This window comes from Cnephaeus nilssonii (assembly GCF_951640355.1).
Source record: "Cnephaeus nilssonii genome assembly, chromosome: 13".
Classification (NCBI taxonomy): Eukaryota; Metazoa; Chordata; class Mammalia; order Chiroptera; family Vespertilionidae; genus Cnephaeus; species Cnephaeus nilssonii.
Window position 1 is genome coordinate 41,388,000 of NC_137084.1, and position 72,089 is coordinate 41,460,088.

At 41.4% G+C, this 72,089-nt stretch overlaps 3 protein-coding genes and 2 pseudogenes across 5 annotated transcripts; 3 read left to right on the forward strand and 2 right to left on the reverse strand.

The window, feature by feature from the left end:
• The first annotated feature begins 4,537 nt into the window (after window positions 1-4,537).
• On the forward strand, window positions 4,538-5,478 carry LOC307109603 (olfactory receptor 52B4-like; annotated as a pseudogene). Its single transcript has one exon. The product of its transcript is annotated as an olfactory receptor 52B4-like (transcript).
• Window positions 5,479-19,004: 13,526 nt separating this feature from the next.
• Window positions 19,005-26,327, forward strand: LOC307109529 (uncharacterized protein). Its single transcript, XM_079788334.1, has 2 exons — window positions 19,005-19,232; window positions 23,562-26,327. Exon 2 carries the CDS (start codon window positions 23,594-23,596, stop codon window positions 25,697-25,699), a length of 2,106 nt encoding a protein of 701 aa, XP_079644460.1. The 5' UTR covers window positions 19,005-19,232; window positions 23,562-23,593; the 3' UTR covers window positions 25,700-26,327.
• A 14,988-nt stretch (window positions 26,328-41,315) lies between these two features.
• Window positions 41,316-42,260, reverse strand: LOC307109583 (olfactory receptor 52B4-like; the record flags this gene model as incomplete). Its single annotated transcript, XM_079788396.1, has 1 exon — window positions 41,316-42,260. One exon carries the CDS (start codon window positions 42,258-42,260, stop codon window positions 41,316-41,318), a length of 945 nt encoding a protein of 314 aa, XP_079644522.1.
• Window positions 42,261-53,068: 10,808 nt separating this feature from the next.
• Window positions 53,069-54,014, forward strand: LOC307109587 (olfactory receptor 52B4-like; annotated as a pseudogene). Its single transcript has one exon. The product of its transcript is annotated as an olfactory receptor 52B4-like (transcript).
• A 14,674-nt stretch (window positions 54,015-68,688) lies between these two features.
• LOC307110132 (olfactory receptor 52B4-like) lies at window positions 68,689-69,657 on the reverse strand (the record flags this gene model as incomplete). Its single annotated transcript, XM_079789172.1, has 1 exon — window positions 68,689-69,657. One exon carries the CDS (start codon window positions 69,655-69,657, stop codon window positions 68,689-68,691), a length of 969 nt encoding a protein of 322 aa, XP_079645298.1.
• Window positions 69,658-72,089: the final 2,432 nt, after the last annotated feature.

The window sequence follows — 72,089 nt, forward strand, 5'->3', positions numbered from 1 at the left end:
AAATAGACAGAATTGAAGAGACAAAATCAGTTGTGTGCTAGAGCCACTTGTACTGACTCATTTGTGCCCATTGCTTGCAGACTCCACATTCACTGACATCATGTGGGCAGCTGGAACAAGACCATGGTAGGAGAATATACACTGCAGAAATTGGAAAATACTACTGATCAGGGTTTTGTATTTGCCTATGTATTTAAAGTATGGAGATGTAAAATAAACTACAATGATGTATCTTTAACAGCCTATTAGAATGCTTAAATTTTTAAAAAGATAGTGCCAGGCCCTAGCCGGTTTGGTTCAGTGGACAGAACTTCAGCCCCCAGACTGAAGGTCCCAAGTTCAATTCCAGTCAGAGGCACATGCCCGGGATGCAGGCTCGATCCCCAGGGGGGGACATGCAAGAGGCAGCATATCAGTGATTCTTTCTCTTCACTGATGTTTCCATATCTCTCTCCTTCTCCCTTCCTCTCTGAAATCAATAAAATAAGATATATGTGTGTCTTTTTTTAAAAAAAGAGTACCTGTTCCTGATGAGGATGTGAAGCAATGGCAGCTCATACATTGCTGTTGGAAATTCACAAAATTGGCACTTTGGAAAAATTGGGCAATTTTTAAATAAAGTTAGACATATGCTTATCCTATGACCTGGCAATCTTAGACTGAGATTTGTTTTAAATACTCACCCGAGGATATTTTTTCCATTGATTTTAGAGAAAGTGGAAGGAAGGAAGAAGGAGAGAAAGAGAGATAAGCATTGATGTGAGAGAGACATACATTGATTGCTTACCTCCCACACATGCCCAGACCAAGATAGGGATTGAACCTGCAACCCCAGGTACCTGCCCTTGGTTGGGAATCGAACTCGAGACCCTTCCATCGGTGTGCCTACAATCTACTAATGAGAAACACAGGCCAGGGCTAGACTTAGGTTTTTAGCCAAATGAAGTGTAATTTAGTTTTTACTTCATATCAAATATATGAAATTTTAACATCGTTATTTGTAATCATCAGAACCTGAAAGCAATCCAAATGTACTCTAACTGGAAAATGAATGACTTAATCTGGTACATCCATATAATGGAATACTGTCAGCAATGAAGGAATGAACTATTAATACAAGTACAACATAGAAAAATTCAAATGCATTAGGTGAAGTGAAGCAACCCAGACTGCAAAAGGTACACGGAGCATGCCTCCATTTGTAAGACATTTTGGAAAAGACAGAATTGTAAGCCCAGAAAACAGATAAAAGGCTACAAGGGCTGGTGGGAGTTGACTAAAAGGGTGCCCATGGGTGTTTTTTGGGAGGGTGATGGAACAATTCTGTATTTTATTGTGGTAGTTGCATGTTCATTGAAACTCAGAAATGTAAACTAAAAAGAGTGAATTTCACTTTATTAATTTGTATGATTAAACATGAAAAAATAGAATGATGAAAAATGGTACCTTAAATTCTCATTTTGCTATTGGATTCCATTCAAATTTTGGAAAACATGAATTTTCTAGAATTTCTAAAAAGTGCATTTAAAAACTTTTTGCACATAAAAAGCACATATTCAGCAGGACACAGTCACTCTCTTCTAGTTTGCAGTAAAAATTTTCAGAATCTTTCCTAGTTTACTAAAATAGAGTATACCACATAATAGTATGTTATACATTTATTCATCTTAATATGTATGTAATGTTCTTGATGCCAAAGAAAAATACTTGTTATACAACATTACATAAAAAAGTAAGGCATAAAATATATGAAAATCTGCATAAAGAACAAAACATTTTGTAATTATGAACTATTTAGCTTAATGGGTATGATTAGTGATAATTAAAATGCCTCTGTTATTTTATATTTTTATATCAACAGACATTTTTAAATTATTCAAATGCTAAGTTAAATAGAAACAATATTTTAAAATTCAAATGCTAAGTTAAATAGAAACAATATTTTAAAACATGTAATTCATGTTTGATTTTGAAGAACACAAAGGAAACAAAAAAAGTCATAATTTGACTATATAATATTTAAGGACTCATGTATAACTAAGATTAACAAGCAAGCAAATGTTTATTAATAAAGCATGAAATGTTTTAATAAACATTATGTTCTTGAACAACTGAAAATTTTAAAAGACTGCATCTTAATAATAATGAAATGGCTAAGTAAATTATGGTTGTTGCATAAACTTGTATATTTTACAGCCAGTTCAGTTATGTTAAAATATTTATAAGTCTACTAGAGACCAGGCATGGGGGGTGATCCTCAGCCCAGCCTGCACCCTCTACAATCCAGGACCCCTGGGGGGTTGTCCAACTGCAGTTTTAGGCCCAATCCCTGCAGTCAGACATCCCTCTTGCAATCCAGGACCACTGGCTCTTAACCACTCACCTGCCTGCTTGCCTCATGCCCCCAACTGCCCTCCCCTGCCAACCTGGTTATCCCCAACTGCCCTCCCCTGCTGGCCTTGTCATCCCCAACTGCCCTCCCCTATCAGCCTGGTTGCCCCCAAATGCCCTCCCCTGCCAGCCAGTTCACCCCCAATTGCCCTCCCCTGCTGGCCAGTTCACCCCCAACTGTCCTCCCCTGCCAGCCTAGTTGCCCCTAACTGCTCTCCCCTGCCGGCCTGATCAGCCCTAACTGCCTCTGTCTCAACCCCCACCACCATGGCTTTGTCCCGAAGGAAGTTGGATGTCTGGAATATGGCAGGTCAACCCAGTCTAATTAGCATATTACCCTTTTATTAGTATAGATGTTAAAATGTGGTTTCATATCTATAAAATATAAATAGGTTTCACATAGAGTATGTATGTAATCTATGTGAAAAATAGTGTCAGTATGTAAAAATTTAATTTAAAAAAAACACAAAGAATAAAGGTACATCATCCAAAGAGAAGTAATACATGTAACTTTTCCATGCATTTTATTATCTTCAATTTATTTAAAGTGATAATTTCATAGTTTTACAGTTTATAAGGAAATGTATTTTAAACATCTTAATTTAGTATCTACCCTTTCAGGTGACATAATGGACACTAGGGAAGTAATGTATATAGAATGCTGAGCCTACTCTCAATTGGGAAATGAACAGTAAATAAGTAATTACAATGATATAGGAGAAATGCTTTTTAAAAGACGATGCTTGTCTAAATTAGTGGTGTTAAGCATACATTATTTTGAAACCCATGTTATATTACTGCTGCTCTTCATTCTGTAGTAAAAAGGATAGGACATCACTACCTACTCAGGAAATGCCTTTGTTCTTCTCCTCCCAGGAGCCCGTCCCAGTAGTCTCAAGATCTTCTCAATTTCATTCAGTTCAGCAGGCCATTTGCCCCTTAATCCATTCACAGAAGATGACAGCGTATGTAGTAACTTTTTAAAATCTTCAAATCTTATAGTCTTAGAGCTGTGATAAGACTCATAAGCCTCAAAGTCCTATTTGGGGAAATTGGTGATGAAAACACCTACTTCCCTGTGCTGTTAGAAGCCATCAATGGGGTACCATAGGTAGCATTTTTATATTCGTCCCTAACATTGAGATAAAAAATAATTTGTCCTATTTCACTGTGATAGCAGTCCATCAGTATAAATATATCCAATTTATAATACTATGACAAGTGTTACAATGTCCTGACATTTCAGTCTTTGTTTGCTTTCTCCCTTCCAATCTGTCATCCGCTAGCTGCCAGGTTAACATATCCAAAACGTTCTTCAGTTTATTAACTCATTATGGCTGACCATTTAACTCACAGATTAATCTCTATTCTGAGCAAATCAGTTTTGACTGGCATCTTTTCTCCAATTACCCAAATGTATACTATCGCAACCACACAGAGCTGAAAGCAGTTTTAAATACATTTGGCATTTGCATGGCAAATATTTCTCCTTCAATTCCCAAATTACCTAGTTCCATTCTCTATTTGGTACTCCCATCAAATATTAGCCTCCTAAACTATCTCCAAAGAACTTATCAAAAATAAGTTCTTAAAATCAACATGCATATAGACAGAAATAACCTTTCCATTGTGTTCCCATATTAATTTAATTTTTACCACAAAGATGTTAATCATTAATTTAACTAGAGGCCTGGTACAGGAAATTCGTGCATGCATAGGGTCCCTAGGCCTGGCCGGCAATCAGGGTCGATCGGGGCCTTCCTTCATTCCACGCCACCCGCTGTGATCAGCACATGTCATAGCGAGCGATCGAACTCTTGGTCTACCTGGTCAAACTCCCAAGGGGACAATTTGCTATTAGGATTTTATAGAGAGAGAGAGATTATTTAATTTTCTGTACTTGTATAAGGGTTTATTTTATTTATGAGATTAAGACTTCAGCTTTTAAATTTATCTTTATTGTTGAAAGTATTATCATACCTTGTTTATCTTATTTACATATATGCATTGAAATCCTAACATCCTCAAGAACAGGACCATGTAGGTACTAAAAACACCTGGAAATATCAAATATATATATACAGATAATCAAATTTTCCTCTGTCTCTGTAAATAGGTGATGAAGTCTTAAAAGATTTCCATGAGCATGACTGCATTAAATCACACTGGTGTTAGCCACACAGTCTTCCACTTGCTGGGCATCCCTGGCCTTGAGGACCAGCACATGTGGATTTCCATCCCCTTCTTCATTTCCTACATCATCGCCCTGCTGGGGAACAGCTTGCTCATCTTCATTATCCTCACAAAACGCAGTCTCCATGAACCCATGTACCTCTTCCTCAGCATGCTGGCCGGAACAGATATTGTTCTCTCCATGTGCACAGTACCTCAAGCTTTGGCCATCTATTGGTTCCATGCTGGAAAGATCTCCCTGAATTGTTGCATCACTCAGATATTCTTCCTCACTTCCACTTTCATGTCTGAGTCAGGGATCCTGCTGGTGATGGCATTTGACCGCTACATTGCCATATGCTACCCGCTGAGATACACAGCTATTCTTACACATGCACTGATTGGGAAAATCGGTGCGACAATCTTTCTGAGAAGTTATGGGACAGTTTTCCCTGTTATATTTCTTCTAAAAAGACTGACTTTCTGCAAAAGCAACATCATCCCAAACACCACTTGTAAGCACATTGTCTTGGCCAAAATTTCCTGTAATGACATACGAGTAAACATCTGGTATGGTTTTTTTGTCCTAATGTCCACCTTGGTCTTAGATGTTGTGCTAATTTTTGTTTCATATATGCTTATTCTCCGTGCTGTCTTCCACATCCCATCCCGAGATGCTCGCCACAAAGCTCTCAACACTTGTGGCTCCCACGTCTGTGTCATCATCCTCTTTTATGGGCCTGGGATCTTCTCAGTCCTTACTCAGCGCTTTGGACGCCACATCGCACTCCACGTTCACGTTCTGCTGGCCAATGTCTATACTCTCATTCCACCTATGTTAAATCCCATCATTTATGGCATTAAGACCAAGCAGATTCGGGACCTGGTGGTTTGTTGTTTCCAAAACAGAAATGACTTTAATAATAGAAACTAACCTTGTACTTTTCTCAGTAATTCTCACCAGGCTTGAGGTGACATTATTTATCAGGATGTGGAGAGGTCCAGTAGGGATACTAGTCAAATGTCTCTTTGTCGAGTTGTCTTAGAGCAATTGTATGAGTAATATGTTGGTGAATGTTTCTTGCAAAGCCTTGAATAGGCCATTAGATATCAGTTTCTTTGGGGTCTTAGTTAGCGTTCTCATAGAATTCAGATCAGTTCACCTCTCTACTCCTAGATGAGAGGTTAGAATGCAATGAAACTGGCCTTCCATGGAAAATTGTTGAACCATATTGAGGTATTCTATGCTTTGAATGTCAGCACTTGTCTTATTCCTCTCATTAGGACATTTTTCCGGCCATTCACCCCTATATCATATCCTTATATTTTTTCTTTTAGACAGATTATGACGAAATGTATATATTACATATGTCACATATATTCAATTTACTATTAGTATACTTTTCGCATAAATGAATGCTCATGTAAATAAATTTTTCTTCTCACTTTTAAAATACAAAACAGTTCATTAATGCTTATGTTTGTAAAATTTTTATTTATGTTGTTAATCATTTAGAAGAAAATATTCAACATGAGACCAAAAAAAGTACACACAAAAAAAAGTATATTAAACAAGTATTTAACAGAAAATACACTACTATGTAACAAATGTTATCTAGGTTAACAAAAGTGCATAATAGGTTAAATCAACCATGCCACATCTACTAGTATAATTTACAATATAAAAGAGTAGTGATACGTAATAATATGGGTTTATCTGTTTGCTGATGGAAATATATTTACATTATATTTGTGAGACAAGTATGTCCCAGATCAGTCAGTTAAATATGATGGGATTTTTAAATAATATTTTTAACTAACCATCACACATCAATCTATGCTAAAATTGTATGAATGGGTGACTATACTTGGGTTATAAGGAATAGGTGATTTTATAATAATTTTAGTCTGAATTTCCTAATACTTATACAGTGAGCATAAAGAAGAATAAGTTAAAGGTTTTTTATTTTTTAAAAAAAGTATGTTCAAACTTTGATCAATATTTCCTTTAGTATAGGAAAGCAAGAGATTAATTATCTCAGGTTTTGATTGTGTGGAAATATTTTTATTTTATTAGTCTTAATTTTGAAAGGGATAATTCCATGGGTATAGAATTTTAATTTGGAAGGGGTTTTAAGAACTTCAAAATTTTCATTAAGTATTTTTTAATTCTATCTTTTGTATTAAGAACTGACCTGAAAGTTTTACTCTTGCTCCTATTAATGTAGTGTACCTTTTATAGCTGGCTTTTTTTGTCTTTTGTTTTTTTTTTAAAGAACATTTATAATATATCCATCTGTGGACAGTTTGCATATGTCTTCTTGGACTTTTTCTGACCTTCTTGAATTTGTGAATTTATAGCTTTTCATTAATCTTGGAATGGTTTCTGTTATTATTTTCTTGAATATTCTTTTTCTCTAGTTTCTCTCTTCTCTCTGGTTGGAACTATAATTATTCTTTTATATACTTTGAATGTGTCTATCATTTGTCTTATGCTCATTTTTTGTGATTCTCTTTTTCTTCCTTTCACTTCAGTTTCTGTCATTTATATTAATCTATCTCCCAGTTCCTAATCCTGTCTTTTTTTTTTTTAATCCATTGTTCAAACCCATCCATTAAGTGCATCCATCCCCTGTAGGCCTGGTCACCCCTAACTACCCTCCCCTGCAGGCCTGGTCACCCCTAACTGCCCTCCCCTTCAGGCCTGGTCCCCCCCAACTGCTCTCCCCTGCAGGCCTGGTCGCCCCCAACTTCTCTCCTCTGCTGGCCTGGTCACCTCTAACTGCCCTCCCCTGTTGGCCATCTTGTGTCCACATGGGGGCAGGATCTTTGACCACCTGGGGGCAGCCATCTTATGTGTTGGAGTGATGGTCAAACTGCATATTACTCTTTTATTAGGTAGGATAGAGGCCTGGTGCATGGGTGGGGGCCAGTTGGTTTGCCCTGAAGGATGTCCTGGATCAAGGTGGGGGTTCCCTTTGGGCATGGGGAATCCTAGGCAAGGGGCCTGTGGTGGTTTCCAGGCTTGTCACAGCCCCTGGCAACCCAAGCGGAGGACCTGGTATCTGGGATTTATTTATCTTTTACAATTGAAACTTTGTAGCCTGGAGTGGAGCCAAGCCTTCTGCTCGCTCAGTTGCTGCAGCCATTTCTGTTGGGGTTTATTTATCTTCTATAATTGAAACTTTGTAGCCTGGAGTGAAGGTCTAGGCCAGCCAGGGCTGCAGAAGGTTGGCTTCCTCCATCGCAGGGGGCAACCCTAGCCTCCTGCTCTCTCCAGCTCTGTGGCTGCCACCATTTCGTTAGGATTTATCTTCTATCAGTGAAACTTTGTAGCATTGAGTGGAGGCCTAGGCCAGCAAGGGCAGGTGGAAAGCTTGGCTTCCTCCATTGCCAGGGAAACCCAAGCCTCCCTCCTGCTCTCTGTAGTTGCAGCCATCTTGGTTGGGTTTATTTGCATATTTGCTCCTGATTGGCTTTGTGGGCGTGGCTTGTGGGCATGGCTTGTGGGTGTAGGGGAGGTACAGTCGATTTGCATATTACTCTTTTATTAGATAGGATATCATTACATTATGAAGTTAAGCTTAATATATGTGAAATATTTTTATTGAATTTTTTGGGGTGCAATTGGTTCAGAAAAATACTGGTTTCAAGTGTACAACTCAACAAAACAACCTCTACACCAGCTATTCTCAACCTGTGAGTCACAACCCCTTTGGGGGTCGAACAACCCTTTCACAGGGGTCACCTAAGAACATCGGAAAACACATATTTCCGATGGTCTTAGGAACCAAGACACCGCTCCTCTATTCATCTCCAGGCGGGTGCACCCACATGCAGATATGCCCACATACCTGTACCCGGCATGATGACATCATTGCGCCAACCCCATCACTTACACCCTGTACAAATACAGGTGTATGTGACAGGGTTGGTGCCATAATGTACTTATGTGGACCAGTCACACATGTGTAGAGAGCAGCTACTATGTAGAAAGCATCTGCTGTGTTGAAAGCAGCTACTCTGTTAAAAGCAGCTACTGTGTTGAAAGTAGCAGTATTGGAGGTAAAATGACACTTCATGAATTATAATTACTCGGTAAATGTAAAATCATCAACTACTGCAAAAAAAATTATCTGTACCATGGGAACTTAATCTGGATGCTGATTGGTCTTTTTATATTCAGCTGTGGTTGATGTGAATACTGCCCCCTTGTGATAGTAACAAGTATGTAAAAAAAAAACCACAGAGAATGGTAAATCATAGGAAGCTTTAATGAACTGTATTGACTGAACTATGCCATGTATCATCTTTTATATTATTAAAGCTATTGTTATATATTATTTTCATTAGCAAACCATCCCATGATAATGGATCATGTAGAGAAGAGCGTTAAGAAAAGAAAATACAGTGAGAATTTTTTACAGTATGGTTTTACCTCAATAATTACAGCAGGAATCGAGAAACCGCAATGTGTTATTTGTTGTGAAGTTCTATCAGCCAAATCTATGAAGCTGAACAAATTAAAACGCCATTTTGATAGCAAGCATCCGAGCTTTGCCGGCAAGGATGCCAACTATTTTAGAAGCAAAGCTGATGGACCCAAGAAAGCCAGACTTGACACTGGTGGCAAGTACCACAAACAAAATGTAGCAGCCATGGAGCGTTTCAGATTTGGTGGCACTCAGAATCGCCAGAGCTATGAAACCTCACACCATAGCTGAGGATTTACTGTTGCCAGCGGCCAAAGACATTGTTCGAGTTATGATCGGAGACGAATTTGTTACGAAATTGAGTGCAATTTCCTTATCTAACGACACTCTCTGCAGAAGAATAGATGACATTCCTGATATTCTTGATCAGGTAATCCAGGAAATTAAATCTGCTCCACTTTCAATATTTAGTATCCAGCTTGATGAACCTACAGACGTTGCAAACTGTTCACAGTTACTGATTTACGTGAGGTATATTAATGATGGTGACTTTAAAGATGAGTTTATTTTTTGCAAGCCTCTTGAAACGACAGCTATTGCACGTGATGTATTTGACACAGTTGGTTCACTTCTGAAAGAGCATAAGATCTCTTGGGAAAAGGTTTGTGGTGTTTGCACAGATGGTGCTCCAGCTATGCTAGGATGTCCATCTGGATTTCAATGTTTGGTACTGAATGAGTTACCAAAAGATATCGGAACTCACTGTATGATTCATCGGCAAATATTAGAAACTAAGATGCTGCCACAAGAGTTACAAGAAGTAATGAAAAGCGTCATAAGTTCTATCAATTTTTTTTTTTTTTGCTGCTAGAAACACTATTTTTTTTTAACTCTGCTACAAATTTTTTTTGTGTGTAAAGGCGAGCACTTTAAAAAGTAGATTCTTTTTGCAACTGTGCAACGAGTTGGATGCGCCGAACAATGCTCTGCTATTTCACACAGAAGTAAGATGGTTGTCGAGAGGAGTTTTAAAACGTGTTTTTGAGCTTTGTGATGAACTCAAAGCGTTTTTTAATCAGAAAGCAAGACCGTAGTTCAAAGCACTTTTCAGTGATAAAAGTTAACTGCAGAAAATAGCTTACTTGGTTGACATCTTTGCCATCTTGAATGAGTTAAATTTATCACTGCAAGGACCAAATGCAACATGCTTCAATTTGTCTGAAAAGATCCGATCATTGCAAATGAAACTTCAACTTTGGCAAAAAAAATTTGGATGAAAATAAAATTTACATGCTGCCTACCTTATCTGCTTTCTTTGAGGAACATGACATTGAACCAGAGAAAAGGATTACGATGATAATTTCTGTGAAAGAACACTTGCACATGCTTGCAGATGAAATTTCATCGTACTTTCCAAATCTACCTGACACCCCATTTGCACTTGCCAGAAGCCCATTCACAGTCAAAGTTGAAGATGTTCCTGAGACAGCATAAGAGGAGTTCATTGAACTTATTAACAGTGATGCAGCAAAAACTGATTTCTCTACAATGCCAGTTACAAAATTCTGGATCGAGTGTTTGCAGTGATATCCTGTTCTGTCTGAAACTATGTTGTGCCTTCTTCTTCCATTTCCAGCAACATATCTTTGTGAGACAGGGTTTTCCAGCTTGTTGGTTATCAAGTCTAAATACAGAAGTAGACTTGTTGTGAAAGATGATCTTCATTGTGCTCTTGCAAAGAATGCCCTGAGAATTTCTGATCTGGTGAGAAAGAAGCAATCTCAACCTTCGCACTGACGTTGGCTTTTTATGCATACTGTCGCAAAATGTAGTTTACTGTTGTTATATTAAGACTGTTACCCATGCTATACCATGCTTCAAGACAAAATTTCATTTATTTGTAATTAGAAATAAATATTCCACAATATATAATTACGTATTGTTTTTCTGATTAATCACTATGCTTTAATTACGTTCAATTTGTAACAATGAAAATACATCCTGCATATCAGATATTTACATTATGATTCATAACAGTAGCAAAATTACAGTTATGAAGTAGCAACAAAAATAATTTTATGGTTGAGGGTCACCACAACATGAGAAATTGTATTAAAGGGTTGCGGCATTAGGAAGGTTGAGAACCACTGCTATAAGCGATGACAGAAATTGTTCTGCCATTAGAGTTACTGGTCAAGACAGCCCAGTCATGGCCTGGAGAAGGGAACTATCTCTATAGAGCATATGGCTGTTCTGTGAGAGGAAGAGGCCAGGGAACACACAATTCAACAAAGAGCAGAGCTTCAGATGAGGAAAGATTATAGACGCTGATGGTGCCAAGTTATTGAAGAAAGGTTGTAACACAGAATTTTTATTAATTTCAGCCCATGAACAAAGCCAGAGAACTAAGAGGTTGCCTGTTTGGTCTCCTGTTGGAAGTATTTTGCTCTAACCCATGTTTATCCTAGAAATCCCTTCTCCAATGACTCCTCCTCCATAGGTTCTTCTCACACCTGCCCGAGATGGTCTGGCTGCCTCCTCAAAGCCCTTCCCACACCCTGCTTTGGGAAGCCTGGCACAGATCTCTGTCATCATCAAGGCTCTTCTCATATTTTCCATATATGTCTTCAGACTTCTGTGGGGTTTTTTCAGACCCAGTCAAATTATTTGGGGACCTGTTATTTTTTGGATGGTATTGCTTTACTTACATACTTTCAATAACATCAGGAAACTCCTACCCCACACCTCCACCTTCACTTCTCCTGTAACTAACCAGATTTGTGTGTCTGGTCTTTTCTGATCAGCACACACATATATCAATATCTTTCAGAGTCCTGTATCTCTGGCCTGTCTGGGACATAATATCAGCCCAGCACTTACCTTGATCATAGAAGCATACCAATCACAGATGCCTACTTCACTCACCAGCCTTAGATTAAGGTTCAGAAACAGACATTAAATTGGAGATGAATTCAGCTTGTTGCATTCTAGGAGTTGGTTTATTTATCCTCTGTTATAAAAGCCCTTGAGGGAAGCACTTACACCAGAGCTCCAGAGACAGAGCTTTCTCCACCAGCCTCATCATTGTCCCTAATGGACATGTTTGCTAATACCATTTCCCAATGCCTTTACTTCTTCCAGTCCATTTCTCTCTTGCTTCTCTCCAGAGGATCCTATAAAAAAAAATCATCTACCACCTAAGCTAGCCTTGCTACAGGCCTATTTTATTACAATCCTATATAATACAGAGGTAATATGCAAATTGACCATCACACCAACACACAAGATGGCCATCCCAATGTGGTCAAAGATGGCCACCCCCATGTGGACACAAGATGGCCACCACAAGATGGCTGGCAGGGGAGGGCAGTTGTGGGCGATCAGGCATGCAGGGGAGGGAAGTTAAGGGTGATCAGGCCGGCAGAGGAGGACAGTTGGGGGTGACCAGGGCCTGCAGGGGAGGACAGTTTGGGGGGATCCAGGCCTGCAGGGGAGGGCAGTTTGAGGGTACCAGGTCTGCAGGGGAGGACAGTTAAGGGTGACCAGGCTGGCAGAGGAGGGCAGTTGGGGGTGAACAGGCTGGCAGGGGATGACAGTTGTGGGGGACCCAGGTCTGCAGGGGAAGACAGTTAAGGGCAACCAGACTGGCAGGGGAGGGAATTTAGGGGTGACCAGGCCTAAAGGGGAGGGCAGTTGGGGGCAACGAAGCCTGAAGGGGAGGACAGTTGGGGGCAAACAGGCCTGCAGGGGAGGGCAGTTGGGGGCAAACAGGCCTGCAGGGGAGGGTAGTTGGGGGCCACCAGGCCAGCAGGGGAGGGCAGTTATGGATGACCAGGCTGGCAATGGAGGGAAGTTAGGGGAGACCGGGCTAGCAGGAGAGGGCAGTTGGGGGTGACCAGGCCTGCAGGGGTGGACAGATAGGGGCAACCAGGTTGGCAGGTGAGGGCAGTTAGCGTGGACGAGGCTTGCTGGGGAGGGCAGTTAGAGGCAATTGAGCAGACAGGGGAGCAGTTAATTGTTGATCAGGCTGGCAAGGGAGTGATTAGAGGGTGATCAGGCTGGCAGGCAGAAGGGGTTAGGGGCAATCAGGTGGGCAGGCAGGCAGGCAAGCGGTTGGGAGCCAGCAGTCCTGGATTGTGAGAGGGATGTCAAACTGTCCGTTTAGGCCCAATCCCTCAAGGGGTCCCAGATTGGAAAGGGTGCAGGCAGGGCTGAGGGACACACACACACACACACACACATACCCCAAATTTCATGCACTGGGCCTCTAGTGTGAATATAAGTGCTTACAATTAATATGGACTCATGGTTTTTTAAGGTTTATTCTTCATGAAAAGAATTACATAAAAACTCACATAGTTTCAAATTCCAGAATCATTAATAATGTTCAACTCTGAATTCTAAGAGTATAGAATTGTACAAACTTAATAATTAGTAGGAGATATGTGAGTCTTGATTACCTCAGCCACATTTCTGTTTCATTTGCCTGGTCCCACCTTTTTCCATTACACTTTGTAATAAATTATCTAAATACTAGAGGCCCAGTGCACGGATTTGTGCTCATTGAAAGGAAATTAATTAGATGGAATATTTTAATATCGCTATTTGCCCTTTCTCTATAATACAAGTGTCAACCAAATTTACAATCGACAATGACAAATCGAAACACACACATGCAATTGGCACCAGTGAGAGCTTTATATATATATATATATATATATATATATATAGAAAAACTTGCTTAATTAGACCTGCTTTCTGATTTAGCTAAATTTTTTCCAGCCCAGTGAAGCACCCAAACTTCTCTTTCAGGTAACTGTCAGCAACACAGCAGTAAATATCAACACAAAGCAGATTATTATTGTTATTCACACAGGGAGAACAAAGGGTGAAATATTTAACCGTAGCAGTGTTTGACTATATTCTACGCAGTGAGAAAACCTGAAGTCATTTTCAAGTTCCACCATTTCTTATTTCTTTTCAGTTGGATCAAGTTTCTAAACTTTCTAAATCTCCGTTTCCCGGCTAATGAAAAGAAAATAGGATTCTACCAAGTCTCCTATCTACCTACTCCAGGACTTCTGTGAGGATCAAATGAGATGAGGCACATGGAAACGCGTCACAGACATTTGGTTAAACTGTAAAATGTCTGCACCTGGCTATAAAGCAAGTCATGTTCCTGGGCTGAAAAAGCTCCAAGGAGGCTAGTCACTAGGGAAACGAAGCTGGGCATTACTACGTGTCATCATTACCCGTCACCCACAGCAACCATTTCCAGACTGGGTTGGGCTGTGGTCTGTATTTTGCTCCATGGGTCTCGGCAGCGTCGGTTCCAATTTGGTCAGGTGTTGATCCGGGGTGGTGGTAGCACCTGTGTCCCACTTTGGGGAAGCCAACTTTTGGTTTGTGGGCACCAGATCCATGGTGCCAACCAGTGCGCATCATGGCAGCTTCTGCATTGAGCGTCTGCCCCCTGGTGGTCAGTGTGCATCATAGCTACCAGTCAGACAGTTGGAGGGACACTTAGCCTTTATATATATATAGATTTAGTCCAAGCCACAGTATTTTCTTTCTTTACATTCCCCCAAAATTTTTGTTCTGGTTCACATAGAAATAATCTTTAAAGTCTTCTCTCAAGTATTTTTCTCAGTGCGGAACTCTCCCAATTGCTGTTTACCTTTCACCCTGACAGTTGAGCCACATCTTGGCTAAGTATGGGCTAGGTGTAGTCCTTTATTGCCATTCCAGTCTCAGTTCCAACATTAGTAATTTAAAAAAAAAAAATCGAACTCCAGCATGATTCCTCTTTTGTACAGAACATGTTCTTTTTAGCTGAATGTGGTAAGGTTTTCCTTTTTCTCCTCAGAGCTCAAAAATTTTACCAGCATATACCTTGGTATTTCTTTTTTCTCATCAGTGTTTCTCAATCTTTTATTCATTATCACCCACTTATGGAAACTTGAAGACATTTTTCTTTAATTGCCCACTATGACATTTTAATAGCACAGATAACCTGCATTTCTGTTTATATATTGTGCCTGTGCTTTATACATAAAAAGAGTTAACATTTTTGGCTACCCCCCCCCCCTCTGGAACCATTTTTCCCTTCTTGCAGATATTATCACCCCTCTTGAGGAAGACTGTTCCAGCCTGAAACACAGTGAGCCTTTTATTACATCTCAAGAAATAGTCTATTTGTTTAATTATTGTCGCTCATCCATTAATGTCTTTTATTCCTTTTAGAATTCTAGTAATTTACACTTTGTTATTCTTTTTTTTTTTTTTTTTTTGGTTGTTGTTGTTAATTCTCACCCAAGGATATTTTTCTATTTATTTTTAGAGAGAGTGGAAGGGAGGGGGAGAGACAGAGAGAGAAACGTCAATGTGAAAGAGACACATCAGTTAGTTACATCCAGTGCTCACCCTGACCAGGGCCGGGGATCAAACCTGCAAACCAAGGTACATGCCCTTGACTGGAATTGAACCCAGGAACTTTCAGTATCTGGAGCAATGCTCTATCCACTGAGTCAACCTGGCTAGGGCTCTGTAATTCTTGATTTATCTTTATAGTTTTTCTGCTTTTTGGAGATATTTCTCAAATCTATTTTGGCACTCAAAAAAAAAAACATCTCTTTCTTCAATTCATCCACTAAACTCTTTTTTAAGAGAAATCATGTTATGGCCTCAGAAAGTGTGTTTTTTTGTTTTGTTTTGTTTTGTTTTTCCCTTCTCCCTCCATGAATTTCTTTAATGGAGTTATCTATTATCTTAGTTGTCTTTTTTCACTGCTAGTACCTTATGTCACTAAGTGAATGTCCAGATTGTTCAAACTGATCATCTATGGCAGCTGGGACCCACCCATGAGTTTTGTCTATCAAGATCAGGTCTGGTGGTTTCTGGACCCCAAATGGGAGCAGTCCCAGAGATAGTGAAAGGCAAAGTGGTCTCTATTCCCCAAAGAGTGGTGGTAAAGAACAAACAGGAAGCAGCAGCTCTCTCCTGATGCACCTTAAGAACGCCTTCCCATCCCCAGGTCTCCTATATTCCACTTTAAGATTTCACATTGGGCACTAGCTTGTCTTGCTCAGTGGAAAGAGCATCGGCCTGAAGACTGGAGGGTCCCACGTTCAATTCCAGTCAAAGGCACATGCCTGGGTTGTGGACTCGATCCCCAGTATGGGGCGTGCAGGTGGCAGCTGATCAATGATTCTCTCTCATCATTGATGTTTCTATCTCTCTCTCCCTCTCCCTCCCTCCCTGAAATCAATAAAAAATTTTAAAAGTAATTTTACCTTGGTTTTCTTAGGTCCATGGAGACTGGAAGCTACCAACATCAACTTTTCCCACCTTCCTTCCTCAGATCTTAAGTCCAGGCACTAATAGGAATCAAAAAGCATGTGCACCCACGCACACACACATATACACACCAGTTCTGCCATAAGGTCTTCAAGCAACCCAGATCTCCATTCTGACACCATTTACTGAAGAAAATGCCTTTGTGTATGTTCTAGCCTCCTTTGTCAAATATTAAATAACCATAAAGGTATGGATTTATTTCTAGGTTCTCTGTTTTGTTCCATTGATCTATGTGCGTGTTGTTATGCCAGTACCAGGCTGTTTTAGTTACAATGGCCTTGTAGTATAGTTTGATATCTGTATTGCGATACCTCCAACTTTGTTCTTCTTTCTCAAAATTGCTGAAGATATTTGGGGTCTTTTTGGGGTTCCATATACATTTTTGGAATATTTGTTCTAAATCTGTGAAACATGCTATTGGTATTTTAATAGGAGTTGCACTTAATCTATAAATTGTTTTGGGTAGAATGGACATTTTAATAATATTAATTCTTCCAACCCATGAACACAGTATATGCTTCCATTCATTGGTATCTTGCTCAATTTCTGTCTTCAATGTCCTACAATTTTCAGAGTACAGGTCTGCCTAGGTGCCTTATATTTTTTGTTGCAATAGTAAATGGGATTTTTTTTTCTTAATTTCTTTCTTATAGTTCATTATCTATATATAAAAGCATAAGCAAATGTCCGACCATTCAAGCAGTAGCTTTGATGGACACTGACCACCAGGGGGAAGATGCTCAATGCATAGGCATGGAAATATAGAACAGATTGCTGAATCTAAGAGGGAAGGGGATGAGGGGGGAGGGCAGGAAGAGATTAGCCAAAGATCTTATATGCATACTAGAGGCCTGATGCATGAATTCATTCACTGGTGAGGTCCTTTGGCCTGGCCTGTGGGGAATGGGCCAAAACCGGCCCGGTCCATGGATTCGAGCACCAGTGGGGTTCCTCATCTAGGCCTACAGGGATCAGGCCTAAACCAGCAGTCTGACATCCCCCAAGGGGTCCTGGATTGCGAGAGGGCACAGGCCAGGCCAAAGGACACCATCAGTGCATGGATTTGTGCACTCGGCCTCTAGTTGGTATATAAGAATGCCACTGGTTTCTGAATATTAATTTTATATCCTGCTCCTTTCTTGAATTTATTTATTAAATCATTGGGGTTTTGGTGGTCTTTAGAGTTTTCTATGTACAAATCATGCCATTAGCAAATAACGATATTTTTATTTCTTCCACCCAATTTGAATGCATTTAATTTCTTCTTCTTGTCTGAATACTGTGGCTAGAAATTCCAGTACTGTGTTGAATAAGAGTGGTGAAAGCAGACATCCCTCTCTTGTTCCTGATCTTAAATGAAATGCTTTTAGCTTTTGCCCACTGAGTATAATGTTGGCTGTACATTTGTCATATATGGCCTTTATTATTTTGAGGTATGTGTCTATCTTACTTTTTATCCAATCCCAGAGGTTTCCACTTCCCACTTTGCTTTCTCCTGCCTCCCTAATCCATCACCAATGGTTTTCAGCTAACCCACTTGTGCCTCTAGCCATTCCCTGGGGCATTATCCCATTAAGTAGAGATTCTGCTCCCCAGGAATTGTGGACAGTTTGGCTCAAATAAGCTCACAAAAATTCTTTACAGGTATGAATGTTTTTTATGCTAACAAGATGATGCTTTATTGAGTTGTACACTTGAAACCTGTATGGTTTTGTGAATCATTGTCACTCTAATAAATTCAATTTTAAAAAATTTTAATGAGAAAACATCTCCCTCCTGCACTCTCATTTTACAATTCCCTTGAAGTGCATGAAACAGATGTACCTATTTCTGTACCTAACCCCTAACCAAGCTAGTCCCCCTCAAAGATACACACACTGTCTGTTTCATTGAAGGGTGGCCAGGGAAGGGTTCCTTTCCTTGTTCCTGGGACGCCATGAGTGGGACCCACACTGAGGACCCGCAGGGGTAGGAGGAGTTGAGCCACCAGATGCAGTGACAGTGTACGAATCAAAGGGTCTTTTCTCTCAAAATAATAATAGTTTAGATACTAACTTTATTTCCTTCTTATTTAGCCTTGGATCAACTTTGTTGTTGCGGTTTGCCTTCCTTGTACTTAGCTAAGCCCCAGTTCCCGGTTTTCAGTGGGACCTGAAGTACCAGCCCCACCCCTCGGGCGCCGCTGGAATTACCATTCGCGCCAGATGGTGAAACCACGCCCTAAACCAATCGGAGCAGAGTGTAGCCACGGGTCAGAGCTACAGAGACCGGCCTTCCCCTTCGCTGTGCTTTGCCCGCTCCCTTTCCTGTCGGCCTTGCACGCTTTTGGAGAAGTAACTTTGCCTTGCCGAGCGGTTTCCAGTTCCCGTGGCCCCTTTTAAGAGCATTTCTAACAACAGCACCCAGACCACCAGCGCTCGCTGAGCGCACCAGGGCGTGGGGCTGGGCCTCTAACCGGGCAGGACGGGGTACACCGCCCGGAGGACCTGATCCCACCACGGGGCTTCCGTCCCCTCTCACCAGCACCCCGGTTCCCGCTGAGCGCCTAAGTCAGCCCGGACTGCGGGGCTGGCTCTGCCTGTGACGGGGCGGGACCAGGTAGCCCCGCCCACGAGGGCGGGTCCCCAGGACGGAGCTTCCGGTTACCACGTGTCCGCTCCCAGGGAATGGAGGTGCGCGCCCGCCCGGCGGAGTTGGTGCGCCCTGGCCCTCCCCGTCCGCTTTTCAGTGTCTGAGAGGCGGCCGCGGACTCCTCAGAAGTTCAGGGCTGGACCCGTCCCCCCACCCGTCCCCCGCGGAGCCGGGCCCGGAGAGCCTGCGGAGCGCCGGCGGCCGCTCCCTGCGGGACACAAAGGGGAACGCACAGGTGAAGTGTGGCAGGTGAGTCTGGCGGGGCAGAGGGAGGCGGCCCCGCGGACGGGCACTGGGCAACGAGGGGCAGGGAGGCAGAGAGATGGAGAGTGAAGGGAAGGACAGAAGGGAAAGTGTTCTGAAGACCAAGGGAGGAAAGTCTCCCCAAGAGCGGAGTGTTCCCCTGGGTTAAAGCCACCGAGACGCCGTGAGGACCCTAAGAACCAAATGAGGGCATTGGGTTTGGCCAAGAGCGGTTTGTAGGTACATCCTGTCCCACTTTTACTGAAGCCCGAAAAGGTTTAGGTTTGGCAGTGGGAACACAGGTTACAGAGGAGAGGTATGCTTAGTGTCCCCCCTTACCTGCTTCCAAAATAATGAATTAGTCCCTTGGAATTTCAAAAGGTAAGTAATTAAACCAAACTATATCTTGGCTTTTATATGTTAGATTAGTTTAGATCCTTGGGGGAACACGTGTTTACACTGTCCTCTAGGCAAGGGCATCCAGGGATTAAGCATAGCGATTCCAGTAAACACCCCGGGGGTCTGCATAAGCACAGATTTGTTTGGAAAGGTCAAGAAATAATTAGAGGTGCCACCATAGACACTCCCCTAAGTTGGAATTCCGTAAACAGGGCAGGCAGCCTTCCACTCACTTCCCTTTTATCAGAATGTCCTCCTTACAAACTTTCCAACCAAGTCTCTTGTGCTCCCCAACATGTAAGGAAGGGGTGAGAGAACAGTCAGAAACCTGGAGTGAATGAAACCTAAACCAGTCAGTACCTTGGAGCTTTGGGACATTTGTGGATGAGCATGGAGTGCATCCAACCTCCACATCGGAGGGTGACGGTGCAGCTTATATCGTAGAAAAGCTGAATAAAAGACTCAGAGCAACTGAAGCTATTAGAGAAAAATCAAGTCAGACAGAACTTGAAGGAAATTGCTGCAGAGAATGTGGGAGCACCTAGGCAAGCCCCACATTTACCTGTGCTTTCCCCCAGAACATTTACTAACTCACAGAGCAGGGAACAGAGACCAAGCTGAAAGAGGTGGCCAGGGCTTGTGGCATTTCAGTTGGCTGGGAAGAAGGAAGTTGGAGTTCAGAGATACCATGGAGTCTGAGATTTGAAATGGAAGCGGGAACCTTAGACAAATGAGCCCAAAATTCAATGTGCAGTTTCCACTTGAGGTGTTTGTCAGTTGCTAAGCTGTACATGCCCAGGGCAAGATTCCCAGCCTCTAGGTTGAAAGCAACAGTTGCAAGGTTAAACAGTTGTGCGGCCCAGCCAGCGAGGCTCAGAGGTTGAGCATTGACCTATGAACCAGGAGGTCACAGGTTGATTCTGAGTCAGGGCTCATGCCAGTGGTGACGTGTGGCTCCATGGAACTTCTGGAGATCTGTCAGTTCTGGCCACTGTTGAACTCATCAATTTCAGATTTTTTACTATTAACTAAAAATGATATATTTAATTTTCATTTTACTGAGATGGTTTTCCCTTATAGTTAGTGGGTTTTTGTTTCTTTGTTTGTTTTAATAAATTGTTATTATTCAGATTATTACAATTGTTCCTCTTTTTTCCCCACATAGCTCCCCTCCACCCGGTTCCCACCCCACCCTCTGCCCTTACCTCACCACCACTGTCCTCATGCATAGGTGTACACTTTTTGTCAAGTCTCTTCCCGCATCCTACACCCCTTCCCCCCAAGAAATTTCAGTCCACTCCATTTCTATGCCCTTGATTCTATTATAGTCACCAGTTTATTCTGTTCATCAGATTTTTTATTCACTTGATTTTTACATTCACTTGTTCATAGATATATATTTGTTCATAATTTTTGTCTTTACCTTTTTCTTCTTCTTCCTCTTCTTACAGAACACCTTTCAGCATTTCATATAATACTGGCTTGGCAGTGATGAACTCCTTTAGCTTTTTCTTATCTGTGAAGCTCTTTATCTGACCTTTAATTGTGAATGATAGTTTGCTAGGTAGAATAATCTTGGTTGTAGGTTCTTGCTATTCATCACTTTGAATATTTCTTGCCACTCCCTTCTAGCCTGCATAGTTTCTGTTGAGAAATCAGCTGACAATCGTATGGGTACTCCATTGTAGTTAACTGTTTTTCTCTTGCTGCTTTTAAGATTCTCTCTTTGTCTTTTGCTCTTGGCATTTTAGTTATGATGTGTCTTGGTGTGGTCCTCTTTGGATTCCTTTTCTTTGGGGGTTCTCTGCGCTTCCTGGTGTCATAAGTCTATTTCTATCACCAGGTGGGGCAAGTTTTCTGTTATTATTTCTTCAAATAGGTTTTCAATATCTTGCTCTCTCTCTTCTTCTGGCACCCCCATAATTCGGATGTTGGTACGCTTGAAGTTGTCCCAGAGGCTCCTTACACTGTCTTCATATTTGTGGATTCTTTTTGCTTTTTGCTTTTCCAGTTGAGTGTTTTTTGCTTCTTTGTATTTCAAATCTTTTACTTGATTCTTGCGATCCTCTAGTCTTCTGTTGGATCTCTGTATATTATTCTTTATTTCAGTCAATGTATGCTTAATTTCTAGTTGATCCTATTTCATAGCCTTGAGGGTCTCACTAAATTTAGCGGCCTTTGCTAGAAAATTCTTGAAAAACCTTATAACCATGATTTTGAACTCTATATCCAGGTGTTTGCTTTCTTCCATTTCTTTCATTTGTGACCTATTTCTTTGTCTTTGCATTTTGCCTGCTTCCCTGGGTTGATAGAGTGGTTTTATGTGCTAGGTGTCCTATAGGGCCCAGTGGCTCAGCCTCCCCAGTTACCTGAGGTGGACACTCTTGGTGCACCCCTTTGTGGGCTGTGTGCACAGTCTTGTTGTAGTTAAGTCTTGATTGTTGTTGGTATCACTGGGAGGAATTGTCTTCCAGGGCAATTAGCAGTGAGGATCAGCTGTGTCTACGATGGGAGAACTTCTGTTCTGGAGACACACTTATGAGGCAAGACTTGCTTCAGTGGAGCTTTAGTGCTCACTGAGACTGCCCCCTGAGTGTGTCCCTTGTGGATCTGAGGAGTTGTAATCTAGATGGTCCCACTGTGACCCCTGGTACACTGGCTCTTTGATCTCCAAGGAGGTGCTAGTTTAGCCTCTGCCTGAGGCCACCCAGCATGAGCTATGGAGAGATCTGCAGATTCCTCTTCTTTGTTTGGGTTTTGGAGGTGCGCCGATGAGGCCCAGCTGTGAAGCAATGCAAGCTGCTCTGGGGCCTTGGGCCTTCTTTTGGATGTTCTGGGTCTCACTGACTCAGCTGCAGTTTGTTAGGTAAGTTCAGATTTCAAAGGACCAAGCTATTCATATGTAAAAGCCTCTGTGCACGACTTGGATGGGGCAGAGTCTCAGGGCAGAGGAAACAGCAATGGCTTCCCGTCAGCCCTGTCCTAAGAGGACCCCGAGTCTCAGTGTACTGGAGTAATCACTGCACAAACCTCTGAGAGAATGCTGCCCTTATATTCCGCCCGCTGCTAGACAGTCCACTTTCTCCCGTATGAGTCTGGGTCCCCAGAGTCTCACCCAAAACTGAAGTTCAGAGCATTCGGGAGCTTTTCTCTCCCTCCCACCTAATGAAGACAGCCGTGTACTCAGTTGCCAGCCCTCTCCATGTGCGCCTCTGTACTTCTGCCTTAACTTCTGCAGCTCCTCTCAGTCTCAGTGTGCTTTTCTCTTCCCTTCTGGTTGTAGAATTTCCACTCAGCCAACCTTCCTGTGGTTCTGGATGATGTCCATTTTGTCTTTTAGTTGTAGTTTTGAAGTTGTGTGAGACAGCAGTTCATGTGTTTACCTATGCCCCCATCTTGGCTTCTCAGTTAGTGTTTTGTTAATCTTATGAATGTCTTTTTTGTTACTACTTCTTTTTTATCCATTTAAAAAACTTTTATCCTAGAAAAAAATATGTTTCTCTCAAAGTTATATTATGTCTCTCTGTAATTACTTCTGTGAGAATGCCCATCATCTCCAGACACTTTTTCATCTGAAATCAGTACCAATTCTCTTATATATCTGTGGCCACACACATGAGTTTGTTTATCTCATCCAAATTACTTCAAACCCAGGCAACAAGTGCACTTTAGGACATGGGTAAACTGACTCATTTTAAGCTATGCTTGCTCATACAGATTATATGAGGTTCTTATAGAAAGCTTTGCAGTGCATTTGTTTGCCGTTTTTAAAGTCACCAGTTGGCCCTAGCTAGTTTGGCTCAGTGGAAGAGCGTTGGCCTGTGGACTGAAGGTTCCCAGGTTTGATTCCTGTCAAGGGCATATGCCTAGGTATAAATAAAATCAATAGTTGACTTCCAGTGTTCTCCTTGTGATGGTCATTTCCTATTCTCTCAGGTTCTCCTATGTGGATCAGAGCATCCTGAGCAATGCGTCTTACTGGAGATGCCAGAATGAGAAGGTGCAAGAGTCCTGGTCCCCACCAACCAGCCTCCCAGGTGACCAGTGCTGGGCCTGGGACAGGGACCACTGTGTCCCTGGCTGCCTCCTCTCCTGCCACCCTTACCCCGTTCAACCCACAGAGGCCCCCAGCTGAGGTTGGTTTGACCTTTGAGGATATTGCTGTGCGCTTCTCTAAGAAGGAATGGTGCCTCCTTGATGAGGCTCAGAGACACCTGTTCCTGGAAGTGATGCTGGAGAACTTTGAACTCATATCCTCTCTAGGATGCTGCTGTGGAGCAGAGGATGTGGAGGCACCTACTGAACAGCCTGTTTCTGTGATAGTGTCACAGGCAAAGAACCCCAATGTAGCTTTGTCCTCCCAGAAGAGTCATCCCTGTGAGAGTTGTGGGGCAGTCCTGAGAGACATTTTCCACTTGGTTGAGCAGCAGGGAATACAACACAGCCTGAAACTGTTGAGGTGTGGGGCATGTGCAAAGCAGTTTTATTTAAGCAAGAAAGCCATTGGCTGCAACCAGACACTTGCTCAGGATCATAGTGTCCGTAATGGAATACAGTGTCTGGTGTGCCGTGAATGTGAGAAATCTTTTACAAAAATCTCTGATCTCCATTATCATCTGAAATTCCACACTGGAGAAAGGCCATATGAGTGCAATGAATGTGGGATGTGCTATAAAAAACACTCCTCACTCATTCAACACCAGCAAGTTCATTCTATAGAAAAGCGTCACGAGTGTGCCGAATGTGGGAGATGCTTTAGCCAAAGGGGACCCCTTGTGCAACACCAGAGAGTTCATACTGGAGAAAAGCCATATAAATGTGATGAGTGTGGGAAATCCTTTAGTCAAACTTCAACCCTCGTTCAACACCAGAGAGTTCACACTGGAGAAAAGCCATATAAGTGTGTTGAATGTGGGAAATATTTTGCCAGAATCTCTGGCCTTTATTGTCATCAGAGACTTCACACTGGAGAAAGGCATTATAAGTGCAGTCATTGTGGGAAATCTTTTACCAGGAGCTGTCATTTGAGTTTTCATCAGAAAAGTCACACTGGAGAAAAACGTGAATGCAGTGAGTGTGGGAAATCTTTTACCAGTAGCGGAGGCCTCTGTTATCATCAGAGACTTCACACTGGAGAAAGGCCTTATAAGTGCAGTGAATGTGGGAAATCTTTTGTCACGACCTCTAAGTTGAGTTATCATCACAAATGTCACACTGAAGGAAAACATGAATGCAGTCAGTGTGGGAAATCTTTTACCACTAGTGGAGGCCTCTGTTATCATGAGAGACTTCACACTGGAGAAAGGCCTTATGAGTGCAGTCAGTGTAGGAAATCTTTTGCCACTAGGGAAGGCCTTCGTCACCATCAGAGACTTCACACTGGAGAAAAACATGAATGCAGTCATTGTGGGAAATCTTTTACTACTAGCGGAGGCCTCCTTTATCATCAGAGACTTCACACTGGAGAAAGGCCTTATGAGTGCACTCATTGTGGGAAATCTTTTACTTGTAGGAGTAATCTCCTTAGTCATCAGAGAGTTCACACTGGAGAAAGGCCTTATGAGTGCAATCAGTGTGGGAAATCTTTTAGCAGTAGGAGGAGCCTCCATTGTCATCAGACAGTTCACACTGGAGAAGGGCCTTATAAATGCAGCGAATGTGGGAAATCATTTGCCTTGAACAAACAGCTGCATCGTCATAAGAGAGTTCACACTGGAGAAAGGCCTTATGAGTGCAGTCAGTGTGGGAAATCTTTTAGCACTAGTGAAGGCCTCCATCGTCATCAGAGAGTTCACACTGGAGAAAGGCCTTATGAGTGCAGTCAGTGTGGGAAATCTTATACCAAGAGTGAAGGCCTCCGTCGTCATCAGAGACTTCACACTGGAGAAAAACCTTATGGATGTAGTCAGTGTGGCAAATCTTTTACCACTAGCAAAAGCCTCCATTATCATCAGGGACTTCACACTGGAGAAAGGCCTTATGAATGCAGTGAATGTGGGAAATCGTATGCCGTGAAGAATTACTTGCATCATCATCAGAGAGTTCACATGAGAAAGGCCTCAGGATTGCAGTGAATGTGGGAAATATTTTGCCAGAAACAGTCACTTTCATTGTCATCAGAGTGTTCACAGGGTGTGCCCATACTTTTAAACGTGATCATTTTCAAAGATCGTGCAAAGGGCCATGTGTGCTATTGTCTGCAATTCCATGCATGATGGTCACTTGGATGTAGGACAGTAGGGTTTAGGGGAAACCATAATTGCTACAGAATAGCTGGTCTATTGCGGGTTGTGCATAATGCTTAAAATGGAGATGGGTTTCATTTATCTTCATCAATAACTCGTAATGCAATGTCCAAGTCAATGGAGAGGTGAATGTTTAACTTAAATTAGGAAATTTGGATTTAAGCCAATTGCACATTTTTGGCATTCTTCTAGCACTTTATGACAGAATTAATTCCTCCACCTCCTAGGAAAGATTTGATTTGGTCAGTCGTCCTTTAGTTAAACTTTTTTGTAACTTTGCTATGTTCGATTGCATTTTTTCTAATGGTTTGTGGTGAGTCTTTTTTCAGATGTGCATTTGCTATCTCTATATTTGGTTAAATGTCTGAGCATATGTTCTGCCAACTATGAATTTTGGCAATTTTCTTTAACAAATGGACAGTGAAACAACAGAAATGCAGGTTAGAATTTCTCTCAGTTTGCGTCCTTTTTGCATTGTAGGATAAGTGTTTTTCATATTATAAAATAAAATCAACAATTGACTCAAGATAATGGTCTTATTTCATTCCTTTAGATGTGAGTTCCTAGTTTTCCCAGCACTGTTTATTGAAGAGAAACTATCCTTTTCCAACTGTATATTATTGGCTTGTTTGTCAGAGAGGAGTTGGCAGTATAAGCAGGGGGCTAGAGGACTATGTGGAAATAGGTCATTCTTGGGGACATCACAGTGGGCTGCAGAGGTTATCAAGATGAGACACTAAGGGGAAGGGAAAAATGAACCAGCTTGAGACTGATCTTCACAGTCAGTTTAGAGGAAGCACTGCAATGTGACAAGAGCCCTGAGTTGAAATTTGCACTAACTAGATGACCTTTCAAAGAATAGAAGCTCCTTTCACCATGAGATAGAGTTTCTAAGAAATAAAGTTTGTTCAGACTTTTAAATATAGTAAGACAGTGGCTTACACAGTTCTCAGTTCCCGCAATATTGCCATGATGTACTAGTTCTGTTATCCCATTTTATAGAACAGGAAGCTAAGGCTTAGCAGAGTGATCCAAACTGTCCCAAATCACAGGGCTAATAAGTGACACAGCCACAGACTGTGCTGCTCGGAGCTTCTGGGTTAAAGACTTCCTCAGTTCTGCCTCATTGTCAGCCACCGTCCTGCTCTGTCTGTATCTCTGTACCTGTCCCGCTGTCTCTATGCTGTGTGAATTGTGTCCTTGTCCATTTCTCATAGGAGACCTTCTCAGTCTCCTCTTGTAGTTAACAGTTTTCTGCCTCTAGAACGACCCCATTCTTCACTGTGTCTGATGAGAGCAAATTCCTCTTTTCTTCTGTGGCCACTTTTCATTGCACTGTCCCCACATGGCATAAGCATGAGAGCTTTCCTTCCCCTGACCTGTGGCCTCTGTGTGATGTATGGGCAGTAGGAGAGGACGGCAATGGTAAGGCCCCATCTTCTCACAGACTGGCTCCACTCCCGCACAGAGACCATCTCTCCAGTAAACAGCATCGCAAGTACAGCTGGACATACAAAAGGAAAGTCCACCTTTATCAGTAACCCCAAAATTTCTATCAAGACAGAAATGTGACACCATTTTCACTTGGCTCACTTCCTGATCCAGCAAAGATGGAAAGGCATGCTAATTCCCTGTGCCGGCGTGGGTGTGAGCCAGGTCACACATGGGTTATTCTTGGGGTCATCTTACCTTATAATAGAGAAACATGCAAATTGACCGCACCTCCGCTATGCCCACGATTGGGCCGGCAGGAGGCTGGGGGCGGGACTCCGGGTGGCATATCCGCCGTTGAGAAGTTCAAGATGGCGGTGCCAAGTGGCCGGGCCCATGCCGCCGCTCCCGGGGGTGCCTGGGGCCATCGGCACCCAGGGGGGCGTGGCCGGGCCCATGCCGCCGCTCTCGGGGGTGCCTGGGGCGATCGGCACCCCGGGGGGCGTGGCCGGGCCCATGCCGCTGCTCCGGGGGGTGCCTGGGGCGATCGGCACCCCGGGGGGCGTGGCCGGACCAATGCCGCCGCTCCCGGGGGTGCCTGGGGCGATCGGCACCCCGGGGGGGCATAGCCGGGCCCATGCCGCCGCTCCGGGGGGTGCCTGGGGCGATCGGCACCCCGGGGGGCGTGGCCGGGCCCATCGGCCCCCCGGGGGGGCATAGCCGGGCCCATTCAGCCGCTCCCAGGGGTGCCTGGGGTGATCGGCACCCCGGGGGGCGTGGCCGGGCCCCTCCGGCCCCTCCCGCCCCTCCCAGGGGTCCCGGGGTTGATTGTCCACCTGGGAGGGCGTGGTCCTGCCCCTCCCGCCCCTCCCGGTTGTCCGGGGGTCGATCGGCCACCTGGGGGGGCGTGGCCCGGCCCCTCCCGGGGGTCCCAGGGGCCGAGGCTTTCCGGGCCTTGGGCACCAGTGGGCAGCCTGCACGGATTGCAGGAAACCACTGGGGGTCGGCTCCTTCGATCCTTAGCAAGGATGTTGGGTGCCCCCGAGCCCAAGGCCACCGCCCGGGGCCAAGCCCCGACCCTGAAAAAGGCAGAAGGCGGTGGCCACAGCCAAGGCCTGGGTCCCTGGTGCCGGCAGAAAACTGGTGCAGGCAGCCAGGTGAATGAAGGTCTATTGCACGAATCTTCGTGCAAACGGGCTACTAGTAAACTAATAAAACCTCATTGGCTGAAAGTTTAGCTTTTTGTTTTAAAACCTTAAACACATATGTTTGCATTTTACCCATCAATCCAAATCCAGCTATTCTCAAGAAATAACCAGACAAATTGTAAAATATACATTAAAAGATAATGATTATATCATTGTTCAGAATACAAAAGAAGAGTGCAATAATACAAAAATATTTTCAAAAGTGGATAAATTGGTTTTGGTAAATCTGTGTAATGGACTGCTTGCTTGCATTAGCAACACAGTTGAACCTTGAGCAACTAGGGGTTAGGGCACCAACCCCCCATTCTGCCATAGTGGAAAATTTGAGTGTAACTGTTGACTCTAAAAGCTTAACTACAATCATACCTTGGTATCCACAGAGGATTGCTTCCAGAACCTCCCAGTGGATACCAAAATCCATGGATGTTCAAGTTTCTTATTAAAAACTAGAGGCCTGGTGCATGATATTAGTGCACTGGGGGTTGGGGGGGGTGTCCCTCAGCCTGTCCTGCGCCCTCTTGCAGTCCTGGGCTCTCAGTCTGAGGCTCTCGCAGTCTGGAACCCCTCGCTCCTTACCTAGCCCACCTGCAGCGGAGGCAGGAGAGTCTCCCACCCCCTAAGCTGCACTCACCAGCCTTGAGTCCAGCTTCAGGCTGAACGGCGCTCCCCCTGTGGGAGCCCACTGACCACCAGGGCACAGCTCCTGTGTTAAGCATCTTCTCCCGGTGGTCTGCACATAGCGACTGCTTGTTCTGGTGTTTGGTCAGTTTGCATATTGGGGTTTTATTATATAGGATGTCATAGAACAGTGCCTACAGTCAGCCCTCCACGTCTGCAGATTCCCAACCATAGAGAAAACACTTTTTTATCCTCAGTTGGTTGAATCCATGAATGTAAAACCTGGGAGTATAGGACTGATTGTGTACTTACTGAAAAAAATCCACATATGAGTGGACCCACACAATTCAAACTTGATTTTCTGTGAGAAGCTTAAAGGTAAATTCAAGTCTGTGATAGCATAACCTGTTTGAAAATTTTGACTTTTTCTTTTCAGGTATGAACCAACCACCAACAAACAAAAGAGTATCTAAAAGATCCGCTAGTAGCATGAATAGTAAAGCAACCCTGGGGTTCTCTGTCAGTAGGTAAAGGAAGGAGGATGACCAGGGTTAGATTATTTCAGCAATTCAATATATGGAATAAATGCTTTTCATATTGGTGTGTGAGGAGGAAGGTAACAGTGTATCACAGGAGGTGACTTGAAACCAAATTTCATTAGGCAGCAGGGAAAATGAGAATTTTCTATCTATAAAAGTCTGTACAGCACAGGGAAGTGCAGTGGAGACCTGAAAACTAAGTCCATTGAAGCTTCCTCCAGCTTTGCTGATGCTGCTGCCATAGTTCTTGAGCAGCGGACACACCTTGTTACTGCTGCTAAGGGTTATGGGCCTCTGGCCAGTGCCCTGCTGAGCCATATTGGAGCCTGTGCCCTTAGGTACATGTTTTTATTTATTTGTTAAATGATTGCCTTTTTCCAGAACATTTTTTTTAAGTGGAAAAATATTTAAAAATGGAAAAGTAGGTTATTATAATTCACATTATTTTTAGCTCAAATATTTTATTTATAGCAAAAAGAGTTTATTATAATTGAACATTCCTGGGTTTAATAAAAAGTAAATTCATCCAGGAGCAATAAAAGAGTAATAAATTTATTTATATGAAAATAAAATTATTGTAAGAAAACAAGAAAAGTCTAAAATAAATGACAAGCTGAGAGAAACTATTTATAACATGTAACATACATGAATATATAACATTGCTAACATACAAGAACTTTTAAAAATTGAGCGGGAAAAGTTGCAGAAACGTGATGCATGAGTCAAAGACATGAACAGATGATTTACACACACAAAAAAAGAATAAAAAATATTCCTTAAGTATATGAAAAACTATTCAACCATTTAATAAGAAAAATGCACATTAAAATAACACGGGGGGGGTGATGACAAATATGTGATACCTTAATCAATAAAGTAATTTTAAAAAAAGAGAAAACCTAGTATACCTGTAAACAAAAATAATCACAAATTATCCAAATCTCAATTAAAATAAGAAAATTATCAGTAAAATACCAAAAAAATAAAAATAAAATAACACTGAGATATTTCTCACCTATCAGATTAGTAAAAATTAAAAAGTATACCAACACATTCTGTTGGCAAGCCTGGGGGGAAATAGGGACTCTTAGACATCACTATTCGGAATGCAAATTGGTATGCTAATTTTGGGAAAGCAGGCAATATCAAACAAAATGACACATGCTTTTCCCAGTTTACCCTGGTCAAACATCTCCAGTTGTACAAGAATATGTATGCCCAAAGTAATTCATTTTAGCATTGTACTTGCAAAATCCTAGAAACAACCTAAATAATTGACATGGCAGAATGGCTGACTGAACAACAGTAGATCCATCCACGGGAATACTATACAGCTATAAAAAGGAGAACAATATCTATAAACTGATATGGAAAGGCTTCCAAAATATATTGTTAAATGAAAGAGCAAAATCTGAGAAAATATGTTACCTTTTGCAAAAGGAGAAATAAGAAAATATATATGTCATCTATACGATTATACAAAAAGAAACTTGGGAAAGGTAACCCAGAAACCAATGAGATTGGTTACATCCAGGGAATGGGTGGAAATGGGGTGAAAATAATAAGATGGTGGAAACAGGGTAGAAAAATGGCAACAGTGAGACTTGGTAGAATTTATGGTTTTGTGCAGTTCTGACTTTTAGAACCAGGTTAACATTTCACATACCCAACCTGTTCAATGAATAAAATCAAGTATAAGCCCTAACCGGTTTGGCTCAGTGGATAGAGCGTCAGCCTGTGGACTGAAGGGCCCCAGGTTCGATTCCGGTCAAGGGCATGTACCTTGGTTGCAGGCACATCCCCAGTAGGGAGGGAGTGTGCAGGAGGCAGCTGATCGATGTTTCTTTCTCATCGATGTTTCTAACTCTATCCCTCTCCCTTCTTCTCTGTATAAAATCAATAATATATATATATATATATATATATATATATATATATATATATATATGTTTAAAAAGAATAAAAGAGGAAACTCTAACATAGAATACAATTGGGAGAAAATGAACCTGAAATGAATGTCAGACATAGTGAAAAGGGGCGTACATTTTGAACCAGTATTTTGCCTCCATACTCACAAGTTGTAACAAATATTGAATTCAATTGAGTAGATTTGCTTTCCACAGCAGACGTAGCAATTATGCAACTATATTTGATGTATTCTAGGATTAAGCAGATAAGTAAATATATTGTAGATAATTGAAGGCTGGTTTTTCACTTTCGGAGAAGGAAATTACATATGGAAAGGGTGGGGGTGGAACTGCAGACTGAAGTGTCCTGAGTTTGATTCTGGTCAAGGGCACATGCCCAGGTTGCGGGCTCCATTCCAAGGTGGGGAGCATGCAAGAGGCAGCCTATCAATGGTTCTCTCTCATCATTGATGTTTCTATCTCTTTCTCCTCTCCCTTCCTCTCCAAAATCAATGAAAAAAAAATTTTTTTTTTCTTTTAAGGGAAAGAAAGAAAGGGAAGAGGTTGAAATGAACCTTAGGTGTTTGATTGGACCTGGAGGTATCCTATGACCTCTTCGTTTTTAAGATGGATAGATAAGGAGTGTGGACGAAATGGGTCCCATACTGACCTGACAAGCTCAGGGAAGGCCTGCATGGCGGTCTTGCAAACTCAGAGACCTAAAATAACCACAGAGGATGGTTTGAAATTAAACTTTAAGTAAAAGCAGTTATGGTGGGTAGTTACATTCTAGGCCAGTATCTTTACTGACAAGGTCAACCTTTACCTTAACTGAGCCTATCTGTCTTTTTGCATCTATAATAAAAAATTCCTGAAATGTCTGGGTAACTTGTAACTTCCCTTTTTCCGAACCCCTTGGGGCACAACCTAATGTGCCTGAGCGACTGGACAGATACACAAATTCCTTCATTGTTATTTTTATCATGTTAATTTTTGACTGTTAACTATCCTATACCCATCTAAGTATCCTGCCATCCTCCAGAGCTCTATCCCAATCCATTGAGATACTGCTTCCTGGCAACTGCGAATAGTTTGGCTCAAATAAATTCAGAAAAATTCTTTACAGGCCTGAATGTTTTTATACTAACACAGCAGTTCTCAACCTGTGGGTCGCGACCCCTTTGAGGGTCGAACGACCCTTTTACAGGGGTCGCCTAAGACCATGGGTAAACAAATATTTACATAACGATTCATAACAGTAGCAAAATTACAGTTATGAAGTAGCAACGAAAATAATTTTATGGTTGGGGGTCATCACAATATGAGGAACTGTGTTAAAGGGTCGGGGCATTAGGAAGGTGGAGAACCACTGCACTAACAGGACCTACATAGGAAAAAAAAAATAGGAGGATGATAGATTTGTGTGCTTGTGTTTGTGTGTATATATTTATGCTCGATACATAGATATGTGTATGTATATATATATATACACATACATATACATAATATAAATGTGTAAATATATTTAAATGTACACTTATATGTATGTATACACTGTATATATCCTTACTATATACATACATGCCGGGGTTCTTGTCCCAGCATTACAAAGGGTTTAGCAATCTGGAGAAAGGCTGTGCATAGATTAGGAGTGCAAAGACAAAAGATAATTTTGAAAGGCATTGGGGGTCAGAGGAACTTCAGCTAAAGGAGCTAAAGACTCCAAATTCTTAGTTTTTCTTCCTTCTTGTCTCAGGAACCCATGCTTTTTATTAACACAAATTGTCCTAAGACAAGGTGGAGTCATACACTTCAAAGGGTAGGTTTCAAAGGGTAGGGCTTACAGAAGCATTGTAAGATTGGGGAATAGCCTACAGCTGTTCAGGTATTTGGCCAACAGGAGGCAATAACATGTAGATTAAGATGCCCTGAGCTGTCTGGCAAAAAACAATAATCCTATTCAGGTTTGTGGGAAGTGCTTATTACCCATTCCAACATATGTGATTACATATGTGTCTCAGCCCTTGTTGAGCTCCCAAATTTCATCAACTTTTTGATAAAACTCTTATAATTATAAGATGCTGGAATTGGCTCCCGGCACATACATACGTGTATATATTTAAAGCATATGGTAAAGGCCATGCACAGACATCAGGTCCTGGGAAGGCAAAGTTTTCATTACACCCCTCTTTCCAGCTACAATAGGGCACATATTTGGCAGCAGAGAGATCACCAGCTCTACCAGGGTTGGCTCTCACCTTCCCAGTGAGGCCTTAAATGCAGAGCAGCCAAGACTCCATGGTGCCAAGACCACAGCATGGTGTCCCCATGCCCCAATTCAGGTCCCACACCTCCCTGTCACCACAATGACCTGCCCAACAACTCCAACTTAAAGATCTCACCTCTTCTAGTAGTTTTCTGGCTTTCCATACAAACAGAAACACTGGCAAGACTAGAGTGAACCCAACTACCTCATGGATTCTACAGCCATGGGGTACAGGCCTACCCCAAAGCTACACACACACACACACACACACACACACACACACACACACACATACACACACAGACACACACACATGCACTCCAGGAAGAGCTAGTGCTGAGAGACAACGAGTGGCTGTGGGAATGCTGAGTGCCTAGCTGGCTTTCTCTAGCTGGAAGGAGACAAAAGCTCCCAACTGCGCTGAACCCCAGTTCTGACTGTACTGAACCCAGTTCTGGGCGAGACCCTGAGGACCTAGGCTTATACGGGGGGAATCTGGACTGTCAGGTGGAAACTCAGGGGAGCCACGAAAGGCAGAGGTCTGAAGGCGTGCGTGCGAGTGCGGGAAGAGAGAACTGACTGCTGAGTGCCGCTGGCTTTCCCTAGTGGGTGGGAAATGGAAGCTCCCCCACTACGCTGAACTCCAGTTCTGGGTGAGAATCTGGGAATCCAGATTCATTGGGGGGGAAACTGGACTGTCTGGCAGTGGGCGAAACTCGAGGGCCACTTACTCTTAGAGGTGCTTGCAGCAATTACCGAGGGACACTGAGACCCAGGGGCATTATAGGGCAGGGCTGGCAGGAAGCCAAGACTGTCTGCTCAGCCCTGAGACTCCGCCCCATCCAAGCTGAGCACAGAGGCTTTTGTAATTTTGCAAGTCTTATCTCATAAGGCTGTCTCCATCACAGAAATTCTCCTGATGTAGACACAGCTGATCCTCACAGCCAGTTGGCCTGGAGGTCAATTCCTCCCAGTGATACCAACAACAATCAAGACTTAACACAACAAGGCTGTACTCACAGTCCACAAAGGGGTGCACCAAGAGTGTCCACCTCCGGTAACTGGGGAGGCTGAGCCACTGGGCCCTATAGGACACCTAGCACACAAAGCTACCCTACCAACTCAGGGAAGCAGCAAAAATACGGAGACAAAGAAACAGATCACAAACTAAAGAAATGGAGGAAAACAAACGACTGGATATAGAGTTCAAAACCACGATTATAAGGTTTTGCAAAAATTTCCTAGAAAAGGCCGATAAATTTAACAAGTCCCTCGAGGCTATGAAAAGGACCAACTAGAAATTAAACATACACTGACTGAAATAAAAAATATTATTCAGAGACCCAATAGCAGACTAAAGGAACGCAAGAATTAAGTCAAAGATTTGAAATACTAAGAAGCAAAAAACACCCAACCAGAGAAGCAAAAAGAAAAAAGAATCCAAAAATTTGAAGATAGTGTAAGAAACCTCTGGGACAACTTCAAGCAAGCCAACATCAGAATAATGGAGGTGCCAGAAGAAAAGAGAGAGCAAGATACTAAAAACCTATTTGAATAAATAATGACAGAAAATTTCCCCCACCTGGTGAAAGAAATAGACTTACAAGTCCAGGAAGTGCACAGAACCCCAAACAAAAGGAATCCAAAGAGGACCACACCAAGACACATCATAATTAAAATGCCAAGAGCAAAAGACAAAGAGAGAATATTAAAAGCAGCAAGAGAAAAACAGTTAATTACCTACAAGGGAGCACCCATACGATTGTCAGCTGATTTCTCAACAGAAACTATGCAGGCCAGAAGGGAGTGGCAAGAAATATTCAAAGTGATGAATAGCAAGAACCTACAACCAAGATTACTCTACCCAGCAAAGCTATCATTCAGAATTGAAGGTCAGCTAAAGAGCTTCACAGATAAGAAAAAGCTAAAGGAGTTCATCACTGCCAAGCCAGTATTATATGAAATGCTGAAAGGTATTCTTTAAGAAGAGGAAGAAGAAGAAAAAGATAAAGATAACAATTATGAATAACAAATACATATCTATCAACAAGTAAATCTAAAAATCAAGTGAATAAAAAATCTGATGAACAAACTGGTGAATATAATAGAATCAGGGGCATAGAAAGAGAGTGGACTGAAAATTCTGAGGGGAAAGGGGTGTGGGGGTTAGGGAAGAGATTGGACAAAAATCGTACACCTATGGATGAGGACAGTGGAGGGGAGGTAAGGGCAGAGGGTGGGGTGGGAACCGGGTGGAGGGGAGCTGTGGGGGGAGAGGAACAATTGTAATAATCAGAACAATAAAGATTTATTAAATAAACAAAAAGAAGAAAGAAAGCAAGACCGTAGTTCAAAGCACTTTTCAGCAATAAAAGTGAACTGCAGAAAATAGCTTACTTGGTTGACATCTTTGCCATCTTGAATGAGTTAAATTTATCACTGCAAGGACCAAATGCAACATGCCTCAATTTGTCTGAAAAGATCTGATCATTGCAAATGAAACTTCAACTTTGGCACACACACAAAAAAAAAATTGGATGAAAATAAAATTTACATGTTGCCTATCTTATCTGCTTTCTTTGAGGAACATGAGCAGACAAAAGGATTATGATGATAATTTCTGTGAAAGAACACTTGCACATGCTTGCAGACGAAATTTCATCATATTTTCCAAATATACCTGACACCCCATTTGTACTTGCCAGAAGCCCATTATCAGTCAAAGTTGAAGATGTTCCTGAGACAGCACAAGAGGAGTTCATTGAACTTATAAACAGCGATGCAGCAAAAACTGATTTCTCTACAATGCCAGTTACAAAATTCTGGATCAAGTGTTTGTAGTCATATCCTGTTCTGTCTGAGACTGTGTTGCACCTTCTTCTTCCTTTTCCAACAACATATCTTTGTGAGACAGGGTTTTCCAGCTTGTTGGTTATCAAGTCTAAATACAGAAGTAGACTTGTTGTGGAAAATGATTTTTGTTGTGCTCTTGCAAAGACTTCCCCGAGAATTTCTGATCTGGTGAGAAAGAAGCAATCTCAACCTTCGCACTGACGTTGGCTTTTTATGCATACTGTCGCAAAATGTAGCAATGTAGTTTACTGTTGTTATATTAAGACATGCTACACCATGCTTCAAGACAAAATTTCATTTATTTGTAATTAGAAATAAATATTTCACAATATATAAATATTTCACAATATATAATTACATATTGTTTTTGTGATTAATCACTGTGCTTTAATTTTGTTCAATTTGTAACGATTTGCATATCAGATATTTACATTACGATTCATAACAGTAGCAAAATTACAGTTATGAAGTAGCAACGAAAATAATGTTATGGTTGGGGGTCACCACAACATGAGGAACTGTATTAAAGGGTTGCAGCATTAGGAAGGTTGAGAACCACTGCTCTACACAGTATCCCATTGCCCAAAGCAAAGTTTCCTCCCCTCCCCACTTATCACCTTTTGCCTACCTCCACCTACCCCACCCCTCTTTCCTTCCAGTTATCACCACATTTTTGTCTGTATCTATGTGGTGTATATATGTGTTTGTTTGTTTTTTGCTTAATCCCTGCAGCTTCTTTCACCCAGCCCACCAAACCTCCTCCCCTCTGACAGCTGCCAATCTGTTCCACATATCCATGCCCTCTGTTTTATTTTACCCGTCAGTTTATTTTGTTTGCTAGATTTCACATATAAGTGAGATCATATGGTATTTATCCTTCTCTGACTGACTTATTTCACTTAGCATAATGCTTTCCAAGTCCATCCATGCTGTCACAAAATGTAAAATTTCCCTTTTTCTTTTTACAGAGGAGTAAATTGTGTAAATGTACTACAGCGTTTTTTGCACTCATCTACTGAGGGGCACTTTGGCCCCCACTGTGGGTTGAGCCTGCAACCAGGGCATTGGCTCTTGACCAGAATCGAACCCAGGACCCTTCAGTCCACACGCCGATGCTCTATCCACTGAGTTAAACCAGCTAGGACTCATTTTTAATTTTTGAGGAAACTTCATACAGTTTTTCACAGTGCCTGCATCAATCTGCATTCCCACCAGCAGTACACGCAGGTTCCCTTTTCTCCACATCCTCACCAGCACTGTTGTTTGTTGATTTATTGATAATAGCCATTCTGATAGGCATCAGGTAATATCTCATTGTGGTTTTAATTTGCATCTTTCTGATGATTAGTGACATTTAGCATCTTTTTTAAAATATATATATTTTATTGATTTTTTTACAGAGAGGAAGGGAGAGAGATAGAGTTAGAAACATTGATGAGAGAGAAACATCGATCAGCTGCCTCCTGCACACCCCCTACTGGGGATGTGCCCACAACCAAGGTACATGCCCTTGACCGGAATCGAACCTGGGACCCTTCAGTACGCAGGCCAACGCTCTATCCACTGAGCCAAACGGGTTTCAGCAACATTTAGCATCTTTTCATATATCTATTGACCATCTCTATGTCTTCGTTGGACAAGTGTCTAATCAGATCCATTGCCCATTTCTTAATAGGTTTGTTTGTTTTCTTTGTGTTGAGTTGTACAGTTCCTTATATATTTTGGAAATGAATCCCTTATCAGATGTATCATTGTCAAATATGTTCTCGCATTCAGTGGGTTGCCTTTTCATTTTGTTGATGTTTTCTTTTGCTGTTCAAAAGCTTTTTAGTTTGATATATTGCCATTTCTTTATTTTTTCCTTTGTTTCCCTCGCACAAAGAGAAGAAAATACCTATGAAATATTTCTTGTGTGCCAGAGAAAATTCTTTTCATATGACCTTAAATAAAAACGGAATTCATAAAAATCATTATATTATATATCAATGTGTGAAAATATACTTAAAGAACAAAATATTTTCTAAATATTCATGATTATGTGTCATGGATGAGATAATTGTGATTATTATAATGTTTTTTTCATTATGTGTTTTTAAACAAACAGATACTGTTGAGATGTTAAATATAAAATTTAAACTCCAGAACAAATGAAATTTTAATAAATAGTAAGTAATGGATGTATCTTAAAATAGAAAAACTGAGGGAAAAATAAAAGAATAATCCAAGGGAAAGATCAGAGATTTGACTACATGGAAATCACCAGACAACAGGATACCCAGCTTCTCAAGAGTTTCCACCAACAATTACTATCATATAATTCATTGATCCATCCTCTCATTCATCCTCTTATTATTTATTCATTCAACAAATATTTAATGAGGTCCTGAAATGTGCTAAGAACTGCTATTAGATGCTACAGATGCAGCAGTGCAAGCATCACACAAAAGTATTTTCCTCATCAAACTTTTACTTACTTAAAAGAATATGAAAATAAACAAAATAAAAGCAAAGCTGGCATACAGTCAATTCTATGTAATGGTTTGCTATTACAACCACCACCAGCAGCAGCATGTATTATAGAGAAAAATAACATATGCAAAGGGCCTACATTGTCAGTAGTGAGATGTCACAGGGATTCTGATATTAAATAGGATGGTCATTAGATATCAGTGCTTTGGGATCTCAGTGTTGTCATCCATTGAATTCAGAATAAGATCCACTTACCTTTCTACATCTAGACTAGAAGTTAGAATGTGATAAACTAGAAACTGGCCTTCTCTGGAAATTTGTTGAACTATACCTGGATATTGTATAATGGTTAATTTTATGTGTCCATTTCACTAAGCTATGGTGCCCACTTCTTTGGTCAACACCAGTCTATATGTTGCTGTGAAAATATTTTAAAATATAAATAATATTTAAATCATTAGACTCTAAAGTGAAATAGATAACCGTCCATAATGTGAGTACGCTTCATCCAATCAGTTGGAGGCCTTAAAAGGCTGAGGTCCCCAAGGAAAATGGAAACATAGAAATTCAAATTGCAACATAGAAATTCTGCTATCACTGTGGACTAAGGAATATGGACTAAGATGAGGACACGTTTTGATTATTGAGTTAGAAATGTGGAGATCATTGTGATTTTAACAAGTGCCATTTAAATGAGCTGGTGTGAGCAAATGAGAAAATGGAGTGGGGTCAAGAGAAAAATTTGGGGATTTGAGACTGCCAGTGAACACTAGGTACTTTCCTCTATGCTGGAGAAGAGAAATGAAATAGTAGATGTAAGTGAATGTAGATTGGGGAGGGGGAGCGGTTCAAATTTATTTTTGTTTTGGTATATTTTTACATTGAAGAAAAAAGTGATATGAAAAGATGTGAATGGCCCTGGCAGGTATTGCTCAGTGATTAGAGTGCCAGCCTGTGCATCGAGGGGTCATGGATTCAATTCCCCATCAAGGGCAAGTACCTGGGTTGCAGATTAGATCCTGCACCCTACTCAGGGCCTGAGTGGGAGGCAACAGATCAATTGGTCTCTCTCACATCACTGTTTCTCTCTCCCCCCACTCAATTTCTTTCTCTCTCTCTCTCTCTCTCTTTCCCACCCCCTCCATTCCTCCTTTCCACTCTTTCTAAAAATCAGTGGAAATCCTTGGGTGAGGATTAACAACAAAAAGATGAGAATGATTCCAATAAAGAAAAAAAGTTCAAAATAACAAGGACAGAGAGAAAAAAAATGGTTGGAGAAATGTCCTAAGCTTGATGAGAGCAAAGCCATTCAAAGCACAGAACACCTTGAAAAGAATAGTTCAACAGTTTTTAGGAAAAAACACTGTCAAAGATTTAACTCATTGAATTCCTTAGTCCACAGCTATTGAGGTAAGTATGACTTAGAGAGGTGGCCTGATCTTGTTCTTAATTCTATGGGTGAGAAAGCTAATTGAGGCCCCCAAGACAGATACTTAATGACAGATTAGATACTTAATGACAGATACTTAATGACAGATGGCTTTGGGAGAAAATTGCATCAAAACCTCACTGATATAATTGCACTAGAAACACCAACTTCTGGATTCATTTGGCAAGTACTATCTCACCTGCTGCAGTATACTGCTGCTAAAGATCACATCATACATTAATGGCGGTGTGTGTTTCTCAGCATCTAGAAGGGTTCAAGAATCTGGAGAGGGAGCTGTGTGTAAATTAATCAAGAGTCCAGAGACAAACATAATTTTGGAAGGCATTTGAGGGGCTAGAAGAGCCTGGCTAAAGAAACCAAGTTCTCCCTTGTCTCAGGACCCCTTGCTTTTTATTAACACAAATTGTCCGAAGGCAAGGTAGATATACACATTAAAGGCCAGGGTTAGTATACAGAATCCATTGTCAGATTGGAAGAATTGCATAGGGCTGTTCAGGTGTTTAGCCAGTAGGAGGCAATAACATGTAGATTAGGATGTCCTCAGCTGTCTGGCAGCAAGTAATCATTTATGCATCCTTTTCAGGTTTGGGGAAATGCCCTCAGGCATCTCCAGATGATTCAGCCCTGCTGACATGCTGGAATTGGCTTCCAACAATACATGGATACAATGGCTGCACAAAAGAATCAGCTTCCAACAGAGGAAGTTATTTATGCTCTGTAAACAACAGATGGACCACCTGGTCCCTGATTTGCTTGGTCTTAATCCCATAAATGATGGGATTCAGCATGGGAGGAGCCAGAATGCAAATATCAGCCACCAACACATGGATATGGGAGGAGATGTGGCGTCCAAACCTCTGAATAAGGGTTGTAAAGATCCCCGGCCCATAGAAGAGGATGATGACACAGATATGGGAGCCACAAGTATTGAGAGCTTTGTGGCGAGCATGTTGGGATGGGATGTGGAAGACAGCGCAAAGAATCAACACATAGGAAACACAAATTAGCACAACATCTAAGATCACTGTTGACATTAGGACAAAAAACCCATACCAAATATTTACTCGTATGTCATCACAAGAAACATGGGCCAAAACAATGTGCTTACAAGCAGTGTTTGGGAGGATGTCACTTTTGCAGAAGGTCAGTCTTTTCAGAAGAAATATTATGGGGGACATTATACCATAACTTCTCAGAAAGATTGCCACACCAATTTTCCCAATCAGCACATGTGTAAGAATGGTGGTGTATCTCAGTGGGTAGCAAATGGCAACGTAGCGGTCAAATGCCATCACCAGCAGGATCCCTGACTCAGAGATGAAGGTGGAATGGATGAAGAAGAGTTGAGTGATGCAACAATCCAGGGAGATCTTCCCAGCACGGAACCAGAAGATGGCCAAGGCCTGAGGTACTGTGCACGTGGAGAGGACAATGTCTGCTGTGGCCAGCATGCAGAGGAAGAGGTACATGGGTTCATGGAGGCTGCTCTTTGTGAGGATAATGAAGATAAGCAGGCTGTTCCCCAGCAGGGCGCTGACATAGGAAATGAAGAAGGGGATGGAAATCCACATGTGCTTGTTCTCTAAGCCAGGGATGCCCAGCAAGTGGAAGACTGTGTGGCTAACACCTGTGTAATTTGAGGAAGTCATATCTGAATCAGATGACGTGTCACCTCACTTCCTATTCACGGGTGGCAAAGAAAAATAAGATTATACTAAAAGATTTTCTTACCAAAACCGGACTGTTCACATCTACCTAATTCTATTCCATTCTGAGGGTGCCGTGGTCTATGATATTAAAGGTGAATAGCCCTAGCCGATTTGGATCAGTGTAAAGAGCATCAGCCCGTGGACTGACGGGTCCCAGGTTTGATTCCGGTAAAGGGCACATGACAGGATTGTGGGCTCGATCCCCAGTGGGGGGCGTGCAGGAGGCAGCAGATCGATGATTCTCTCTCATCATTGATGTTTCTATCTCTCTCCCTTTCCTTTCTGAAATTAATAAAAAATATTTTTAAGTGAGTAAAATATGGCTTCTTTTCTGAATGAAGTCTTAAGCTCCTAAATAAGATAGACATTTATATAACTAACTAATGATTAAGTCAACATATTATATAAAATCTATATATATAAAAGGCAAAAATGCAAAGTGTCCCCTCGGGAGTTCCACCAGGAGACTGGGAGTTCAATCACTTGCTATGACATGTGCTGACCACCGGGGGGTGGCGCGGAATGAAGGAAGACCCCAGCCAGCAGATGGAAGGCCCTGATCGGCCCTGATCACCAGCCAGGCCTAGGGACCCTACTCGGACCTCTAGCATTTAATATTGAAACACAGTATTACTTATTGTTCATATTTCTAGTAGTCTTAAAAATTACTTCATATTTGAACTTTGCCTTGAAAATAAAGTAGGATATTATCAGGTTAAGGAAGTACCAAATAATGAATGAAGTGAAGTTGTTTGGGAGTTTAACAAGGAAAGTTTGACACATAAATGCAAAATATTCAAAGCAGCTTTCAGCTCTGAGAGGTTGTGATGGTGAAATTTTGAAGTAATTGAGGGGAAAAAAGATCACAACAAAGGTAGATTGGCCCCTAATATAAATTAGAGTATAGATGTAATGTTAGGAAAAATGGTCAGCCATAGATAGTTTTGGAAATTGGAAACCATATTGGACATATTTATCTGGCAGCTATGGGATAGATAGAAAGGATGGAAAAGGAGAGCAAAAACTAAAATAATGAAGTTTCCTCGATTAAGATAAATTGATATATTGATGAATTACTGTCACATTGAAGTAAGATCAGGAAAGTATCCTTTTTAAAGTAACTTCTCAATTTTAGGGACTGATTTGAGCATGTTACTTGTGATAAACCATTCATTTCTTCTGCCAACATTGGCAATAGGGGTTATCATCATCCACATTTCAAAATAGGAATTTCAGGCTCAAGAATATTGTCACAACTCAAAGAACAGAACTGGAATTTGAAGCTTTTCTACATTTACTGGGCACAATTTCCTCATCTTAGAAATAGGTTGAGTAAAAGAGACCTTTCTAAACTAATGAAATTGAGATGCCCATCTGACCTGGGAAGGATGTCCCTCAGTAGGTAGCTCTATGCGACTCCCTTTACCACAGAATGAAGAGTAGGAAAAATACCACAAAGGTTTTATAGTTATCATTGAAATTTCACCAGCTTTTGATATTTGCTTCCTTGGTATTGTCTCTAAAAAGGTGGGGGGTTGTAAATTTTGGGTAAGGATGTAAATTACTGTGCATCCTATACCCAAGCCAGGAGAAGGCTGACACCTGGAGAAATGCCTCTGTTGTCCAGTGTTGTACAGACTGAAAAAAACAGGTGCTAACCTGGATAGAAGGCAAGTGGGCAAAACTACAAAAACTGGGGAAGAAGGCAGAAAAAAGAAAAAGTTAAACTGTTTCAGATTCTAGAAGTGCAGGCTGTTTAGTGGACAGAAGAAAGCACAATTACTTGTGGAAAGAATAATTTCATCCCTGGTTACGGGGCTCAGTTGGTTGGAGTAATGTCCCATACACCAATATACCAGTAGGTTGTGGGTTGATTCCTGGTCAGGACACATACCTAGGTTGTGGGTTTCAATCCCCAGTTGGGGTATGTATGGGAGGGAACTGATCAATGTTTCTCCATATTTTTTTCTCTCTCTCCCTTCTTCTCTCTCTCTCCCCTGCTTAAAAAAAAAAAAAAAAAAAAAAAAAGTAAAAAGTAAAAAACAGAATAATTTCACTCTCAGGGCAAAGCTCTAGATCCTAAACTCTGCACACCTCTCCAGGTGATTGTTTAACTTGATATCAGTTTGCAGAATTTGAGCTTAGTACAGAACACAAATAGTGAGAAGTTCAGAGATTACAGGAATGAAGAAGCAGACGTAAGCTATTGTTAGCATCTTTGCATTACACACTGCCTGGCTTAGACCTAGCACATATGTTCCCTTGTCCTCCAGATTTTATTCTCATCACTTCTAAATTTAATTTCCAGAGCAGGAAGATCTTCCCCTGCTTTTATGTTCATGCTACCCCTAAGAAACAACTAAAATTGTACTGAAAATAAAATCACTTGAATGGAGCCCAGTAGACGCTTGTGAATGTGCCTGCTGTGCTCAGCAACTACCACCAGGTTGCTCTGTGGTCACACAACCATCATGACAATATAAATGGCCCTGAGGAAAGCCATCCTCCTGGAGATGGAAGAAATCTGAATAGGTATGATAATGCCATTGGGGTGATGGACAAGTGTGACTCTATTGACAAAGTAATGGCAGGGAAAGGTGGTGATAAAGCAAATATGTAACTAAAGAGAAAAGCTAAACAGGACCTGCTTACACATATTGATAAATCTGGGATACTTTGGGAGCAGCATAGAGGACTTTTCTTTAAGGTAGAAGAGAATACAGGCTAAGGAGCTTGCCAATTGTGGGCTGGTCTTCGGGTGAAGTTTTATGAACTAGAGTGGCTCCTTGTATAATTCAAGGTCACTTTGAAAAACCTTCTCAAATGCTTCTGCAGCCTTGATCCAGGCACCTTCAGTCCCCTAGACAAGATGCATTTCGCTGTCTGATTTGTTCTGTGGAGCGGCCTGCCCCAACTCAGTGCACCCTCACCGTCTGCCCACTATGTCGGGAAGGTGCCTGCATGACATCTTTCCACAGGTGACTCCTATCCCTCTGGTTTCACAGGAGTCTAATCATCAGAGCACCTATTCAGGGATAGTAGCATATTGTCACTGTTTCCCAAGTGATTGTAAACTTTCTGAGGTTTGAGAATTGTCTTGTTAATAAATGGCTGCCCCCAGCACTCTGATGCACAATGTAATTCCTCAATAATGATAACTAGTGGATGGGAGGTATAAACAGCCAGGATAGGAGCCACGAGTGAGTCCTTTCTGGCGCCTATAATGTTTACAATGAGAATCTGGTGACAAGGTGGAACTTTCCGTGGAGGGGTCCAGGCTCCTTGGCACACTGAGAGCTAAATTGTGGGCTCAGGCCCAGAGACTCCCCACCTGCCCCTCCCAGGCAGCAGTATCCATTCTACTTAAACATCTATATTTCTAAGTCTGGTCCAGGGGTGTGCTAATGAAATAGCTCTTGGGGGGGGGGGGGGTGCGAGGGGAGAAAGGCCCTTTTATAATTTTTTGTTGTTGTTAATCCTCACCTGAGGATATTTTCTCCACTGATTTTCAGAGAGAGTGGAAGGGAGAGGGCGTGACAGAAACATCAACCCAGGTACGTGCCCTTGACCGGAACCGAACCCACAACCCTTCGGTCCTTGGGCTGGCACTCTATTCACTGAGCCAAACTGGCTAGGGCAAGGAAAGCCCCTTTCTATAGTGTTTGCCAACTCCTTCAGTTAAAACCCGTCTGTGTTACTCAGTTTCAAATTACCTACATGATGCCCCTATATGTAGATTTAGCAAGAAATGTACACAATTGGCTCTTACAAGCACTACTGCGGTCATTATTCTCATTCTACCCAATTAACTCCAGACAAAAGTCCTAATATTTTCAACCATCTACTTTATTCCTCATAACTCCTAGTATTCCTCTTAAAATTTTATTTCAGCCTGGCCGCAGTGGCTCAATGGTTGAGCGTTGACCTATGAATAAAGAGCTCACAATTCGAGTCACAGTTCAATTCCTTGTCACAGGCCTGGGTTGTGGGCTCAATCCCCAGTAGGGGGCATGCAAGAGACAGCTAATCAATAATTCTCTCTCATCATTGATGTTTCTATCTCTCTCTCCCTCTTCCTTCATCTCTGAAATCAATCAAAATATTTTTTAAAGTTATTTCACAGCAATAAAATAGTCACTCACCTGATTCATGTGCAGTCCTCATGGGCTAGAATGGGATGCATCACAGGAGGACTCTAAGAGATGGGCATCAGAAAGCAGAGATTTTATGCATTTGCCTAAAGACCAGAGAGTAAGCTAATGCACAAGGGATCTCAGCCTTAATACACATGAGTCAAGTCATTATGGTTCTGCAATGACACCCCCACACCACCCAGTCCTCCAGGGCCCATCCATACATAACAGGTGCACATTTTTGTTTTCAAGAAATCCAATGTTAGCATTGCTATGGGAAATATCTCTGATTCCTTTTTAAGGGAAATTAATAAATGTTAATTCCTTTCCTAATCAGTATGTATAACTTGAAAATCAATATACGAATTATATTTTATAATTTTACTTTTAAACAGTTTTATACCTAAAGAAAAACTACCTAGTACACTGGGAAAATGCCACACTAACCTGTTACATTAGTATGATACATATGTTAAAATTAACTAATACTGATGGATTGCTATTAACTAGCATCCATACTGTATTTAGACTTCATAATTTTTACCCGATGTCCTTTTTCTCTTCCAGGATCAGATTCAGGATTGCAGGTAGTGGTCATTTCTCTTTAGGCTTCTCCTGGCTGTCACAGTTTCCCAGACTTGCATTCTTTTTGATGACCTTTGAAGTTCTAATGGTCTTTGGGGATTTACCTGGTGCTCTTTTCATAACAATACTGAGGTTATAGGATTTGGGGAGGAGGACTACTGAGGAAAATTGCCATTTTGAACCCCAACATGGTTTATCACTGTTGATGTTGACAGTACTAGTATTCATGTGACTGAGTGTCTTTCGGGCTTCTACACTGTAAGTTACTCTTTTTTCTCTTTCCAGAATACACTCTTTAGAAAAAAGTCACTATGTGCCTCTCACACTTAAGAGGTGGGAGTTATGCTCCACTTCCTTGAGGGTGGAGTAACTGTACAAATTATATAAAATTAGGTGGCTTCTGGTGAAGATAGTGGTGTAGGCACATACGTTACTTGCCACCTCCCACAACCACATCACAATTACAACTACTTTGTAGAAACCTCGCTGAGCAGAAGTCCTTTAACTAAGGATATCAAGAAGCAGCCACATTGAGAATGGAAGAAGAGGCAAAGGGTGCAGAATGAGCTGGTCCTACACCCATGTGTGACACTTAAAAATTGAGAAGGATGCCCTAGCCTGTTTGGCTCATTGGATAGTGTGTCAGCCGGTGGTCTGAAGGGTCCAGGGCTCTATTCTGGTCCAGGGCACCTAACTTGTTTGCAGACTCAAATCTAGGCCTAGGTTGGGACGCATGCAGGTGGCAACCAATCGATGTGTCTCTCTCACATGAATAATGAAATGGCTATAAATATATCTATCTATCAACAATTACTATAAATGCAAATGGATTAAATGCTCAAATCAAAAGACATATGGAGGTTAACAAAACAAGACACTTACAATATTCTGTCCAAAAAAAGACTCACTTCAGATCAAAAGACACACAGATCAAAAGAGATAGGAAAAGATACTTCATGAAAATGTAAAGAAACAAACACAAAAAGCTGGGATAGCAATACTTATACCACACAACATATGCTTTAAAACAAAGGCTATATAAAAGAGCCAAAAAAGGACCCATCAATTCCACTTTAAGTTATTTTTCCAAAGAAACCCAAAACACTACATTGAAAAGACATATACTGCCCTAGCTGGTTTGGCTCAGTGGATAGAGCGTCAGCCTGCAGCCTGAAGGGTCTCGGGTTTAGTTCCAGTCAAGGGCATATACCTTGGTTGAGAGCACATCCCCAGTAGGAAGTGTGCAGGAGATGGCTGATTGACATAAAAAAATCAATAAAATATAATTAAAAAAAGAAAAAAGAAACATGCCCAGGTTGCAGGTTTGACCCACAGTAGAAGGTGTGCAGGAGGCAGCCAATCAATGATTTTCTTTCATCATTGATGTTTCTATCTCTCTCCCTCACCCTTCCTCTATGAAATCAATAAAAATATACTTTTTTAAAAAAGAAAAGACATATATATTCATGTATTCATTCCATTATTGTTTACAATAGCCAAGATATGGATGCAACCTACATTTCCATCAACAGATGAATGTATAAAGAAGAAGTGGTGCATATATACAATGAATATGACTCAACCATAAAAGGATAAAATCTTGCAATTTGCTGCAACATAAATGCACCTAACGAGTATTGTGCTGAGTGAAATAAGTCTGATCTGACAAAAAAAGACAAATGCATATGATTTCACTTATATATGGAATTAAAAAAATAAAACACATATATAATTTTAAATAGATGCCAGATTTTTATATTAAAAGTTTTTAAATTTCATTGATTGTTTTTAGAGGAGAAAAGGAGGGAGAGAGAAACATCCATCGGTTGCCTCCTGCAGGCGCCACAAATAGGGATCAAACCCCCAACTATGGGTATATACCCTGACCGGAAATTGAACCTACCATCTTTTGGAGCATGGGACATCACTCCAAGCAACTGCCTACACCAGCCAGGGCAAGATAAAATTTAAAAAAATAATAAGTTGATGCAAAATGATCTCTATTATAGCTATAGCTTTAATGTTCTGAATAGTTCAAAACAGAGATAATATATTAAATATGTTACCATAAATTCCTTGTGCAGAGTAGAGCTACAAAGTGATATGTGAAGTTATTTTTTTTAATATTTTTATTGATTTTTTACAGAGAGGAAAGGAGAGGGATAGAGAGCTAGAAACATTGATGAGAGAGAAACATCGACCAGCTGCCTCCTGCACAGCCCCCACCAGGGATGTGCCCGCAACCAATGTACATGCCCTTGACCGGAATCGAACCTGGGACCCTCAGTTCGCAGACCGACGCTCTATCCACTGAGCCAAACCGGTTTCGGCTGTGAAGTTATTTTTAATAAGTAAAATTATATTTCTAAAAGAAAAAAAATAAAATTTATTATTAAATGATATGAAAAATAAGGTACACATTTCATATTATCAAAATCACAATGAAAAGCTTGCAGGAATAAGTGTTTTTAAAATAATCTATATGTTTCTAACTTAGAGGACAAGAGTAAAGCCATAATAGGTATCCTATATAATAAAAGGGTAATATGCAAATAAACCAAAGGGCAGAACAACCAAACAACCAATCAAAGTGTAATATGCTAATGATATGCTAAGGCTGCTCAACCACTCGCTATGATGAGCAGTGACCACCAGGGGGAAGACAGTCAACTGGTCGATCAGTTGCTATGATGTGAACTGACCACCAGGGGGCAGATGCTCCGACCAGTAGGTTAGCTTGCTGCTGGGGTCCAGCCAATCGGGACTGAGCGAGATGGGCTGGACATGCCCTAGAGCCCTCTTGAAGTCCCTCCCCAGCCCTTTTGTGAACCAGTGGGGACCCTCAGCCTGGCCTGCACCCTCTCACAATCACGGACCCCTCAGGGGACGTTGGAGAGCTGGTTTCAGCCCAGGCCCACAGTCCACTCCCCTTGGGAGGGTGCCAGATGTAGGGCTCACAGCTAGTGAGCGCTACTGTGGCAGCATGAGCCTCTCCTGATCAGACTGATTGGGTGCAAGCCCGCAGCAGGCACAGTGGGGCCGGGATGAGTGGGAGCAGCAGGTAGGAGCTACGAGTGGCGTTGGACTGCAGGTTTCGGCCTGCTCCCTGTAGGCCACCTAGAGGGACCCCACCCATGCACAAATTTGTGCACCGGTCTCTAGTCCTATATAATAAAAGACTAACATGCAAATTAACTGAAGGACAGAACGACTGGTAGCTATGATGCACACTAACCACCAGGGGGCAGACGCTTAATGCAGGAGATGCCCCTTGGAAGTCAGTGAGCTCCCACAGGGGAAGCAGGCCTAAGCCATCAGTTGGACATCCTCCAAGGGCTCCCGGGCTGCAAGAGGGTGCAGGCCAGGCTGAAGGACCCCTCCAAGTGCATGAATTTTGTGCACCGGGCTTCTAGTAATAGAATAAACAGCTAAAGCAATCTATCATTCTGAGTACATATTACAGCAGAGCTGCTACACCAACTCTGGGCTTCCTCTCCAGGGATTCTTGGCTCAGAGAAAAATAAATGTCAACCTTTTGTTTATTTTTTGTTTAAACCTAAAAAAAAATAATAATAATAAACAGACATATAGATAGGTGCTAAATTATAGATAGATAGATAGATGATAGATAGATAGGTAGATAGATAGATAGATAGATAGATAGATACTAGGTGTACCAGTTAATAATGCAGATTTTTTTTCAATAGATGGAGTTACACATATGTTGTTATATATGTGATTTGATATGTATGCTATTTTGTTGTATTGACAACAAGCTTTAAAACTTCATATGTCAAATTTGCTGAAGGTTTTAACGTAAGAGATATTTTTATGCTTAAAAATGTCAAATTTTGTGCCCCCAAAAAAAGAGCATTTGTGGGAAGTTTTAATTCATTACTTTATTTTGAAGAAAAGTGCTGCTGAAAGTTATTGTATACTTCGGGAAGCTTATGGTGAACATGCTCCATCTCAAGATACTTGTAAACGCTGGTTTAAATGCTTTAAAAGTGATGATTGCGATGTGAAAGACAAAGAACATCCAGGTCAACCAAAAAAGTTTGGAGACCAACAATTACAATCATTATTGGATGAAGATTCGTGTCAAACTCAAAAACAACTGCAGAAAGATTAAACGTTGCTCAGAAAACAATTCCTGATCATTTACAAGAATGGGAAAGATTTTAAAGGAAGGAAAATGGGTGCCACATCAACTGAAGGAAAGACAAATGGAAAACCGAAAAGTCATCGGTAAAATGTTGCTTCAACGGCACGAAAGAAAGGTTTTTTTGCATCAAATTGTGACTGGCGATGAAAAGTGGATTTATTTTGAGAATCCGAAACACATAAAATCATGGGTTGATCCAGGTCAACCATCAACATCGACTGCAAGGCCAAATCGCTTTGGAAAGAAGACAATGTTCTGCATTTGGTGGGATCAGGAAGGTGTGGTATATTATGAGCTTCTAAAACCAGGTGAAACCATTAATACTGATCGCTACCAACAACAAATAATCAATTTAAACTACGTTTTGATCCTAAAACAACCAGAATGTGCCAGAAGACACAGCAAAGTAATTTTGCTTCATGATAACACACCATCACACACTTCAAAATCAGTTAAAGAAACGTTAAAAGATCTTGCCTAGGAAGTATTAACCCACCAGCTGTATTCAACAGACCTTGCTCCTTCAGATTGCCACTTTTCTGATCCATGGCACATGCACTTTCTGAGCAGCACTTCAAAATGTAAGAAGTAGACAAATTAGGTCTTTGAATGGTTTGCCTCAAAACAAGAAAAGTTCGATAGGGGCAGTATCCACAAATTACCTGAAAGATGGAAAAATGTGTAGCTAGCGATGGACATTACTTTGAATAAAGCACTTTTGATATTTCTCTTGAAATTACTGTGTTTTCTTTGATTATAAAATCCACATTATCAACCGGTACAACTGGTAGATGATAGATAAAATAAAATAATCTACATTTCATAGTCAATTTATGTATGCTGATACAAATTGGAATTATATTTACTAATTATCATTAAAACACAAACAGAAATATTTGATGTAATGACTCTAACATGTTATTCATTGGAAGTAATATATGTGCACACCCAATCCAGGGATGGAGTTGTACAGGAGGGGTGGAGTTGGCAGACATAAAGAGCCATAATGACTTGACCCATGTGTATGCGATAGAGGAGTTGTTCTTGAAAGCAAATCTGAGTTCCCTGGGGTAGTGGCAACCCCTGGAGTCTTCAGGCAAATACATAAAAATCTCTGCTCCCAGTGCCTGACACTCCACATTCACCACATTCTAGGCTATGAAGACTACACTTGAAGCAGGTGAGCAAATTATATAGTGATGTGGGATAAGCTTATAGGGGGTAAAAAGGAGAATATACTACTGAAACTAAAGGACTATGGGGCCTAAGGTAAATATTTGAGAATATTAATACCTTTGTCTGACACTAAGTCAGCAGAGTAATATCTAATGCTCTCCAATCTAAAGCACAAGGTGATTTACTATCTCCTCCTAGGAAAGCATCCAAGCCCGTTAATTTGTAATCAGACAATATACTTTTGTTTGGATATTTTCATAATTGTGTTATAGATGCAATCAAACAACCACTCAGAATTGCACACTGATTTAAATTCATTAAATATTTATATAACAACAGTCCATCTTTAAACTGCAAAATGACTTCATTCCATTCTCAACCTGGCATCCTATAACCAGGTAGATTGAATTAGCCATTCTGTTGGGTTCCTATAATAGTATTTTTTTGCCCCTAACATGTTCCCTTAGCATATTGTTTTATGGGATATATAAGCATCTATTCCTCTGTAAGATTGTTACCTCACTGAAAAAAAAAATGAAGACAATACCCTATTCATTTTGTTAACCTAGTTGATGTTGAAACACTGAATATGGAAAAGAATCAAATAGGTGCAATAACGTTTGAGTAAAATCTGAAATGTTGATTTCTCTATAAACAGAAAGTGAGGTCCCAGGTCATATACTCCAGGTATGACTACCTTAAACCACACTGGTGTGAGCTACACAGTCTTTTACTTGCTGGGCATTCCTGGCCTTGAGGACCAGCACATGTGGATTTCCATCCCCTTCTTCATTTCCTATGTCATCGCCCTGCTGGGGAACAGCTTGCTCATCTTCCTTATCCTCACAAAGAGCAGCCTCCATGAACCCATGTACCTCTTCCTCTGCATGCTGGCCACAGCAGACATTGTCCTCTCCATGTGCACAGTACCTCAGGCCTTGGCCATCTTCTGGTTCCATGCTGGGGAGATCTCCCTGAATCGCTGCATCACTCAACTCTTTTTCATCCATTCCACCTTCATCTCTGAGTCAGGGATCCTGCTGGTGATGGCATTTGACCGCTACATTGCCATTTGCTACCCACTGAGATACACCACCATTCTTACACATGTGCTGATTGGGAAAATTGGTCTGACTATCTTTCTGAGAAGTTATGGTACAATATTCCCCATGATATTTCTTCTGAAAAGACTGGCTTTTTGCAGAACTAACATTCTTCCACACACTGCTTGTGAGCACATGGGGTTGGCCAAATATTCCTGTGATGACATACGAATAAACATCTGGTATGGACTTTTCGTCCTAATGTCAACAGTGATTTTAGATGTTATGCTAATTTGTTGTTTCATATATGCTTATTCTCCGTGCTGTCTTTCGCATCCCTTCCCAAGATGCTCGTCACAAAGCTCTCAACACTTGTGGTTCCCATGTCTGTGTCATTATTCTCTTTTATGGTCCTGGGATCCTTTCACCCCTCACTCACCGGCTTGGACACCACATTTCACCCCACATCAATGTACTCCTTGCCAATGTCTGCATTCTGATACCTCCTATGCTAAATCCCATCATTTATGGGATCAAGACCAAACAGATCAGGGACCAAATTACTTATGTCTTGCTTTCCAAAAAAATATGACTTTGGGTAAAGGAACCAAGCTACTGTTTTCTCAACATTTTTTAGCTGTACATGAGGTGAGCTTTGGAATCCCTAGTAAGTGAAGGAGATTTGAGACATGTTCTTTAAAGTCTCTGATAAATAATAGAGATGAATTTCTTTGTGCCTTAGTGCGCTTTCTCCCTCAAAGTCTGAGAAATATACCATTTCACATTTTTAATTCATCCCTAGTCTACAACTCGAGAGAGGTATTTGAAAAGAGTTACATTATGGGTAATTGCTAGATTATTCTTTCCTGGTTTGATTCAGGCATGGTAAAGCGGTTGCGAGAGGAGAAAGGGAAGCAGGCAGAAACCTCTGCCATCCACATTCCACTGTAGTCTGTCCTCTGCCCTCACCTTGCCTTTCCCCCTTCCCCCTGTCTCCCTCTCCTTTTTTTTCTCCTCCTTCTCTTCCTCTCCTTTCTCTTCCTGGTCTACTTCTCTTTCTTTCTCTCCATCACTGTAAAACACCTTGAAAGAGTTGTCTAACATTCACGATTAATATCTTTCTCTGTTTTTCTTTATCTCAACCCAGACAGTTTTCTTATGCCATGACCCTGCATGTCACAGTATCCTCCACAACGCTGAATCCAATGGTCAATACTGTCTACATCATACATGGCACTTCAGCACCATCTGAAACAGCGAAACATTCTCTCATTCTAGAAATTCATCACTCATCTCATCTTAGAGCAGTGGTTCTCAACCTGTGGGCCGCAACCCCTTTTGGGGTCGAACAACCCTTTCACATGGGCCGCTTAAGACCATTAGAAAACACAGGTATTTACATAACGATTCATAACAGTAGCAAAATTACAGTTATGAAGTAGCAACGAAAATAATTTTATGGTTGGGGGTCACCACAACATGAGGAACTGTATTAATGGGTCGCAGCATTAGGAAGGTTGAGAACCACTGCCTTAGAGAGTGTATTAGAAAAAAAAAAAGTGTACAAAATCTCCATTTTTTTAAATAAAAATATTTACTGCTAATATTTTATGACAGGTTGCTATTTACTTTCTACTGTATTTGTGTGTTCAGGTAAACAAAATTTTTAACTGAACTATATTTCACATACTCTTCTAGAGTTCCCCACTCCACTGAATTCATATAAGGATATGCCATTTACAATTTAGACAAGCATACTCTTTTAAAAAACATTTCTCTTTCTTTGACTGACTTATTTCACTTAGCATAATGTTCTCCAGGTCCATCCATGCTGTCACAAAGGGTAACATTTTCTTCCTTTTTACAGCAGAGTAGTATTCCATTGTGTAAATGTACCATGGCTTTTATCTGCTCATCTACTGACGGACACTTGGGGTTGCTTCCACATCTTGGCTATTGTAAATAGCACTGTAGTGAACATAGGGGTACATATATTCTTTCAAATTCGTGTTACAGGTTTCTCCAGATAAATTTCCAGAAGAGGAATCACTAGGTCATAAGGCAGTTTTATTTTGAATTTTTTTTTTAACTACCAAGCAAAATAGAGACAGATATATAGATAGAAAGCAGGCAGATAGCTCTGGGTGGAGGGCAGTGGGGGGAGATGGGTGAGTATTAAGCAAAAAGAAAAAAGAGAGAACTGATGTACATGGATAACAGTGTGGTGATTGCAGAGGTGGATAGGGATTGTTGGAGGTCACAGAGGTCATATAGGGGATAAATAGTGGTGGGAAAAATATTAAATTAAATTTAAAATAAATAAATAAAATCATTTTTTAAAGTAGCATTTCTCAAGTGTAAATGTGATTACTTATTTTTTGTCCATTACCCAGGAAAAAAAAGGCTACCAGGGCTGGTAGGAGTTGACTAAAAAGGTGCACATGGGTGTTTTTTGGAAGGGTGATGGAAAAATTCTATATTTCATTGTGGTAGTTGTTCTATATATGTTACTTCCCTAGTGTCCATTATGTCACTGAAAAACTATGCACTAAATTAACATGCTTAACATACACTTCTTTGTAAACTATAAAACTGTCACTTTAAAATAATTAGAGAAAATGAAACTTATAAATAAGTAACATGTATTACTTTTGTTAGTGTGGTTTGCCTTTATCCTTTGTTTTTAATTACATTTTTACATATCTGAAACTATTTTTCACATAGGTTACATACATATTCTATGTGAAATCTATATATTTTTACATACACGAAACTACCTTTTTCCATAGATTTATAATATAAGTATTTTAACATAATTTTTTTTAGCCTCACCTGAGGATATGTTTGTTGAATTTTAGAGAGAGGAAAATAGAGAGAGAAACACCCATGTGAGAAAGAAACATGGATCAGTTGCCTCCTCTATGTGCCCCTACCAAGGAGGGCGGGGGGGGGGGGGGTTGAACTGGCAACCTAAGTATCTGCCCTGCCTGGGAAGTGAACCCAAACCTTTAACATAATTTTAAACATAATTTAACTGTCAGTAAGTTATACAAGTTTACAGAAGAACCATAATTTACCTTACCATTTCATTATTATTAACATGCAGTCTATTTCAATTTTTTCAATTGTTCAAGAACATAATGTTTATTAAAACATTTCCCCATTTTGCCTGTTTACTAAATTTACACTTCATGTGGCTACAAATCTAAGACTAAGATTGCAAGGTCATAGGATAAGCACATTTGGTTATGGGGGCAGGGCAGTGTCCTCCACATTTATTTTTTATTTTCAAAATGGTTATAGCAATAATAGGGCTTTAGTATATTCATACAAATGATGGATCAACTTATTGATTGCTACATTAAAAAAGAAGCTAAGCCCAGCTGACGTGGCTCAGTGGTTGAGCATCGACCCATGGATCAGGAGATCAGGGTTCAATTCCCCATCAGGGCACATGTCCGGGTTGTAGGATCAATCCCCAGTAGGGGGCGTGCAGGAGGCAGCTGATCAATGATTCTCATCACTGATGTCTCTCTCTCTCTCTCTCTCTCTCTTTCTCTCTCTCTCTCTCTCTCCCTTCCCCTCTGAAATCAATAAGAAATATATTTTTTAAAGCCAGCTAAGATTATTTTAATTTTTTTAAATTTTTTTCAATTACAGTTGGCATTCAATATTCTTTTGTATTAGTTTCAGGTGTACATCATAGGCATATGTTTAACTTTACTAAAAAATTGCCCAACTTTTCCAAAGTGCCTATACTATTGTGAATTTACACCAGCAAGGTATGAGCTGCCATTATTCCACATCCTCATCAGAACCTGATACTATCTTTTTTTTAATATAAGTATTCTAATAGCTTGTTAAAGCTTCATCATTGCAGTTTAATTTACATTTTCATTATAATTAGTAGTAAAGCATGTTTTCAAGTACTTATTTGCCATACATCTTCTTTGGTGAAATGTGTGTACAAATATTTCAGCCATTTTTACTGAAGTTTATTCGCTAATTATTAAGTTTTATGAGTTCTTTATTCTGGATACAAGCCCTATGTGATCTATGATTTGAACATAATATCCCTCATTCTATGACTCTTTCCACTTTATTTTTTCTAAAAATATATTTTATTGATTTTTTTTTACAGAGAGGAAGGGAGAAGGATAGAGAGTTAGAAACATTGATGAGAGAGAAACACCAATCAGCTGCCTCTTGCACACCTCCTACTGGGGATGTGGCCAAAACCAAGGTACGTGCCCTTGACCAGAATCGAACCTGGGACCCTTCAGTCCACAGGCCAATGCTCTATCCACTGAGCCAAACTGGTTAGGGCTCTTTCCACTTTCTTAATAGTGTCTGACAAGCAGGATAAATTATTAATTTTGATGAATTTCATTTTATTTTATACATCATGTTTTGGTGGTATTCATGTGCATAATTCTAGGTGACAAAAGTGTTCTGACTTTTTTTCAAAGTTTTATAGTTTCAGGTCTTCACCTAGTTCAGTGATTCGTTTTGAGTTGATATTTGCAGGGAGTTTGAAGGGATATTTGCAGGGAGTTTGAAGCATGAATTGAGGGTTATTATTTTGCAGATGGATGTCTACATGTTCCAGCACTATTTGTTGAAAAGAATACTTTTTCTCTATTGTTGCTTTTGTATCTTTGTCAAATAAACTTGCCGTGTGTGAGTTTGTGTCTAAACTCTATGTTATATTTTGTGGATTTTAAAAACTAATTTTACTCTTACTATGCAATGCAGAAATCATATTGCCTGGTGTCAGCTTACGTAAAGTGAAAATGTGTATCCACTCAAACACGTGCACATGAAATTTATAGCAGCTTTATTTATAATTGTCAAAACTTGGATGTGGTTAAAGTGTCCTTCAGTAGGTAAATGGAGAAATAAACTCTTTTTAAATGAACTAAATAAAATAAAAGGTATACAGGTTTAGCAAAAAAAAAAAAATCTCTAGAAAAAAGAACTAAACAAAACAGAGACAAGCAATCTAACAGAGGCAGAGTTTTAAAAAAATGGTTATAAAGATGCTCAATAAACTTATGGGAAAAGTAGATGAACATAGTGAGAATTTCAACAAAGAGATACAGAAACATAAAAATGAAAATACAAAATATCAAAAAGAACCAGTCAGAAGTGAAGATTACATTAACTGAAATTAAGAATAATTTACAGGAAATCAACAGGAGAATAAAAGAAGCAGAGGTTAAAGAAGCAGAAAAAAATAATAAAGACACCAAAAAGAAAAAACTTCAAAAAAATGAGAATAGTTTAGAGAGCCTCTGGGACAACTTCAAGTGTGCCAACATTTGTATAATGTGGGTACTAAATGAGAAGAGATTGAGCAAGGGATTTAAAACATTTTAAAAAATAATTATGAAAAGATGTACAAGTCCAGTAAGTGCAGTCCCAAACAAGAATTTAAAGAGGCTCACACCAAGACACACCATAATTAAAATGCCAAAGATCAAAGACAAACAGAGAATCTTAAAAGCAGCAAGAGAAAAGCAGTTAGTTACCTATAAGAGAGCTTCCATAAAACTCTCAGCTGATTTCTCACCAGAAACTTTTCAGGCCAGAAGGGACTAGCACAAAAGATTTAAAGTGATGAAAAGCAAGGACCTACAACCAAGATTACTCTTCCTAACAAAGCTATCATTTAAAATAGGATAAAGAGCTTCCCAGACAAAAAAAGCTAAAGGTTCTCATCACCACCAAAACCAGTATTATAAGAAATGTTGAAGGGTCTTCCAGAAGAATGAGGAGGATGAATAGGAAGAAGAGGAGGAGGAGGAGGGGAGGGGAAAGAGGAGGAAGGTTAAAAATATCAATAATAGGAGAAAACAAGATATCGGCATAGATAAACACCTGAACTTGCTGCCTCGCACAACAATTTCAAAACTACAAATAAAAGACAAAATGGACATCATCCAGAACCACATGAAGGCTGGCTGAGTAGAAATTCTACAACTAGAAGGGAAGAGAAAAGCACACTGAGACTCACAGGAGCTGTGGGAAGCAGAGGTATGGAGGCGTGCGCACGGAGAGGATGGACAATTGAGTACGAGGCTGGCTTTCTCAAATTGGACGGAGACAAAAGCTCCCAACAGCTCTGAACTCCAGTTCTGGGCAAGATTCTGGGGACCCAGATTCTTAGGGGGAGAAACTGGACTGTCTGGCAGTGGGCAAAACTGGAGGGCGGCTTTCTCTCAGAGGTGCTTGCAGCGATTACTGCAGGACACTGATACTCAGGGGCCTGTTAGGGCAGGGCTGACATGAAGCCATTGCTGTTTGCTCCACCCTGAGATCCCTCCCCACAAAGCCATTGCTGCTTGCTCCGCCCTGAGACTCCACCCCATCCAAGCTGAGTGCAGAGACTTTTGCATATGAATGGCCTGGTCCTTTGAATTCTAAACTTACCTAACAAACTGCAGCTGAGTCAGAAAGACCCAGAACATCCAAAAGAATGCCCCACAGCAGCTTGCATTGCTTGACAGCTGGGCCTCATCTGGGAACCTACAAAACCCAAACAAAGAACAGGAATCTGCAGATCTCTCCATAGCTCCTGCTGGGTGGCCTCAGGCAGAGGCTAAATTCACACCTCCTTGGAGATCCAAGAGCCACTGTACCTAGGGTTCAGAATAGGACCATCCAGATTATAACTCCTCAGATACATAAGGGACACACTCAGGGGGCAGACTCAGTGAACACCAAAGCCCCACTGAAGCAAGTATTGTCTCATAAGGGTGTCTCCAGCACAGAAGTTTTCCCATTGTAGACACAGCTGATCCTCATAGTCAATGGGCCTGGAGGTCAATTCCTCCCAGTGATATCAACAACAATCAAGGCTTAACTACAACAAAACTGTGCACACAGCCCACAAAGGTGTGCACCAAGAGTGTCCACCTCAGGTAACTGGAGAGGCTGAGCCACTGGGCCATATAGGATACCTAGCACACAAGCCACTCTGCCAACTCAGGGAAGGAGCCAAAATGTGGAGACAGAGAAACAGGTCACAAATGAAAGAAATGGAGAAAGCAAATGACTGGAAATAGAGTTCAAAACCACGGTTATAAGGTTTTTCAAGAATTTCCTTGAAAAAGCCAATAAATTTAGCGAGACCCTCGAGGATATGAAAAAGGACCAACTAGAAATTAAACATACACTGACTGAAATAAAAAATATTATACAGAGACCTAATAGCAGACTAGAGGACCACAAGAATCAAGTCAAAGATTTGAAATACAAAGAAGCAAAAAACACTCAACTGGAAAAGCAAAAAGAAAAAAGAATCCAAAAAGTTGAAGATAGTGTAAGAAGCCTCTGGGACAACTTCAAGCAAGCCAACATCAGAATAATGGCGATGCCAGAAAAAGAGAGAGAGCAAGATACTGAAAACCTATTTGAAGAAATAATGACTGAAAACTTCCCCACCTGGTGAAAGAAATAGACTTACAAGTCCAGGAAGCGCACAGAACCCCAAACAAAAGGAATCCAAAGAGGACCACACCAAGACACATCATAATTAAAATGCCAAGGCTAAAAAGACAAAGAGAGAATATTAAAAGCAGCAAGAGAAAAACCAGTTAGTTACCTACAAGGGAGTACCCATATGATTGTCAGCTGATTTCTGAACAGAAACTATGCAGGCCAGAAGGGAGTGGCAAGAAATATTCAAAGTGATGAATAGCAAGAACCTACAACCAAGATTACTCTACCCAGCAAAGCTATCATTCAGAATTGAAGGTCAGATAAAGAGCTTCACAGAGAAGAAAAAGCTAAAGAGTTCATCACTGCCAAGCCACTATTATATGAAATGCTGAAAGGTATTCTTTAAGAAGAGGAGGAAGAAGAAAAAGGTAAAGATAAAAATTATGAACAACAAATACATACCTATCAACAAGTGAATCTAAAAATCAAGTGAATAAAAAATCTGAGGAACAGAATAAACTGATGAATATAATAGAATCAGGGGCATAGAAAGGGAGTGGACTGAAAATTCTCAGGGGTGTGGAGGGTGCAGGAAGACACTGGACAAAAATCGTACACCTATGGATGAGGACAGTGGGGGGGAGTTAAGGGCAGAGGGTGGGGTGGGAACCAGGTGGAGGGGAGCTAGGGGGAGAAAAAAGAGGAACAATTGTAATAATCTGAACAATAAAGATTTATTAAATTAAAATAATAATAAAGTAACATCCAAAGATTCTAAAATAATAATAAAATAGAAATAAATATATATCTATAATTGCTTTATAAGCAAATTGATTAAATGTTGCAATTGGCTGAATGGATAATAATACATGATCTTTACATATGCTGTCTACAAAAGACTCACTTCAGATCAAAAGACATAAACAGACTAAAAGTAAAGGATGGAAAAATATATTTATGAAAATGGAAAGAAAAAAAAGATGGGCTAGCAACATTTATACCAGACAAAAGTACATTTTAAAATACAGGCTATAACAAGAGACAAAGAAGAACCCAGCAATTCCACTTTTGAGAATTTATTCAAAGAAACCCAATTACTGAAAGAACAGTAATGATGACTCCAAGTATAAGAGTGGGTTTGTCTCTTTTTCATGCAGTTCTATGTAGTTTGGGCTCACATATTTTGACCTTCTGTTGTTAGGGGTATACACATTTCAATTGTTGTGTCTTCTTGGAGAATTGATCACTTTATTATATAATGCACCTATTTATCTCAGATAATTTTTCTTATTCTGAAGCTTGTTTTGTCTCAAATTAATATAGCTACTTCAGCCCTAGCTGGTTTTGCTCAGTGGATAGAGCATCTTCCTGCAGACTGAAGAGTCCCAGATTCAATTCCAGTCAAGGGCACATGATTGGGTTGCAGGCTCGATCCCTAGTGGGGGGCATGCAGGAGGCAGCCAATCAATGATTATCTCTCATCATTGGTGTTTCTATCTCTCTCTCCCTTCCTCTCTGAAATCAATAAAAATATATTTTAAAATATCCTATCTAATAAAAGAGCAATATGCAAATTAACCACCACTCCGCTACACCCACAAGCCATGCCCACCAGCCAATCAGAATCGAGTATGCGAATTAATCCAACCAAGATGGCTGCAGCCACAGAGCTGGAGAGAGCAGGAGGCTAGGATTGCCCAGGTAATGTAGGAAGCCAAGCTTTCCACACACCCTGGCTGGCCTAGGCCTCCACTGAAGGCTACAAAGTTTCAATTATAGAAGATAAATGAATCCCAACAAAAAATGACTGCAGTCACAAAGCAAGAAGGAGGCTTGGCTCCGCTCAAGGCTACAAAGTTTCAATTATAGAAGATAAATAAATCCCAGATACCAGGCCTCCATTTGGGTCACCGGGGGGCATGGCAGGCCTGCAAACCACCACAGGCCCCTTGTCCAGGCCGCCCCACGCCCCAAGGGAACCCCCACCCTGATCTGGGACACCCTTCAGGGCAAACCAGCTGGCACCCACCCATGTACCAGGCCTCTATCCTATCTAATAAAACAGTAATATGCAAATTGACCATCACTCCAACACACAAGATGGCTGCCCTCATGTGGTCAAAGATGGCTGCCCTCATGTGGAAACAAGATGGCCACCACAAGATGGCCAGCAGGGGAGGGCAGTTGGGAGGAACCAGGCCTGCAAGGGAGGGCAGTTGTGGGCAATCAGGCCAACAGGGGAGGGCAGATGGAAGGAACCAGGCCTACAAGGGAGGGCAGTTGGGGGCAATCAAGCCTGCAGGGGAGGGCAGTTAGGGGTGACCAGGCCTGCAGGGGAGGGCAGTTAGGGGTGACCAGGCTGACAGGGGAGTGGTTAGGGGTGATCAGGTTGGCAGGCAGGGGAGCAGTTGGGAGCCAGCAGTCCTTGATTGTGAGAGGGGTCCTAGATTGGAGAGGGTGCAGGCTGGGCTGAGGGATACACACCCCTGTGCACGAATTTTGTGCACCGGGCCTCTAATAGATATATAATAGAGGCCTGGTGCATGAAATGTGTGGATGGGGGAGGGGTCCCCTCAGCCCAGCGTGCACCCTCTCTAGTCTGGAACCCCTCCAGGGATCAGGCCTAAACCGGCAGTCGGACATCCCTCTCACAATCCTGGACTGCTGGCTCCTAATCACTCAAGTGCCTGCTTGCCTGATTGCCACTAACTGCCCCCCCCCCCCCGCTGCAGGTCTAGTCACCCCTCACTGCCCCCCCCTGCCAGCCTAATTGCCCCCAACTGCCCTCACTGCCAGACTGGTCACCCCCAATTCAACCTCCCCGTTGACCTGGTCACCCCTAACTGCCCCCCCCCCCTGCTGGCCTGGTCATCCCTCATGGCCCCCCCCCGCCAGCCTGGTCACCCCACGCAGCCTGCTGTTCAGTCGTTTGGTCGTCCCTCACTAACCCCCCTGCCAACCAGATCGCCCCACACAGCCTGCTTGTTCAGTCGTTTGATCATCCCTCACTAAAACCCTCTGCTGACCTGGTCACCCCATGCAGCCTGCTTGTTCAGTCATTTGGTGGTCTCTCAGTAATCCCCCTGCTGGCATGGTCATAGGCAGCCATCTTGTTAGGGTGTGATGGTCGATTTGCACATTATCTCTTTATTATATAGGATACTAGAGGCCTGGTGGGTCCCTCAGCCTGGCCAGTGATCAAGGGCTATGAGGGTGCGGGGGCACAGCTGGCTGGCTGAGGGGAGGAGCCACAGATGGTTGGCCAGCTGGCCCCACCCCGATGGGGGTGGGTGAGGGGCGATTGGGGGCTGGGCCAGCCAGGGCAGGGGCCACAGGAGGTTGGGGGGTACCAATCGGGCCTGGATCAGGTCAAATGGCAGCCGCAGTGCACATGATAGCGACTGGTCAAGCTCCCGGTTGTCAAGCTCTGGCTTGAGGGAACAATTTGCATATTAGCCTTTTATTATATATAAGGAAATATATTTATCTTCAGCTTTCTTTTGATTAGTGTTAGCAGGTATATCTTACTTCATCACTTTATTTTTAACCTACTAAAATCTTTAAAGGTAAAATGGATTTTTTGTAGTTGGGCGGGGGTGGGCGGTTGTGGTAAAAAAAAAAAAACACACAACATAATATCTACCTTTCTAACAAAATTTTAAGTACACAGTACAGCAAGCAAGTCAAATTTTCAGCCCACAATGAATACTCATTAACGATTACTCATTTATTTCAGCCCTTTATATTCAGCATGTCTCTATTGAAATAAACCTACATTTCTGTGAAAATTGAAGCTTTGATTTTTTGCGGGCCCACATAAACTTAAACCTTGTTTATTTGGCCCATGTTAGCCTTTGAGTTTGACATGCTTGTAGGACAGTATTGTTAACTATAAGTATAATGTAGTTCAGCACATCTCTAGAACGTTTTCATTTTGTATGACTAAAACCTCAGACTCACTGAACATCCATTTCCTATTTCCCTTTCTCCTCAGTCCCCAGTAATCAACATTCTACTTCTGCTTTTATCTACTTTAGATACCTCATGTAAGTAGAAAAATGCAGTATTAATCCTCCTATTATTTTTTTGCCTTGTTTCACTTAAAACAGTGTCCTTAGGGTCCATCCATATTTTCACAAATGGCAGGATTTCCTTCTATCTCATAGATAAATTTTATATATACATTACTTCTTTGTCCTTTCATCAGCACACAGATATTTAGGTTATTTCCATATATGGCTAATGTTAATAATGCTGTGATGAATGTAGCAGTACAAATATCTCTTCAAGGTGCTGATTTCATTTCCTTGGGATATATATCCAGAAGTAGGTTTCCTGGATTATGTGGTAGTTCTGTTTTTAATTTTCTAAGGAACTTTCAAACTGCTTTCCAAAGTGGCTGAACCAATTTACATTCCACCAATAGTGCACAATATTTCGCTTTTTTTCCACATTCTCACCAACACTTGCTATCTCTTGTTTGTTTGTTTTTATAATGCCATTCAAACAATGTAAAGTAATTAATAATTATAGTTTCAATTTGTATTTCTTGATGATTGGTGATGTTGAACCATCTTTTTATGTACCTATTGGCCATTTAAGTCTTTTTTATATTTATTGATTTCAGAGAAAAGGGGAGAGGGAGAGATAGAAACATCAATGATGAGAGAGAATCATTGATAGGCTGCCTCCTGCACACCCCCCACTAGGGATCAAGCTCACACCCCAGGCATGTGCCTTTGACTATAATCAAACCCAGGACCCTTCAGTCCACAGGTTGATGCTCTATCCACTGAGCAAAATCAGCAAGGGCTATATGTTTTCTTTAAAAAACTGTCTAGCTCTGGCCAGTGTGGCTCAACTGTTTGGGCATCATGTCATGCATCTAAAGGTCACCAGTTTGATTCCTGGTCAGAGCTGGATCATGGGGTGGGGGGTGGGGAGGGAGGGGGAGTAAGGCCCTGGGCGGGGGAGGGAAGGGGGAGGCAGGGGCAGGTAGCCGGTCAATCAATGTTTCTCTCTGTCTTTCCCTTTCCCTTACTCTCTCTCTAAAATCAATAAAAACATTTTTTTTAGAATAGAAAACTGTTTATACAGATCCTAGACCATTTTTAATTAGGTTGTGTGGGTGTTTTGCTCTTGCATTGTATGAGTTCCTTATGTATTTTGCATATTAACCCCTTATCAGGTATCTGTTTTGCAAATATTTTCTCTAATTCCATAGGTTTCTTATTATGTTGATCATTTCTTTTCCAATGCAAAGCCCTTTTGTTTAACGTAGTTCCCCCTTATTGATTTTGCTTTTGTTGCTTGTGTTTTTGATGTCACATCCAAAATATCATTGGCAGACCCAATGTCAAGGAGCTTATTTCTTATGTTTTCTTTTAGAAGTTTTATACTTTCAGATCTGATCTTTAGGTTTTTAATCCATTTTCAGTTCTTTTTTTTTTTTTTTTTTTTTTTTTTTTTTTTTTTTTTGAGTGGTGTAAGTTCAGGGTCCACTTTCATTCTTCTGTGATTATCCAGTTTTATGAACAACATTTATTTAAGAGACCATCCATTCCCCAATAATTATCCTTGGTTCCCTTGTCAAATATTAGTTCACCGTATGTGTGAGAGTTTACTTCTTTCTGTGTGTTCTGTTCCATTGATCTATGTGTCTGTTTTTCTGCCAGTACCATATTGTCTGATTACTGTAGCTTTGTAATATAGTTTGAAATAGTTATAGATTCACAGGTGCTTGTAAAAAACACATACACAAAAAACACAACATTTTAAAGGTTGATCCCTTGTACCATTCACTCAATATTACCCAATAGTAATATCTTGCATAACTAGAGTATAATATCTAAACAAAGTGACGTTGGTAAAGTCCACATATCTTATTTAAATACTAGAGGCCCAGTGCACAAAATTCGTGCATGGTGGGCTCAGGGTGACCCTCAGCCCAGCCTGCACCATCTCTAATCTGAGACCCCTCGAGGGATGCCTGACTGCCAGGCAGTTGGACATCCCTCTCACAATTCAAAACTGCTGTCTCCCAACCGCTCACCTGCCTGCCTGCCTCATTGCCCCTAACTGCTTCTGCCTGCCAGCCTGATCACCCCTAAACACTCCCCTGCCAGCCTGATTGACACCTAACTGCCCTCCCCTGGTCCCCCCTAACTGCCCTCCCCTGCAGGCCTTGTCCCTCCCAACTGCCCGCTCTTACAGGCCTGGTTGCTCCAAACTGCCCTCCCCTGCAGGCCTGCTTGCCCCTAACTGCCCTCTCCTGCTGGACCAGTCACCCCAAACTGCCCTCCCCTGCTGTCCTGGTTCCCCCACATCCCTCCTAGCAGGCTTGGATCCCCCAACTGCCCTCCACTTCAAGCCTCGTCCCTCCAACTGCCCTCCCCTGCAGGCCTGGTCCCCCCCAACTGTCCTCCCCTACAGGCCTGATTGCCCCCAACTGCCCTCCCTTGCAGGCCTGATCCCTCCCAACTGCCCTCCCCTGTTGGCCATCTTGTGTCCACATAGGGGCGGCCATCTTTGACCACATGGGGCAGCCATCTTGTGTGTTGGAGTGAGAGTCAATTTGCATATTACCCTTTTATTAGACAGGATCAATAATTTTAAATGCATTTATTGTGTGTGTGTGTAATTCTATGCAATATTACCATATGTGTAGATTTATGTAAGCACCACTGCAATCAATTTAGAGAAGTGTTCCACTGATACCGAATTTTTGGACTGGAACCCGGATTCTTTGTCCACAGGAATCGAAGAATGAATCCAAGGACTGAAAGTGGTATAGCAAAAGTGGAGATTTATTGAAGAACAAGTACAGACTCCCACATGGGGAGAGGGAAGAGTCCCACAGAATGGACTCCCAAGTAGGAAGGGGGAAAGGGTCCCACTGAGTTCCTCTTCCCAATGGCTTAGAAAGGCTGCAGATCCTGGTACCCCATATCCCCTCTGATTGGTCACTATTCCCTTAGACTGGTTACTATAGTAACTCCTGGGCTCAAAGGTTGAACCTCACATGGCAAATATGAATTTCTCCCCCCTCCTTCCTTATTGTTCCCCCCCTTTTGGGATTTCTTCTCCTCCCTCTGAATGAAGGGATTCCTTCTCTTTATTTTGTAAATATAGACTGTTCCCAGCTTCCTCATTCTATGGAAATGTACCTGTTGCAGATTTCCAGCTTCCTCATTCTATGGAAATATACCTTCTGCTGCTCTAAAACAGCCCTGTGCTTTCCTCCATGGTCCCCTTAATTTCCAAAATTTCTAAAATATCCTAAACCTGTCCTAGCTTACCCCTAAAATTCCTGTTTCACTATTACCACAAAGTTCTCTCATGCTACTTCACTCACCTCTCTCCCTTTCCACCCCCTCTTTATCTCTCCCCCACCTTCTTTTTCCCCCTTTTTCCCTACCTTCCACTCTCTCTAAAAATCAACAGGAAAAATATCCTTGGGTAAGAATTTTAAAAAAATAATAATTTTAAGTGCTTTGTCCTTAAAATAAGGATTGTTATTTTTAAATTAGTAAGAAAAAGCAACTAAGAGGACTAAGAAAGTTGTAGAAAGCAAACCATGGCCATTTTCTCTCTCTCTCTCTCTCTCTCTCTCTCTCTCTCTCTCTCTCTCGCTCTCTCTCTCTCTCGTTGACAGTTGAATACTCACATCCTATAACATTCTTGGTGAACTTGCTTCAGAAACACAATCTTCGAGCTATTTCCTAGTGTTTCAGTTTACCACTAATATTTCCACCCACCACTTCCATAGATCACACCATAAATAGCTAGCTATAGATGCTGAAAATTCTGGTCCTCTTCCAAAGTTATTCCTGATTTGGGAAAAACATGTGAACAGCCTGCTCTTTGATTTGCTTGGTCTTGATCCCATATATGATGGGATTCAGCATAGGTGGAACCAGAATGCAGACATTAGCAAACAAAATGTGGATATGAGGAGGAATGTGGTGTCCAAACCGCTGAGTAAGAGTAGTGAAGATGGCAGGCCCATAAAAGAGGATGATGATGCAGACATGGGAACCACATGTACTGAGAGCTTTCTGACGAGCATCTTGGGAAGACATGTGGAAGACAGCATGGAGAATCAGCACATAGGAAACAAAAATTAACAGCATATCTAAAACCACTGTCATTATTATTACAAAAAGTCCATACCAGATGTTCACTCGGATATCATTACAAGCATATTTGGCCAAGCCGATGTGTTCACAAAAGGTATGCGGAATAATATTATTTTGGCAGAAAGTCAACCTTTTCAAAAGAAATATTATGGGGAAAATTGTACAATAACTTCTCAAAAAGATGGTAACACCAATTTTCCCAATCAGTGTATATGTAAGAATAGCTGTGTATCTCAGTGGGTAGCATATGGCAATGTAGCGGTCAAATGCCATCACCAGCAGGATCCCTGACTCAGAGATGAAAGTGCAGTGGATGATGAAGAACTGAGCGATGCAGCGATCCAGGGAGATCTCCCCAGCATGGAACCAGAAGATGGCCAAGGCCTGAGGTACTGTGCACGTGGAGAGGACAATGTCTGCTGTGGCCAGCATGCAGAGGAAGAGGTACATGGGTTCATGGAGGCTGCTCTTTGTGAGGATAACAATGATGAGCAGACTATTCCCAAGCAGGGCAATGATATAGGAAATGAAGAAGGGGATGGAAATCCACATGTGCTGGTTCTCTAGGCCAGGGATGCCCAGCAAGCGGAAGACTGTGTGGCTAACACCAGTGTGGTTTAAGGTAGTCACATGTGGGGAGACCACCACAGACATCACTTCTTATTCACAGACACAGGAAAACATACTACTCCTTGCAATATTCTTTATGAAGGCACCAAGAACTTTTGACACATTCCTTCTTCTTTGAACATGCAAATCAAAAGAAACATAAAAGGTAATAGAATATAGTCTCTGCCTTAATGAATGATTAAAAGGTATACATATTCCCAGCTAATCAAAGAAAACATTTTGTTGAATGTATTTCTCCTACAAACAGAGGATTATGAAAAGACAAAAGGGAGTTGTTCTATGTATCTGGAAAGGCTGTAACAAGTGTTTCTTGAACGTGAAGAACTTGAACTTACCTTTGTGGTGGGTACTTTATCATAAAGAAAAGAAAGAAAAACAACAAAAGAAAACATGGGTATTCAAATCAAAGTATATAGCATCTTCATTGAACAGTGTTCAGCTCAGGGTGGCTGTGCATAGGGAATACTGAAAAAAGCTGGGAGATGTTTATTCAGGCAACTTTGGTATAATTGTCGGAAATGAGATTTGAAATCTCTCTGATTTCAACATATACAATCTGCTCGCTTGTGAAGTGAGTCAAGGGAACTTTAAGAGGTAGCATGAACAGGGTCTGTGTGCCTGAGGTGAGGCACTGCTCATGCTCACACCTGAAGGAACTAAGTTTATAAATGACTAAAATTTGAAAGTAAGGCATTGTTGCTGGGAGGCATTGTGCATGATATTTTAAAGCTTTTTCTTCAGGTGGAAATTCTATCATTTAATTCTTATGTGCATTCATTCATTCGTGAACTCTGTCATTTAGGAAGCAGTAACTGTTTTTCAGGTACCATATTACAAACTGGAGATATAGGAGGAGAAAAGGGAATTTGACCGAGTCCTAAGAACTTATGGTTTGACATAAACAGATAGGTTGAAGAGCTAACATCAACAAATCAACAAACAACAAGTGCTGGCAAGGATGTGGAGAAAAGGGGACCCTTGTACACTGCTGGTGGGAATGCAGACTGGTGCAGCCACTGTGGGAAACAATATGGAGTTTCCTCAAAAAATTAAAAATGGAACTGCCACTTGACCCAGTGATCCCACTTCTAGGAATATATCCTAAGAAAACCTGAAACACCAATCAGAAAGAATATATGCACCATATGTACCCCTATGTTCATTGCAGCACAATTTACAATAGCTAAGATCTGGAAACAACCCAAGTGCATCAGTAGATGAATGGATAAAAAAGCTGTGGTACATTTATACTGTAAAATACTATGCAGCTGTAAAACAGAAGGATCTCTTACCCTTTGAGTCAGCATGGAAGGACCTGGAGAGTGTTATGCTAAGCAAAATAAGCTAGTCAGAGAAAGATAAGTATCACATGATCTCACGCATATGTGGGTCTAATGAACAAAATAAACTGATGAGCAAAATAGATCCAGAAACATAGAAGCATGGAACAGACTGACAAATCTCAGAGGGAGTAGAAGGGTGGGGAGAGATTAACTGGGGAATTTATATGCATATGTACATAGCCCATGGACACAGACAATAGTGTGATGAAGGCCTGGAAGGGATGGGTGTGGGGTGCTGGGAGTCAATGGGAAAAAGGGGGGACATCTGTAATACTTTCAACAAGAAAGATAATTTTAAAAATATATATTTTATTGATTTTTTACAGAGAGAAAGAGAGAGGGATAGAGAGTTAGAAACATCAATGAAAGAGAAACTTCGATCAGCTGCCTCTTGCACACCCCCTACTGGGGATGTGCCCGCAACCAAGGTACATGCCCTTGACCAGAATCGAACCTGGGACCCTTGAGTCCGCAGGCCGACGCTCTATCCACTGAGCCAAACCGGTTTCGGCAAAAGGTAATTTTTTAAAGTTGTCTCCAGTGAAGGCAGCTGACCTCCTGCATGGAAAAAGAAAAAGAAAAAAAAAAGTGGGATGGTATCAGAGGGATGTGAGAGCTGGTGTGGCTGGTGTGTGTCCCCACAGACCTGACTGGGAATGTAAATGGGGAAAATGGCAAGAAAGAAGAGACCACAGAAGACACAAAGCAACAAATGCAGAGCTGGAAAGGAGGGAAGATTATGGAAGCTAGTGATGGCCATGTGTTTGAGGAAAGGGAGCAGCAGAGGAAATTGTGTTCATTGGAGCCAGAGAGAGAAACCAGGGAGCTCAAAGGTCGAAGATATGCCTGTTCGATTGGTCTCCTGTCCAAGGTAGAGTGACTTTGGTCTGACACAAGTTTATCTACATGTTCCACTCAATGCTCTTCCCCCATTATTCCCCTTTCACAACAGCCCAAGGTGTCCTGGCTCACTTCCCAAGTCCTGCTTTGGGAAGGCCAACACAGATCCTTGTCATTCTCGGGGCTCTTCTCATATTTGCCAAGAGGGGTCTGCAGTCTAAGTCAATATCTTTTCTGTTTTCTCATGTCATCTCATTATTAGAACACTTGTCA

Bases quoted from the DNA above. Each gene is read 5' to 3' on its own strand.
- LOC307109529 (XM_079788334.1), top strand. From the start codon at position 23,594: ATGCGTCTTACTGGAGATGCCAGAATGAGAAGGTGCAAGAGTCCTGGT.